We start from the raw sequence: 72089 nt of genomic DNA, 5'->3' as shown, positions 1-72089 counted from the left end.
TGGTCTAATGAACTTAAAAGGTTTTTTTTGCCTTTGAGCAATTCACTATGCTGTTGAATATTAATCCTCTCAAAAAAATGTTTGAAGAAATTTTCTTTTTATTTATGAAATCTGAAATGAGAAAAATTTACCCCCCCCCTTTTTTTTCACATCCCCGTTTCCCTTTTTCAAAACTGATATTGATCAATTCAAATTTCTAATGGAGTTTGCAACAATAACTACTCATTTGAATACATCATAAAATATTAAGATGTAAAAAAACTGCTTGTTATCACTGAATGGTAAAGATTATTTAAATTTATCAGTTGGTAGTAAAAAGTGTATATACATTGTATATTGTATATAACAAAGATTTAAGTTGATTCTGGACAAAGAAAGATAACTCCAATTAAAAAAAATTCTTGCTATTGCACAATGTTGTGCAATAGGATATTTCTTGCTTACTATTCTGGACAAAGAAAGATAACTCTAATTAAAAAAAAATTTGCTATTTCACAATATTGTGCAATTAGATATTTCTTGCCATTGCACAATACTGTGCAATTGAAAAGACTTGCTATTGCACAATACTTAATATAATAATTTTAGATCCTGATTTGGACCAACTTGAAAACTGGGCCCATAATCAAAAATCTAAGTACATGTTTAGATTCAGCATATCAAAGAGGCCCAAGAATTCAATTTTTGTTAAAATCAAACTTAGTTTAATTTTGGACCCTTTGGACTTTAATGTAGAATTTGAAATTTGAAAACAGGACCAAAAATGAAGAATCTACATACACAGTTAGATTTGGCATATCAAAGAACCCCAAGGATTCAATTTTTGATGAAATCAAACAAAGTTTAATTTTGGACCCTTTGGACCTTAATGTAGACCAATTTGAAAACTGGACCAAAAAACTTCAATAATCAAGAATCTAAGTACATTTTTAGCTCACCTGGCCCAAAGGGCCAAGTGAGCTTTTCTCAGCACTTGGCGTCCGGCGTCCGTCGTCCGTCGTCTGTCGTCCGTCGTCTGTCGTCCGTCGTCCGTCGTCGTCTGGCGTCGTTAACTTTTACAAAAATCTTCTCCTCTGAAACTACCGGGCAAAATTTAACCAAACTTGGCCACAATCATCTTTGGGGTATCTAGTTTAAAAAATGTGTCTGGTGACCCGGTCTACCAACCAAGATGGCCGCCATGGCTAAAAATAGAACATAGGGGTAAAATGCAGTTTTTGGCTTATAACTCAAAAACCAAAGCATTTAGAGCAAATCTGACATGGGGTAAAATTGTTCATCAGGTCAAGATCTATCTGCCCTGAAATTTTCAGATGAATCGGACAACCCGTTGTTGGGTTGCTGCCCCTGAATTGGTAATTTTAAGGAAATTTTACTGTTTTTGGTTATTATCTTGAATATTATTATAGATAGAGATAAACTGTAAACAGCAATAATGTTCAGCAAAGTAAGATTTACAAATAAGTCAACCTGACCCAAATGGTCAGTTGACCCCTTTAGGAGTTATTGCCCTTTATAGTCAATTTTTAACCATTTTTCGTAAATCTTAGTTATCTTTTAGAAAAATCTTCTCCTCTGAAACTACTGGGCCAAATTAAACCAAACTTGGCCACAATCATCATTGGGGTATCTAGTTTAAAAAATGTGTCCAGTGACCTGGCCAACTAACCAAGATGGCCACCACGGCTAAAAATAGAACATAGGGGTAAAATGCAGTTTTTGGGTTATAACTCAAAAACTAAAGCATTTAGAGCAAATCTGACATGGGGGTAAAATTGTTTATAGGGTCAAGATCTATCTGCCCTGAAATTTTCAGATGAATCGGACAACCTGATGTTGGGTTGCTGCCCCTGAATTGGTAATTTTAAGGAAATTTTGCTGTTTTTGGTTATTATCTTGAATATTATTATAGATAGAGATAAACTGTAAACAGCAATAATGTTCAGCAAAGTAAGATCTACAAATAAGTCAACATGACCAAAATGGTCAGTTGACCCCTTAAGGAGTTATTGCCCTTTATAGTCAATTTTTAACCATTTTTCGTAAATCTTAGTAATCTTTTAGAAAAATCTTCTCCTCTGAAACTACTGGGCCAAATTTAACCAAACTTGGCCATAATCATCATTGGGGTATTTAGTTGAAAAAATGTGTCCGGTGACCTGCCCAACCAACCAAGATGGCCGCCATGGCTAAAAATAGAACATAGGGGTAAAATGCAGTTTTTGGCTTATAACTCAAAAACCAAAGCATTTAGAGCAAATCTGACAGGAAGTAAAATTGTTCATCAGGTCAAGATCTATCTGCCCTGAAATTTTCAGATGAATCGGACATTCCATTGTTGGGTTGATGCCCCTGAAATGGTAATTTTAAGGAAATTTTGCTGTTCTTGGTTATTATCTTGAATATTATTATAGATAGAGATAAACTGTAAACAACAATAATGTTCAGCAAAGTAAGATCTACAAATAAGTCAACATGACCAAAATGGTCAGTTGACCACTTTAGGAGTTATTGCCCTTTATAGTCAATTTTTAACCATTTTTCGTAAATTTTAGTAATCTTTTAGAAAAATCTTCTCCTCTGAAACTACTGGGCCAAATTTAACCAAACTTGGCCATAATCATCATTGGGGTATTTAGTTTAAAAAATTTGTCCGGTGACCCGCCCAACCAACCAAGATGGCCGCCATGGCTAAAAATAGAACATAGGGGTAAAATGCAGTTTTTGGCTTATAACTCAAAAACCAAAGCATTAAGAGCAAATCTGACAGGTAATAAAATTGTTGATCAGGTCACGATCTATCTGCCCTGGAATTTTCAGATGAATCGGATAATCGGTTGTTAGGTTGCCGCCCCTGAATTGGTAATTTTGAGGAAATTTTGCTGTTTTTTTGTTATTATCTTGAATATTATTATAGATAGAGATAAACTGTAAACAGCAATAATGTACAGCAAAGTAAGAACTAAAAATAAGTCAGTATGACCAAAATAGTCAATTGACCCCCTAAGGAGTTATTGCCGTTCATAGTCAATTTTTAACAATTTTCTTAAAATTTGAAGATTTTCAATAACATTTTCCACAGAAAGTACTGTTATAGATAGAGATAATTGTAAGCAGCAAGAATGTTTAGTAAAGTAAGATCTACAAACACATCACCATCACCAAAACACAATTTTGTCATGAATCCATCTGTGTCCATTGTTTAATATTCACATAGACCAAGGTGAGCGACACAGGCTCTTTAGAGCCTCTAGTTAGATTCAACATATCAAAGAACCCAACCGATTCATTTTATGTCAAAATCAAACTAAGTTTAATTTTGGACCCTTTGGACCTTAATGTAGACCAATTTGAAAACGGGACCAAAAGTTGAGAATCTAGATATACAGTTAGATTCGGCATATCAAAGAACCCCAATTATTCAATTTTGATGAAATCAAACAAAGTTTAATTTTGGACCCTTTGGGCCCCTTTTTCCTAAACTGTTGGGACCAAAACTCCCAAAATCAATACCAACCTTCCTTTTATGGTCATAAGCCTTGTGTTTAAATTTCATAGATTTGTATTTGCACCATACTAACGTTATGGTGCGAAAACCAAGAAAAATGCTTATTTGGGTCCCTTTTTGGCCCCTAATTCCTAAACTGTTGGGTCCTAAACTCCCAAAATCAATACCAACCTTCCTTTTGTGGTCATAAACATTGTGTTTAAATTTCATAGATTTCTATTTACTTAACCTAAGTTTATTGTGCAAAAACCAAGAAAAATGCTTATTTGGGCCCTTTATTGGCCCCTTATTCCTAAACTATTGAAACCAAAACTCCCAAAATCAATCCCAATCTTTCTTTTGTGGTCATAAACCTTGTGTCAAAATTTCATAGATTTCTATTAACTAGGTATTTTGGTAGTTCCTGTTTTACGATTTTCACATGTGAAAGTAGTGTGATCATTACATGCATTTTCAATCTTTTCTTTCAACACCACATTTTGATCATTTTTTTTCAATATATTCTTTTCACGACCTTTAGGACACAAGGAAGAAAGTGCTATCACCATTGCTACTTTATATTTGATAACAGACTGACACGCACACATAAGGGAAGATAGATATCTGACGAAAGTTAATAAATTCCTGAGAAGAATCTGCATACCTCTTATGCTCTACCAGGTTGCATGGTTTTCAAGACCTACCTATAGTTTTTATTGTGAACTTGTTCTCGTCCTGTTTATGCATGAAATATTTACCACTGGACGTTAAGCAACCAACAATCAATCAAATTTTTGGTTTCGGTCATCATATCATATTCACCAAATCACTACAATATCAAACTTTCAACACCAGAACAGTTTACTTTAAGTACAGCTTTTTTTCCATACTCAGCCCCTGTACTTTGGAATACACTACCACAAAACATCATTAGTGTTAACTCTTTTGATCACTTTAAATACTGATCCAAAGTCAGTATATTTAGTCACCCCCCTGTTTGTTACTATTACATATACGAAATATTTTATTAAAGAAAGCTCAATTATGAACATAATCATTAAAAGTATAGATAAAACAAAGAATACATTTCAACAATCTGGACTTAAATTAGTACTACACAAGTATCAAATTATGTGTGTTCCAAGGGGCGTATGTGTTATGGATGCGCCGCATATAGTCATCAATGTACTGATGGATCGTCGTACATTGTACCGTGTAAAATCAACACCGCTATACAGTGTTTAAAAGGTTTTTCAAAATCAACATATTCTTCTTCATATATAGTAAACGACAAATTTATTTGCCATTACCTGTGTGACGTAAAACAAAATTGTCAGTTGCTGTTTTTAATCATTTCATTAGAGATACACATTCCTAAAGTGAAAGAAGTTGCATTAAAACTACCTATTTTATCCCTTCATTCACTCAAACACACAGATAACTTCGAGAAAACCATCATGATATGTTCATAAAGATCTTTGATATTGTTTTGAGAAAATTTGTTTTCAAAGTTGGATTATATACAATAAGTCGATAAAAAATACAAAAATATTTTTGTAGAAATAAGTGTTTTGTATTCCAAGAAAATATTCTGAAAAAAATGAATTGTGACTTTTGACCTAAAACACTGTTCACCATTGTTCCACTCTATTAATTGCAAAATGTCTTATTGTACTTACACTTCTACCGAAATTTCCTTTATTAGTAAAATCATTTTGATTATTTTCTCCTCATAATCTGGCATATCAATGTGGATGTTGCCTTTTCATAGATAGAAAGAAAATTAGTAACCTCTTGGTTGCATTTGGCTACTGAAATATTAAACTACAGTACAAGAACAATGCCATAGGCGGATCCAGAGAGCCCTCTTTTTTGGGGAAAAATTTAATATAAATATGTTAATTTTATAGGGAATCACTGAAGCATGACTGGATCCGCCCTGTGTGTATGTAAATAAATACGTTGTAGGAGTGTTTAGACTTCTTCTTTCTTGCTGGCAGCAGGGACTAATCCGAATATGGCTTGTAGAAGCATATTCTTCCATTTGAAGTAAGCTCGACTGTGTTTCCATTAACCAATATAACATTTAAACTAGTATCTCAATTGTTTGTAAAACAATTGAAAGGTCTTTCCTGTAAAAGTGATGTTTTCGTAATGTAACATTTAAACTAGTATCTCAATTGTTTGTAAAACAATTGAAAGGTCTTTCCTGTAAAAGTGATGTTTTCGTAATGTACCTTGTACGACCTTTCGTTTGATATACGACAAGCATACCTTCTGAAACTTTCCACTTTTAACACTTAATGACCTCATCCGCCTACATTTTTGAGATCGGAATTATGATATAAATAACATAGAGTAGATGAGCTTTCATTTGATATGCAACAACTCTATGTTCTAGAAAGTTTGATTTTTGCACTTAATAACCCTATCCAACTAATTTTTGGAGGTCGGGATTTGATATTTCCAATGTACACATCATGACCTTTCATTTAATATACAACAACCCTATCTTAAAGAAGATTTATTTTTTGCACTCATGCAATGACCCCATCCAACCCATTTTTGGGACACGTCAATTTTAAAATTTGAAATGTACGCTTTATGTTCTTTCATTTGATATGCGACAACCTTACCATCTGAGAAATTTGAATGTTTGCACTAAATGACCCCACCCGTCCTCCTGGGATGAAAAGAGGGTTGAAAATTTTCATTTTTAAGTAGAGTTTATTTAGACCTTCCATTTGATATATCAGATGACCCCATTTGATAAAGTGCAAAAAATGATGCAATATCAACTATATAAATAGAAGTTATGAAACTTACAAAGTCAATGCAAAACTTGAAAATTTCAAATTGAATTTTTGGCGTTTTTTTCCATGGAATGTTTTTGGTATTTGGTCAACCATAGAACTATGTTAACCTCTTCAATTTCTAAAACATTTTAAGAGGTACGCTCTTGTTGATTCAGAAATACATGCCTCCGCTCGCAAAACTTCAAACTGCATTATCTCTACAACGACAATATATATCTCAAATCTGTTAAATGATAAATGATCTACAGTTGAAGGACAACAATATAGAAAAAGAATTGGGACAATTTCAAAGGTCACCAAGGTCACAATTAATCATCAAATATATGATGCAATACGAAACTTATGAACCGGAAGTCGTAGAGACATGGGACTAGCACCATTCAACTCAGGATCACTTGACCTTTCAAATATCACAAAGTCAAGGTCATCGTATACTGTGAAGGTCAAGGTGAAATTTCATCATGACCTGACATTGACCTCAAATTGAAGGTCTTGAATTACTGATCATCTTTGCAGTTTATAGTAGGTTGATATCTGTTACCTTTAAAAAGGTATACACAAAATACTATACTTTTAAGAATCATCCCGTTGTAACTTTTGAACAGACGGTCGGACCTTTATGGGCTTATAATATAAAATGTAGAACTCGTCGAGAGGAACATTTCATACGCTGTATGTATGCAGCAAAGTCTTATTGTTTTCCTATTATGTAAGCTTGAAATTGCAGCGTAATTTTATTTTGCACTCGGTGACCTTTGACCTTGGGTGCATATTGAAGGTCACATGAATTAAAGATTATTGGTGAAGGTTCAAGGTCGCTATGACTTCCGGTTCTGAAAATAGAATTTTTTTTAAATTATTTATAATTTTTAAAGGGAAATAACTCCTTATAAGGGTAAGTAACAAATTAATTGTTTATGTTTATAAACATTGCCATCTGTTCTTGTACATGCTGTCATTTTCAATTACATTCTATCTCTAATACTTTTTGAGTAAAATGCAAATATAAAATATTGCTATAAGGGGATATGACTCTCAAAGGGGAAGATGAAATCCTATGCAGCCTCATGTGGTAATACATCATGATGATATCTACCTATTGTCCATATAAGGTCATGATATCTTTTAAAACATTAAAGGGGGGCAATGTTGAAAAAAATCAATAAAAGGGAGATAACTTCTAAAGGGGATGATGAAATCCTAGAAAAGTTCATCTGGTAAAATTTCATGATGAGGTCTATCGATGGTCCATATTTGGTCTTGATAACTTCAACAAAAAGGGGAGGAGGCCCTGTCAAAAAAATGTTGGAAGAAAAAAAAGAAAAAGAAAAAAAAAACTAGTATCTCAATTGTTTGTAAAACAATTGAAAGGTCTTTCCTGTAAAAGTGATGTTTTCGTAATGTACTTTGCACGACCTTTCGTTTGATATACGACAAGTATACCTTCTCAAACTTTTCGCTTTTTACACTTATTGACCTCATCCACATACATTTTTGAAATCGGAAGTATGATATATGTATCACAGGGTAGATGAGCTTTCATTTGATATGCGACAACGCCGTGTTCTAAAAAGTTTAATTTTTGCACTTAATAACCCCATCCAACCAATTTGTGGAGGTTGGGAATTTGATATTTCAAATGTTCACATCATGACCTTTGATTTGATATACAACAACCCTATCGTAAAAGAAAATGAATTGTTTGCACTCAATGACCCAATCCAACCAAATTTTGGGGGACGTCAATTTGAAATTTGAAATGTACTTTTTATGTTCTTTTATTTGATATGCTACAACCTTACCATCTGAGAAATTTGAAAAGAGATTTAAAATTTTCATTTTAAAGTATAGTTTATTGAGACCTTCAATTTGATATATCAGATGACCCCATTTGACAAAGTGCCAAAAATGATGCAATATCAACGATATAAATAGAAGTTATGAAACTTACAAAGTCAATGCAAAATATGAAAATTTCAAAATAATTTTTTGTGTTTTTTTAAATGGAATGTTTTTGGTATTTAGTCAAACATATAACTATATTAACCTCTTCAATTTCTCAAACATTTTAAGTGGTCAGCTGTTGTTGATTCAGAAATACATGCCGCCGCTCGCAAAATTTCAAACTGCATTATGTCTTAAACGACAATAGATATCTCAAATCTGTTAAATGATAAATGATTTACAGTTAAAGGACAACATTATAGAAAAAGAATTGGTACAATTTCAAAGTTCACCAAGGTCACAATTAATCATCAAATATATGATCCAATGCCAAACTTGAGAACCGGAAGTCATAGAGACATGGGACTATCACCATTCAACTCAGGACCACCTGACCTTTCAAATATCACAAGGTCAAGGTCATAGTATAATGTGAAGGTCATGGTGAAATTTCATCATGACCTGACATTGACCTCAAATTGAAGGTCTTGAATTACTGATCATCTTTGCAGTTTATAGTAGGTTGGTATCTGTTACCTTTAAAAAGATATACACACAATACTATACTTTTAAGAATCATCCCGTTGTAAATTTTAACAGACGGTCGGACATGTTTGGGCTTATTGCATAAAATGTTGAGCTCGTCCAGAGCTCAACATTTTATGCAACATTTTATTTACTCGCTGTATGTATGCAGCAAAGTCTTATCGTTTACACACTTTATAAAAATCACAATTAAAAACATTAACACACAAACATACTAAACTATTTTATCAATTTTTAATATTTTTTCTTTTTTTTTTTTTTTTTTTCTCTTTCTCAGCTTTTCCACACTCTGAAATTGAAAGAACATGTATGAGAATAATTTTTATCATACAAAATGAAGCAATTTTGTTAATTATTGTTTATAATAAGGTGCTAGTATGACTGCATTATCACTGAACTAGATTTTTAGGGGTCAGCTGCTGATGTACGTCTCCGGGTGTCAAATGTTCTCGCTGTATTGAAAACCCATTTTTGGCCTTCTGCTGTTTTTTGCTATTTAGTCGGGTTGTTCTCTCTTTGAGACATTCCCCAATTCTATTCTTAATTTTATTATAATGTAAAATTTTATCTATCAATTGAAAAAAGAATACTTTTGTAAAATAAATATTGGCCGTTTTTGACAATTAAATAGACATGTATATCATGGTTTACGGTAAATTTCAGTTTTCGTACAATGGTCTAGCAAAACACACAAATGTGAGGACTGACGACTCGACACAAGGTATGTCTAGTCTTAGAATAAACTAAGAATAAACTCATAGTTTAGTTTCTCTTCATCATAGACGATAGCCTTGTCTGCGGACGAAACGTTAGGAAGATTAAGATGTTAAAAACACAAGCAAATACTGTGTCCACCAAAACAAAAGTGGAAGCAAGAAGGCAAACTTTGGCAATTCTTCCATTGATGAGGAAGGACTTCGGACAGACCATTCTATCAAAAATTAATTTAAACACAGAATTTTCCAGAAATACATCAATTTGTCGTGTGTTCATGAATATCAATAATGTGGTCATTTTAATAATTTTCCTGTTACAAATTTAATTTTTCGAAAAACTTCTTATCCCAGGCATAGATTATCTTAGCCCTATTTGGCACAACTTTTTGGAATTTTTGGATCCTCAATGCTCTTCAACTTTGTACTTGTTTGGCTTTATAATTTTTTTGATATGAGCGTCACTGATGATTCTTATGTAGACGAAACGCGCGTCTGACGTACTAAATTATAATCCTGGTACTTTTGATAACTCTTTATCTGCTTTGAAAAAAAAAACACTGTTCAATTTCGAGATTACATTACCATTTTGCACTAAAAAAAATTCATTCGGATGGCTGTAGACGAATCGCGCGTCTGGCGTACTACATTATGATCCTGGTACCTTTGATAATCAATCAAAGAAAGGGGGGAATCAAGGACGAACAGTTTAAACCAAACAACAAATCGTTGTTGGGTTGCTGCCCCTGAATTGGTAATTTTATGGAAATTTTACTGTTTTGAAAAAAAATTGCACTTACCTTTTTTTAAAACACAATTTTGTGATGAATCCATCTGTCATGTCTCTGTCCTTTGTTTAATATGCACATATACCAAGGTGAGCGACTCCGGCTCTTAAGAGCCTCTAGTAACACTTACTTTTCTATGTTTAAGTTAATTTAATGTTTTAATTTACTACAGAACGGGACATCGTTCTCAAAGATGCCGTAAAAAAATATAGGTGGCGCTGTTTGAGGGCGTAAACATTTTACCGACGGGTCCTTTTTGTGTCGACAAGTTGACCTTTATCTGTCAGATTCAAGCGTTTGCCGTCCAACTGAATAAATTTGTAATACAACATTCACAAAAATCAACAAGACCTAATACATATTCACAGGCACGGCCGCAAAGGGCTGTGGGTTCTCTGCTCAATTCGAGGACAGAGTCAATATAAACCATGCAAAAATTATGAAGGTCTACATTTTGGGACTAGATTTTGATATGGTAGAGCCTGTTAGTCTTTTTCATTGACCATGAGCGGTTCTGTCATAATCGAATTTTTAAGGCGTGTGTACAAAGAATAAAAAATGACCCCTTTTCAAACAAATGGACCAACAAAGCATTTAAAGAATTTTACCTTATAAAATACGAATATTCAGTTGCATTCCCTATTAATTTGCTTGCTTTTGAAAATTTCATTTTTGATACTAAAAATAGATCTATTTACTTCGAATGCCGAAAATCAACTAGTTGTAGTAAAATTAATACATGAAATGAGCAATATGCAATAATGGGTGTCATTAGGAAGAAAAAAAACGCGCACAATGTGGAGCGTGATAATCGTGACGACTTTCACTATGTCACGCATTGAAAGAAATTACAAGTCAAAAGACAAATTTGCCTTGTCATTTTGACTGGAAACTTCATCAAGATGATTATGTTGACTAGTCAAACGGACATTGTTCCCTTGTAAATTGATGTTTAAAACCAATCATAGACTACGTTAATCTCGTCAATATGACGAGTTTCTAATCAATAGGACCCCAAGGGTGACTGGGGTATAGAAATATGTTCACTTGGTCTTCTCCCGACTGGCAGTAAAACGCTTGCCGAAGTGGGGCGTCCGTTTGGCTGTGCGGGATGTATAAAGTTCGCAGTCACGTCCGGTCAGAAGGGGGACGTGACATCCGATGCCTCGTGTAAAAAGAGTGCCACGCTCTTTGCACGTTAAGAACCCTTGCAACAACTCTTTTGAGGGGTCCGTAGGTGGCCTGTTGCAAGGCGAAATTTCTGTCCCTATCCAAGATAACCCCATTTTCCAGTGGCAGTCCAAATTTCCCCGACCATCATCCCAGATGTCCTCTATCGTATCAACCTACCTATTGTATTTATTGTGAACTTGTTCTGGTCCTGAATATGTATGAAATATTTGCCACTGGACGTTAAGCAACCATCAATCAATATATTCTTTACATTAGTAGTTGATGCATGTATTTCTATATTTTATCTTGGTATAAGAGATAGAAATGTGTATGAAAGTCTACTTTGATTCCCATGAGTATGAAAGAGTTCATATTTTTACTTTAAGTTGGTATTTGCAAGACAGAAAGAATATTACAGTTATTGTATTATTTTTCATATTTGGCTGTTATTAGATTCCAGCATAGAATATTGTCTTGCATTGAGTTTATCTAGATTATATACTATTTTTGACATTAAGACTTATGAAGTCATATTTCTTTATATTCAGATTACAGTATGTGAAGTATAAGAGTAAAGTTGCTTTAAAGAGGAGCACTGCTCAGCCATTGTATCATATACATGGTGAGTTGTGTTCTGGGTTTACATGTTTATTGTCTATTTGTACTATGTGTTTTAATTAATGTGTGTCTTGTCTGTGTTTGTAATGTGTTATTGTTTAGTTTACGAATATCTCTGAATAGAAAAGTGTATTAGAATCGATTACTTTAGATAATGATTTTTGACACAAGGTGTTATTGCTATCTGTAGTATTGCATATTGAACAGTTACCGGAAATAGACTGTGGTATAAATGCTTATGATTTGTAGTAGAACATACTTTATTAATTATGGTATATTTCGAACTGAAGTTAACTACATGTACTTGGATAAATTATATTTCATTTTATTAATATGGAGATAATAATTAGAGTTATCATTCTTTGAACGTATGTATTGTGACTTATTGTGTATTTTATATGTTACAGGGTGTTTATTCAAGATTACTTTAATAAACCAATAGAACCCAACTCAAGTGTTTATTACGCCCAACTTGATGAGTCTATAGTTGTCTTGACGTATACGTTTGCATTAGAAGGCGTTATGGACTATGGTTGAGTTAACAAGTGTGGCGAAATCCACGCTCATTTTGCATTAATGTTGAGGTCGCTTCGTAGTTGTGTCCGTAAAGTGACGTAACCCACGCTCAAGGTGTCTATTAAGCGTGGTTGGAACCTCCCTTTTTTTGGCCGCTCAATGCATTTGAATGGGGACATATAGTTGTCCTGGGTTGGGAACCCCCCAAATGGCTGGATCCGCCCCTGAAGCTTACTTCATGTTCGATCGATATCATTGAGAATTCTCGACCTGCTTGTGTGTAGTAGAAAGCATAGTCTCCTTGATTGAAATTCTATGTCCATTAGGATTGAATTGTCACAACTGGGTTCCAGTTAGAGTAATCCAATTGTGCTTGAATCAAATATCACTTGGATAAGGTCTACTTCGCTACCGTTGTGTTTGAGTTGAATACTTAGCTTTTCATGTAGCATTTGGATATTGCTTAAGATTGATTTTCTCTGGTTCGACAGTGCAGGACAAAGCAGTAAGAAATGTCCAAGGTTTCATCTGATGTTTAGCACAAAGGACACGTTGCCAATGGTCCTTGTTTTTTTAATGCCTCGTTCTGTCAGCCATGAGTATATAACTTCCTGTTGCTATTCTTAATTTTACGGGTATTCTCTCAGCTTCTTGCATGGAACTACTAGCAGTTAGGTTTACTAATACATGTGTCTTTCCCAAATAATGATAAGATCTGTTTATGTATTTGGCCCTCTATTGGTAGTTGTCCAGAAAGAATGTATATGGCGGGCGTAGTGACTTGTTTGTAAAGAAAGTAATTGCTTAATGCATTTTTTGTGGAATATGTCAATAATATCCATGTTTTTTCTGTAGGAGTTACTAATTCCAGGCCGTACAGAAGTACAGGAATAACATATATTTTAAATATATGTAGTAAGGATTGCATGTCCAGTCCAGTACAAGGATTATAATTTAGTACGCCAGACGTGCGTTTCGTCTACATAAGACTCATCAGTGACGCTCATATCAAAATAGTTATAATGCATAAACCGGTATGCATTTTTTTTTGTGTTCAATCTTTTTAATTATGCAATCGTCTTAAATGCAAATTGTATTACTTTCTAGTTGGAAACGTCGTACAAGTCAGATACCAAACAAAAGTAACAATATAAACGGGATGGTAACAACCAACCGTAAAGTTTTTCTGCTATCGTCTCGGAATTGACCTGACCTCGACATGCAGAAAAAACTATACCGTCCTGTTTTTTTGTTCTGTATCTAATACTTAAAATTGAGAACGGAAATGGGGGAATATGTCAATATGCCTAAATAAAATTGTTTACAAGTTCAGTGAAAATGGACGTCACACTAAACTCCAAAACAAATAAATGAACTAAATTTAAAAAAAAAACATACAAGACTAACAAAGGCCAGAGGCTCCTGACTAGGACAGGCGTAAATATGCAATACAATATACACTATACAATACTATTTAATATGTCTTCAAACATAATTGGTGTGACTTGCTTAAAAAAATAAAAATTAACTATCATCGTCTAGTGTTTTCAAAACACATCTCTTCACTCTGTTTTCTCTGAAATAATAAAAAAAAAAAAAAAACAGAATATGTGGCACTATAAAATATTTCTAATCACAAAATTCACAGATTTGAATTTCATCGGTTTAAAAGTTGGTGTGGACTATCAATCCGAAAGGTCATAATTATCCGCTTGTAGTCGCCGCTGCTTCCGAAATGACATAAATTTCTATTTTTTCTTTCTTTTGTTAGATTCCTCTTCAAGAATTATATTTTTCATCTAAGTTTGCAAACCAATGAAAAGTTTACCCTTGTTTTTTCTGCTTACACCATTTTTGTTTTATGCTGTTTTAGTTTTATAAGTTTTGCTTTAAATCCATTTGGTCTTGGCGCTCCCGATGAAGGTTATGATAGAATTCAATGCCGTCATCGAGTTAACATTATGTAGAATGTCGTTTCTATCTAGATCTTCTGATTGTTATTCTCCAATATAGTAGGTGGCGTTGGGCCTTCCAAACATTTGATCTTCGACCAAAATGTAATGGCTTGTAATATAAATGCAAGCTTTTGTCTGATCACTTTCTGTTCATAGTATATATAATTATACAACAAACACAATGGAATGCCCAAGGTAAAATTGACCTTTAGTTATGTCTATTCTGTTAACACCATCTTGGATTTTTAAGATACCAGGCGTTTTATTTTTTGCCTATCTAAACATATGGTACGGAGCTATCTGGTTGAGATCATCCATGAAACACCTGGTGTGATCACGGAAATCATACTCTATATAAACTATTTATATTCATCTACGATTTTATCATATAAAAAGGACGTTTATTTCTAATGTAAACTTTTTTGCCAATTTCAGAGCTAAGCATATATGTCTGCTAATTTTAGAGAAATGTTGGTTTTAAAATTCCTAAATACCTGAATTGAACCCCTTTATATGATGGTTTTTTTTTCTTGTTCAATCGTTTTCTGTGAAGTTTTCTTTACTTTTTGCCTTTGGTCATAGTGTTACTGTACTTAACTTTGATTTGTGGTAACATATATATGTAATACGTAGAAGATTGATTTTTGAAGTCTCAGGCTAATGTTACCAAAAACTAGTGTGAAAGACAATATAACTGTCATAAATTATGTAAGAAATGAATAATTTCTTAAATAAACAGGAAAAAACATCAGACAAGTCTTTCCCCCTTTTGCTTACTCACTAAAGGTTCTGAATTTATAGTGTATAAAAATAGACCGTAGAGTTACCTTAGTGTTAGTCCACATTTAATTTACTGTAAATGTTTTTTAAAAAAGAACAAACTGTATCATGTGTTAAGTACGATACACAAAGGGTAATGCATGTTCTTAAACAAGAAAATGATGTTTATACTTACGGTCTTTCAGAGTGCGTATGAATAGTGGATCGCCAAGTTGGCTTTCTCCATCTGCAGAACTGGCAGATAACTGGAACTTGTATTCAGTGCCAGCCTTTAGCCCATGAGCTTTGAACATTTTACCAGGCGCTGTCACTGATTTTTTGTAATTCGTTGAAGGAGTTATCCCGTAGTAGATATTGAATTTAACGGGTATATCAAAATCTGGAGAATCCCAACCGATCGCAATACTGGTTTGATTGCGTTTTAGTAGCTGTAAATTGCTTGGAGTCGGTGGAACTAAATAGAAACGTCCGAAAAGCCTTGCAATAACTGTTTGAGTGATACTCATAAGACAATATTTTGTTAGTTGTACAAGGTGTTCAATGGTATCAGTCTTTTGAACAGTTAAAAAGGAACAAAATGGATAAAAATAATGAACTTTCCAAAAATCAAACAAAAATCCTGGTTATTGTATATATATAATTGTGTGTTGTGATTTTGCATAATCATGTTGTTTTTATTCTTGTAGGTGTGAATTCTCTGGAAATTAATCTTAATAGAATTCTTTCAGTAAGCATGACACGTTCTGTTGATATAAACCTCTTTGGGTGCGCTTGATAAGAAAATACCAACGGGACATTCAACTCCTTGGCAGATCTGACTATCAAACGTAGATGAATGATAGCGATGTGTGTCGATTGCTTCAACTCTGTTAGTAGGAGAAAGGCAGGCAACAGTATTTTTCGATGAAGAAAAAAAGACAAACTAACTACACAAAGCTTATAATAATAATAATAATAATAATAATAATAATAATAATAATGTAAGCAAAACATTACACCTACCTGGATCCAAACAGCATGATAAGGCACGATCACAACACACAAGAATAACAATCAGCATCAACATTTCTGCTTCTTTGGTGTACTTTTGTCGTTATGAAATTAACTTAGTTGGGTCAGTTTTTATACTAACATATCTTGATAATGATTTTTTTTGGTAATGTTGATTATGACATTCTGGTAACGTGTTCTCTAATCATTATATAGTAGAGGGGATGATGGTCGGGGAAATTTTAACTGCCACTTGAAAATGAGGGTATATTGGATAGGGACAAAAATTTTGCCTTGCAACAGGCCACCTACGGACCCCTCAAAGAGTTGTTACAAGGGTTCTTAACGTACAAAGAGCATGGCACTCTCTTTACACGAGGCATCGGATTTAACGTCCCCCTTCTGACCGGACGTGACTGCGAACTTGATACATCCCGACAGCCAAACGGTCTCATTGGCACTCATATCACATCTTCTTATTCATATGTACTAACTGATTGGTTTTACTGCTTTTAGGGGAACATAATGAGGAAGATGTGCCTAAAATTTGCAGTCAAGATCATTCAGACAACGAAGTAGTTGACATAGAACGAACGGTAAGCAATTTTATTAAAACTATGCTGATTTTTGGGACAATTTAAAAAGGAACAAAAAAATTATAATGGTCCAGTTTTAGTAAATGAGACAAAAGTAATTTTGCAACATGTTAATGGTCAACAGAGTGATCCAGGCTTTTCAACAAATGTTGTTTAAATAATTATAACAATATATTTATAAGTGTGACAATTGAGCTGTGTTGATTAATCTATTTTTTTAAATATTTTCTGTGCGTTTCTGTTTACTAATCAACCTTATAAAACAGTTTTAAAACAAAAAACAAGAGGCTCAAAAGGCATTATATTCTGTATATTATAAGATTAGAAACATTAATATTCCTATAGATTTACAGTTGAAGATATTTCACACACTTGTTTGTATCTCCTATTTTACTTTATGCTTGTGAAGTTATTGGTTTTGAGAAAAATGATAATATTGAAAAGGTACATTTACAATTTTTAAAGAGAATACTTAAAGTACGAACCACCACACCAAACTATTTAGTTTATGGAGAATTGGGACGTTTCCCATTGATTATTAATATTACCTATAGATTTGTTTTTGTGTCATTCATATAATGTTTATATAATGTTATCTTGTTGTAGGTTACTGTCACAAATCTTTATATAATATGATTTATATGGCAATAAAATTTGATTTGAGTTGATTTGTAAAAAATAACCGTGTGTGTTATGAACTTGTACGCAAATAAGGTATTAATGTACTTCGTTCCATAATTATTCTGGTATAAGCAGCAGTTGTAGCCGCTTCAGGTTTATTTACAAAATGGCGAGCTCATTTCTTTTGAAGATTTAAGTGGTTTTTTTTATTCTTTATCAGGAACTGAGAAAGAATGTAACTGAATGCAGTACTGTAGAATCCACAGATTTCACTTTGCCACTATCACAGTCGTATATTGATAGATGTCTGAATCGATCACAATCAAAGAAAGATACTTTGAATGGATCAACGGGGCCAAATGTAAGCTTAAAACTACAATTTGTGATTTACCATATATTTTTGTCGAGCCTGCAACTTTTGTTGCAGAAAGCTCGACATAGGGATAGTGATCCGGCGGCGGCGGCGGCGGCGGCTACGGCGGCGGTGTTAGCTCACTTCTTAAAAGCTTTATATTTCAGAAGGTGGAAGACCTGGATGCTTCATACTTTGTATATAGATGCTTCATGTTACGAAGTTTCCATCAGTCACATGTCCAATGTCCTTGACCTCATTTTCATGGTTCAGTGACCACTTGAAAAAAAAGTCCAAATTTTTTGTAATGTTGAATTCTCTCTTATTATAACTAATAGGATAACTATATTTGGTATGTGCGTACCTTGCAAGGTCCTCATGTCTGTCAGACAGTTTTCACTTGACCTCGACCTCATTTCATGGATCAGTGATCAAGGTTAAGTTTTGGTGGTCAAGTCCATATCTCAGATACTATAAGCAATAGGGCTAGTATATTCGGTGTATGGAAGGACTGTAAGGTGTACATGTCCAACTGGCAGGTGTCATCTGACCTTCACCTCATTTTCATGGTTCAGTGGTTATAGTTAAATTTTTGTGTTTTGGTCTGTTTTTCTCATACTATATGCAATAGGTCTACTATATTTGTTGTATGGAATGATGGTAAGGTGTACATGTCTAGCGGGCAGATGTCATGTGACCTTGACCTCATTTTCATGGTTCAGTGGTCAAAGTTAAGTTTTTGAGTTTTGGTCTTTTTATCTAATACTGTATGCCATAGGTCAACTATATTTGGTGTATGGAAATATTTTATGATCTTTATGTCAGTCGCGCAGGTTTTATTTGACGGTGACCTCATTTTCACAGTTCATTGCACAGTGTTAAGTTTTTGCGTTTGGTCTATTTTTCTTAAACTATAAGTAATGGGTCAACTATATATGTTGTATAGAAGCATTGTTAGCTGTACATGTCTGCCTGGCATGGTTCATCTGACCTTGACCTCATTTTCAAGGTTCATTGGTCTTTGTTAAGTTATCTTGGTTAATGTTAAGTTTATGAGACAGTTGTAATAAAACTAAGCTTTATACTTAGGACTATCAACATAATATCAATGATTAGTATAGAAGGCGAGACATTTCAGCGTGTGCACTCTTGTAGAAATTAATAACACTATAAATAATAATCAAAGTTTCAGGCTTATAATTTTTAACTACGCCAGACGCGCGTTTCGTCTATACAAGACTCATCAGTGACGCTCGAATCAAAGAGGATCGTGTTTATCTGTCCTGATCTAGACAAATTTAGAAGTCTTAGAGTTCATTCTTCAACACAGCTGCTGGAAAGATTAATGCACCTAAACGTGAAAATAGAAGGAATTATTGAAATACTGAAGGACGGAACAGATTATGATGTGTGACAGGTATCCGAGGTGGTACAAAAATGTACCATCTAAGATTTGCTGGCCTCAAAACACCACCCAAGGGTTCTTACTTGATGGGTAGGACATGTAAGAAGTGCTACCAAAATAAATGAATTTTGAATATGTAAAAATGCTACCTTGAATAAATAAATTTCTATTTACATATCAATCAATATAGATTTTTTTATTATGTACAACAGCGTTATAGGAAGATTTGTATTCTGTTTGATCGCAAATCTAACAGTTTAAAATCAGTTCATGCCTGAATAGATTTTGCGAGTTACAATAAAACAATATATTACTGTTACTTGCTATTTTTATATAAAATCGGTTCTTTTTCCGGAAATAGATTTAGACCATTAGTCTCGAAAGAACTTATTTTTACTTTCTGCGAGTAACCATAGCTAGTGCTTGTTAAATTTACGTTCAATTGTTATTTATATATTGACGACGCATATAATAAATCATATAGCAAACATATTTCTTCCGAAGAAACTTGGTGTACATGAAGCTTACATGTGTCAACCATGAACTATATTTGTCTGTCCGTCACTTGACTTTTGACATCAATTTCACAGTCATGGTACACTAATTCCAAGACACTTAAGCCATATACCTGTGGTATAAATATTTAACCACTGGAAACGTCTTGTAATATAACGAAGTTTCGTATAGAAATTGGATTGTCCTGACCTACATTTTCTGCATGGCTGAATCAGGTTAAGTTTAGTGGTAAGGTTCAGAACTAAGACACTGTTAGTCATACCTGGTTGATATTTCATCAGTAGGTGCATCTTGAATAATTACGGAGGTTTATAGAAGCATTTTGTCACCTTGACCGATATTTTATGCTTGACTGACTCATGTAAGTCATCTTGGATTGATATTTACTCCGTATATATGCCTTGGAAAGTATCGAAGGTTCATGTAAAAATTAGGTCATCTTGACCTACATTTTATGCATGAATAATAGGGTGAATTTTGTGTAAAAAAAGGAGAGGGGACTTGCTATCGTTAGCCTCTGCTCCAGCTCATAGTTTAATATATATATGTTAATATTCTTTTTTTTTTCTTATAGATGTGTATTAGCACTAGCAATGCTATACAACTTTCTATCATGGGAAATTTCCACCAAGCTTCTCCGAATGTCTTTAACCATGATGCTATAGGAAGTCAATGCAGTACAATGAGCATTGTTGCTGTAATAGCTACTTTGATTAAAGCAAAGGACCTCTGGTGTAGTAGAGATATAGATACAATTCTTAAAGAAGGAAATTCTTTGCATTTAAATATTTTACAAAAAAAAGGCTGGCCACAATGGCGATCTGAGAGTAAAATTGATTTAGATGAGTTTCCTGACACAATAACTTTCAATTTTGATTCCTTGAAAGTTCATGCCAGCATAGGATTATTGGGTGATGCAGTGTATGGGTTTTATGGTGATGTGCGTAGACTTATTAAAAAAGCAATTGATGAAAGACCTTCTAACAGCTTTGTTCTAAGGATGTATGATAAATGCACTGCTATAATATTTGGCAAAAACCAAACTTACAGTATCTTTGACCCTCATGCACGAAACTCCAAAGGGCAGGTAGATGGGAATGGTTCCGCGTGTATTCTCCACTTTTCGGATGTGAATAATATGGTGAAATATCTTGAAAGTATGGCTTGTAATGACATTAGGGAACAACAAATTGACATAACTCCAGTTAATGTAGAAATATTAAAAAGTAAGTACTTGTAATCGGTCTAAGGAGCCCTCTACACCCCCCCCCCCCCCTTTGAAATCCGCCACTGATCACACAGAGAGATTAAGATGCTATCCATTATCAAAAACATTTTATAGAAATCTGCAACAATTCTCCAAAAGTTGGCAAGCAGGGGGTAAATCCAGGATTCAATGTTAGGGGATACAGAAAGCTTGATAAATGAATGATGCCCGAGCAAAGCGAACAACATAAAGTTATTGACAATTTAAAATATTTATGCTAAAAATACATATATATAAATTGTCAGTCAGATGGCTCTTTGGCAATCAAAGGTTTAAAAAGAGAAGAATCAATGGATGGAATTTTAAGAGTAAAGACTGTTGCCTCTTTGACACATTACTCGTTTCCATTCGTTATTCTAGAGATGTCTATTTACGCTGTATTTACGTAAAAGCTTTTAGGACACGTCGATCCATACTGTCCACGTCGACTGTCAAGTGAGCCTGAACAGCTGAAAGTTTCTACTACATTTACTGATTTCATAATCCTTTCACCGCTTAGCCTTTGCTGTTTGTTTGCTTGAAAATTTCTCTGACATTATTCATAACTCATTTTTATTTTCACTTCCTACAGAAACTGGTGTCGATGATGATTACAATGATCATGATAATGAAGATGATGATTACAATGATCATGATAATGAAGATGATGATTGTGTTGGGTATGATATACCTGAGTCAGTTAAATCTACGACTTCTACTCTGGAAGGTTAGTTGAATTAATTGTCTTTACTTGGCCAATAGCCATTATATTATTATTCCTATTCAAACTTTACAACCAAATTGGTCATAATAATGTTAACAATTAATATTTTTTTTTAACCAAATCGGGACCCCAGAAGGGCATAAAAAACTTTAAATTAAATTAACCTTCCATCCACTTTTTCTGGGCTTAAAAAAGGTGGTATGTGAACTCATGTCATCACAAGACGTCCATCATAGTGGATCGAAACCACTTGGCTAAAGTTCAACAACACATTGCAGAAATTATGTACGAAAGGTTCTTTACCAACGTTGCTCATTATTTTTCTGTCCACAAAAAACATTGCAATCAGATCCAATTCGTATTTTTGAGTGACACCATGATAACTATGAAGATACTTCAGTTGGTCAATTTCAACCAGATTTTTCTGGAATTATGCATTTGTCATTGACAAAATTTAATAATTTTATTTTTGTCTGATGGTAAAAGAATGACTACCAGAATAAAATGTTTCTGAATTGAAAATGTAATCAGGTAGTTCTCCGTTTGGCACAACCCCTACTGCTGTATAACTTTTAAACCGCTTGGTGATCATTAATGACACTTCATACAGATTGTCCACCAGCACCAGAATTTGTGTCAGAAACAATGTTGGATTCAGGGCTTGATTCTCTTTTAAATTACAAATAAAAAATGTCAATGTTTGAAAATCAGGTAAGGTCCATGCCAAAAACTTAATAGTATATCTCTGGTTTTAATAGCAAATACAATACAAGGTAAATATTTGATTTTTATTTTGTTCTTGTTTTATACACAAGTAACTCTTGAACACAAACACACTGTCTTGTATTTTTTTATATGAAAATCACATGATAGTTCATAAACAATTTAGCAAATACGTTTGGAGAACGGTTAGAACATATACATTGAGGGTCGATGTTACAAAACACCAAGTGAAATTAACAAGCGCAGGTTCTCGATTATTCCATCATAGTTCATCTATAGCCAGTTTAAGATAAGTTAAATTTGGAGAAAGACCTATATAACCTACATATGTTGAATCTATGTATTGATCTTATTAGATTAAAATCACATGCATTTTTATTTTCACTTCCTACAGAAACTGGTGTCGATGATGATTACAATGATCATGATAATGAAGATGATGATTACAATGATCATGATAATGAAGATGATGATTGTGTTGGGTATGATATACCTGAGTCAGTTAAATCTACGACTTCTACTCTGGAAGGTTAGTTGAATTAATTGTCTTTACTTGGCCAATAGCCATTATATTATTATTCCTATTCAAACTTTACAACCAAATTGGTCATGTTTCCAACTGATAGATAACAAAATAAAACTTGAACAGGAAATTTAATCCATGTAAGTCAAAGGGACGTCAAGTTGACTACTTATTCCTTATTCCTTATTCGTAACCTATTTGTTACTTATTCCTTATTCCTTATTCGTAACCTATTTCTTACGTACTCCTTATTCCTTATTCGTTACCTATTTGTTACTCATTCATTCCCTATTCGCTTTTTATACCTTCATCTTTTAAATGTTTTTTAAGGTCTCTAGTGTTTACTCTAGGCTTGTAGAGTAGACAAAAAAAAAACTAGTCGGCACCTATGTATCATTTTTTCGCTCGACTTGTCTTATGCCCTGTAACCTATTGGATACGTATTCTTTCCGTATTTGCTTCTTATATATTACATCTCTTAAATATTTTTTTCGACGTAAGTCGTTTAAGCTCGGTTTTGTTTGACCACGTGATGACGCTTAACTATGGTAGCATCAAGGCAATGAATGACAATCTATGTTTTGATTGGTCAAAATAGTGCAAATATCGATTTCTTTTCATTGTGTTCGAAAAATCGGCCTTAAATAATGAATAGATGTTCTTAATATTATTTTATCCAGTTCTATCTAATCACTCTAGATAATTATATATTTGTTTTTATCATCATGTGAACATACACGTTTTTTTCCCATGGATTCGCCTATTATGTTTGTAGTAATATAGCTAAGACTAATTAGTTATCAAAGGTACCAGGATTATAATTTAATACGCCAGACGCGCGTTTCGTCTACATAAGACTCATCAGTGACGCTCAGATCAAAACAGTTAAAATGCCAAACAAATACAAAGTTGAAGAGCATTGAGGACCCAAAAATTCCTAAAAGTTGTGCCAAATACGGCTAAGGTAATCTACTCCTGGGCGTAAGAAAATCCTTAGTTTTTCGAAAAATTAAAAGTTTTGTAAACAGAAAATTTATAGAAATGACCATATAATTGATATTCATGTCAACACCGAAGTGCTGACTACTGGGCTGGTGATACCCTCGGGGACGAAACGTCCACCAGCAGTGGCATCGACCCAGTGGTGTAAATAGTTATCAAAGGTACCAGGATTATAATTTAATACGCCAGACGCGCGTTTCGTCTACATAAGACTCATCAGTGACGCTCAGATCAAAACAGTTAAAATGCCAAACAAATACAAAGTTGAAGAGCATTGAGGACCCAAAAATTCCTAAAAGTTGTGCCAAATACGGCTAAGGTAATCTACTCCTGGGCGTAAGAAAATCCTTAGTTTTTCGAAAAATTAAAAGTTTTGTAAACAGAAAATTTATAGAAATGACCATATAATTGATATTCATGTCAACACCGAAGTGCTGACTACTGGGCTGGTGATACCCTCGGGGACGAAACGTCCACCAGCAGTGGCATCGACCCAGTGGTGTAAATAGTTATCAAAGGTACCAGGATTATAATTTAATACGCCAGACGCGCGTTTCGTCTACATAAGACTCATCAGTGACGCTCAGATCAAAACAGTTAAAATGCCAAACAAATACAAAGTTGAAGAGCATTGAGGACCCAAAAATTCCTAAAAGTTGTGCCAAATACGGCTAAGGTAATCTACTCCTGGGCGTAAGAAAATCCTTAGTTTTTCGAAAAATTAAAAGTTTTGTAAACAGAAAATTTATAGAAATGACCATATAATTGATATTCATGTCAACACCGAAGTGCTGACTACTGGGCTGGTGATACCCTCGGGGACGAAACGTCCACCAGCAGTGGCATCGACCCAGTGGTGTAAATAGTTATCAAAGGTACCAGGATTATAATTTAATACGCCAGACGCGCGTTTCGTCTACATAAGACTCATCAGTGACGCTCAGATCAAAACAGTTAAAATGCCAAACAAATACAAAGTTGAAGAGCATTGAGGACCCAAAAATTCCTAAAAGTTGTGCCAAATACGGCTAAGGTAATCTACTCCTGGGCGTAAGAAAATCCTTAGTTTTTCGAAAAATTAAAAGTTTTGTAAACAGAAAATTTATAGAAATGACCATATAATTGATATTCATGTCAACACCGAAGTGCTGACTACTGGGCTGGTGATACCCTCGGGGACGAAACGTCCACCAGCAGTGGCATCGACCCAGTGGTGTAAATAGTTATCAAAGGTACCAGGATTATAATTTAATACGCCAGACGCGCGTTTCGTCTACATAAGACTCATCAGTGACGCTCAGATCAAAACAGTTAAAATGCCAAACAAATACAAAGTTGAAGAGCATTGAGGACCCAAAAATTCCTAAAAGTTGTGCCAAATACGGCTAAGGTAATCTACTCCTGGGCGTAAGAAAATCCTTAGTTTTTCGAAAAATTAAAAGTTTTGTAAACAGAAAATTTATAGAAATGACCATATAATTGATATTCATGTCAACACCGAAGTGCTGACTACTGGGCTGGTGATACCCTCGGGGACGAAACGTCCACCAGCAGTGGCATCGACCCAGTGGTGTAAATAGTTATCAAAGGTACCAGGATTATAATTTAATACGCCAGACGCGCGTTTCGTCTACATAAGACTCATCAGTGACGCTCAGATCAAAACAGTTAAAATGCCAAACAAATACAAAGTTGAAGAGCATTGAGGACCCAAAAATTCCTAAAAGTTGTGCCAAATACGGCTAAGGTAATCTACTCCTGGGCGTAAGAAAATCCTTAGTTTTTCGAAAAATTAAAAGTTTTGTAAACAGAAAATTTATAGAAATGACCATATAATTGATATTCATGTCAACACCGAAGTGCTGACTACTGGGCTGGTGATACCCTCGGGGACGAAACGTCCACCAGCAGTGGCATCGACCCAGTGGTGTAAATAGTTATCAAAGGTACCAGGATTATAATTTAATACGCCAGACGCGCGTTTCGTCTACATAAGACTCATCAGTGACGCTCAGATCAAAACAGTTAAAATGCCAAACAAATACAAAGTTGAAGAGCATTGAGGACCCAAAAATTCCTAAAAGTTGTGCCAAATACGGCTAAGGTAATCTACTCCTGGGCGTAAGAAAATCCTTAGTTTTTCGAAAAATTAAAAGTTTTGTAAACAGAAAATTTATAGAAATGACCATATAATTGATATTCATGTCAACACCGAAGTGCTGACTACTGGGCTGGTGATACCCTCGGGGACGAACCAGATGATCTCAAACATGCAGTAAAGTTTATGAAGATATAAGTGGCAGTCTGAATCAATATACAGCTACAAAAATGCATATTATTGGAAATTGCATTTTAAAAACAAGACGAATGTCTGCCCAGAAAGCAGCTACCCAAATTGGGCATTTACAATTGATTTGGTCACCAAGGACAGTTTACTTAAATACCAGACAAAAAGAAGAGCGTTTTAAGGTTTTGTTACCGAGGCAAAAAAGAGATCATTGCCAAACAACAATACCGACATATTTTGTTCAGGGAATAACATGGGAAAAAATAGAACTTGGACTGAGTAAAAATATCTTTGCTGAAGGACAGTCCTATGTAGCCTTATCAAGAGTTAAATCATTAGGAGGATTAGCAATACAATCATTTGATCCATAAAAAATCAGGACAAATCAGGCAGTTATCAATTTCTACAGATCCATATCACCATTGAAAAAACATACTTATGATTAAAGTTTGCACACATATGTAAATAAATATGCCAACCATGTTAAAAAAATAGTGATGACTTTATGTTATTATTTAATATATTTACTGCATACACAAAATATGAATTAAAAACACTCTTTTTTTTTTACTTAACTGAAATTTATTGACAAATATTTGCAGTAGTGGTTGAATGTATAAAAATGCTGATTTCTTATTGGTTGAAATGAGGTTATTAGGCTAAAGCTTAACAAATTTATTTCTACATAAATGCTGCTTGGTGGAAGAATTTCAGAGTCAAATTAAGATCCGCCTACCTAATTATGAGCCATGAGTTGAGTTTGTGTATTACAAATATGTTTTTCGCTTTACATGAACTGTTTATATATAATATTAGGTCCATGTCAGAAAAATATACACTATTATGTATGAAGAGAAACTGGGAAAGGACGAGTTTATACCATGAACTAAATGGTTAAGATTTTTCTTTCATATTTCACCCCTAAACGAACCCCTGATTATGGAAAATTTTAGCCACGATGAAATTGACATTGTTCAAAACATAGCTAAGCATACATAAACACAACTCAGTATCGAGACTATAGTATATAATGTATTACAATAAGACTGCTGTTTTCTTGTTATTGTTGAGATAAAAAATCATTTTAATAAAATATTTGATAGCCTTAAAAGCATTTGGTTGAGGTCGCCATCTGTTCAAACGCCACTTAAAAATAAATGGGATTTCATTGAAATCGACAGCTTCGTTATGCAAATTATGACCTTTATGTCAGCAATTGATTGCACGTGCAACAGGTTAGAGTTCATATCCGGCGGTTCACAATGCTTGCCGAATTTTTGAAATTTAAGTTTATTTAAGGTTTAACGGACTTAATTATAAGTCAAAACTATGTGTTTTATTTCTAAAAACTGTAAATATAAGAATTGAATGCGGTTTTTTGAAAATGTATATGGAAATAAATGCAAGTATAGCGATCACATTTTTAGCAAGAAGCACTTCCGCGCTTCATACAAAATGTGATCGTTACTTGCATTTATTTCCCTATACATTTTCAAAAAACAGCATTCATTTCTATAAAAAAAATAGTAAATGTTCTCATTCTACAGTGCCCGTGCGTCCGCTATACATACCGAAAGGGTTTGCGACTCTAACTGTTACAAATTTATTATTCAATTATGAACCTTGGTACATGTACTATTGAATATAATGAAAAATCTATTTTAACTACATGTTCTTATAAAATGTACATTCTCAATAAGAGATAAAAATATGAAGAACTGTTACATGGAAATTGTTTTGACAATGATTGTTTGAATAGGCTGATTAGCTGTAGTTATTTTATCACCTTTTAGATTATTTTTTACACAGGTACAGCAGAAAAACTTGAAAAAGTGCTGCAGATGAGTTGTATAGACCAACCATTTGTTTTGTCTTACTTAGGAAGAAATATCATCTGTGTACCTTTGTTACGTAGAAAAAAATTATAAGCCTGTTACATTTGATTATTATTTACAACCACTGGGTCGGTGCCTCTGCTGGTGGACGTTTCGTCCCCGAGGGTATCACAAGCCCAGTAGTCAACACTTCGGTGTTGACATGAAATATCAATGACATTGTCTTTATTTATAAATTAACTGTTTAAAAGACTATGAATTATTCGAAATACTAGGGATTTTCTACCTCCAGGCACAGATTACCTTAGCCGTATTTGGCAAAACTTTTTGGAACTTTCGACCCTCAATGCTCTACAACTTTCTACTCTATTTGGCCTTACACTTATTGTGTTTCGAGCGTCACTGATGAGTCTTGTACAGACGAAACGCGCGTCTGGCATAGTACAAAATTATAAGCCTTTAATTATTATTTATGTAATTAAAGCAGATAACAACTGGCTGCAAATAAATAAAAACCATTCTAAAACCAGTTGCGGATCCAGAAATTTCATAGGGGGTGGAGGCCACTGACTGTCATAGGAGGAGGTCTGCTCCAATCATGCTCCAGTGATTCCCTATATAATTAACAAAAATTTTCCCACAAAAGGGGGGGGGGGTCTTAATTTCTTCTGAAAACGAATGCCATATCAGGGTAAATCATATCAACAAATGAAATATTTTATAACATTTTCAAATCTGTCTAATTTTTAAAACTGTTTAAAAATTACAATTTATTATACATTCAATTGTTACTCATTAACAATTTTAATTTTAACTCTTAAATTTAAAATTCATTCAAATTTTAAATATCATCATTATTTTAAAAGGAGATCGCCAAACTACAGACATCCCGAGAAGGGATTAGGCCTTGCAAACCACTGAGAGTGAAAATAGTCTCAGCTAAAGCACCAAGACAATACACCAATGCAAGTAGTAAGAAGATGACAGTAGTTGAAGTAGTAATGGATGATGCATCTGGTTATAAAAAACTGTCATGTTACACTAGATTGGCATTTCCATTCTTGAAGAGAAATAATTAAATAATGCTAATCAATGCCATTGCAAAGACCCAAGATAGTGTTGCTACTGCAGACAACAAAATTATTAAGAAATCATATCTGCTGCAGGTACAACTACAGCAAGTGCATCGAAAACCAATTTACATCCATCGAAGGTTGGTGAAATTATATTTTACGATGACCATGATGACAGTTTAGCATAAACAAGTAAATAAAAGTGAATGCATTTGGCACTTTTACTTTTGTCATGCAGCTTTTCCATCTGTTCATCAAAACATCATACATCTAAAATTATTTCTTATTATATTTGACATTGGAAAATTTCAGATTTGCTGATACTTTTACTGTAAATGCATAAGATTTTTTTTGCCGTAGACATCAAATATAGAACATAATAGTTTCAATACCTGCAGTTTGAACATTTTGTATTTTTATAATATACAAAAGGGATGAGACACAAATTAAAACTTAATATTAAGTCTTCTCCCAAAACCTTTAGTACAGTAAAAATAATTTTTGCACTTAATAATTATTTTACTTTAAAAAAACAATGAGTAACTACAACCTTCAATCTTTTTCATAAAAAAGTACTGTTACATTTAATTTATAACACACTCCAAAAATATTTAATTACAATAAAGATCTTTAGTAAATAATGCATGACACAAAAGGATAAAATGACCAGTATTTCCAAATGTCAATTTACATATAATTTGAAATAATATTTGGTTACTGAACATATAACCACAATTTTTATATTTAACCATTCTTCAATTTTGTAGATTCTACCATCGGACATGATAATTGATGTAGTTACAGTCACTCATGAGGATTTATTTACTGAAACAGCTGAAATTATAGGCATTTCCTTAACTGTTACTTACCAGTCCTGTTCAAATAGGAGGAAATTAATAAACAATATCTGCCCAACATGTTCAAAATCACAAAATAAAAAAGAGGACAGCAAAACATCTGTTGTTTGCAGTGTTCTAATAAATAAAGAGGATGAGTATAAAGAACACAGATGGAGGAATTTTAATGGAGCCAATATCACCTGTAAAAGAAGAAATTGAAAGAAATCTTCTAGCCATTCCCATGAAGATAAAATATATTGAAAGTCCAAAGAAAGACAATACTGTTTCAAAAATAAAAAGGCAGTAACTTTAGTTTCCAATGTAGTGTATTAAAAGATATGTACAATGTTAAAGTCATATGAAACGAGTTATTGAAAAAAAAAGTTGAACATGTTTTCTTTAACTAAATAGTTACTTTAAAGTATAAAACTTTTATTTTTATAGTTGTTTTAGTGAAACCTTTTATGTTTTAATGTAAAACTTCATGAAATGTACGGCTTCTGAATTATTTACTTCCAGCGAGTAATTGTTTCGTTATTCACCAAATGCTTTTCCATATGCATGATATTCCTAATAAACAATGTGAAAACCGTTACTGCGCAAGTACAAATAAAGTTAAAATAAAAATGAACAAACAATGCCAACTCATTGGAAAAAACTATTTTTTGATCGATGATGAAAGAAATCTTGTTATACACAATTTTTTTTTAAAGGTTAATTAACAAACAGAAACGTACAGAAAATATTAAAAAAATGTATTAATCAACACAGCTCAATTGTCATAATTATAAACCACGTGCTTTCAGTGAATACTTTTGTCTATTGTTTATGGATAAACGTGTCGGAGAACGTCGCAAGTTCATCACAGAGATTAATAAGGAAAGATGGTTTCCAAATAAAATCAACGAACGTTATTTTGTTTGTAAATTACACACTACAAACTCAATATAAAAGTTAAAATATATTACAAAGGTCTTAGTTAAGTATATGTTCATGTATTGGATGAATAATTTAGTGAACATAATTATTTCCATCAACTCGTTTCATATGACTTAAAATTCAACTTGTCATAAGAATGTCTTATGGAACAAGCATGTTTTATTTTGTATAATTTTTTACATCCATAAATTCTCAAGATCAAGATTTTTACTGCCCAAAATTCTTTTCATTTTTATACACAAACATTATATTTTTACTTTTAATTTGAATTTGCTAGATTAAAAATATCAAGACATGTTTAAGTCCCATTAAAAGTATTGGTTCAGTTTCATCAGTTAACTGTTATATACATGTATATGCTTTATTATTTTTACTTGATAACACACAACTACATGAAGATGTCTTAGTTTATTATTTATTTAGTTTATTATTATTTATTCATACAAATGTTTATGGTAATTTTTTACCACAATAGCTGAATACTCTGTGCACATATTTCTTACAAGAACAAACTATAATTGATAAAAAATATATATAGAAATATATTAGATTTAGTTGAGGACTAACTTTTTTGATTCTACTCGAATTTTCTATAAAAAACATATTATTCTTTTACTAAATCGTAAAATATTGCTGGCAAATTTAACCTTATTTTATACAGTCTATTTATTAGCTAAGTACACTATTTATGATGATTATCTTATATATTTTTGATTTTACTTTCTGAAGTGATAAAAGATTAATTGCGATTTACTCATTAAACACAATGTTATACTGACTATTCATCATAGTTCTTGAAAACATTTAAGAAGAATATCTTCTAATAGGAAAAATCTTTGTATATATTGTGAATATTTTAAAGCTAGTACAAATATCTTTGTGAATTTATTCATATTATAAAAAACCGTTTCATTAAAAGCATTTTACCAAAATTATTTGCTCGAGGATGTTTCATTAATAAATATTTTTACTGATTCAGTATTCTTTATGCAAAAGACTTAACATATCAGATATTATCACAGTTCAACCATCTGTAAAAATGCAATCCCATGAAATGTTCGTCCAATTTTCCTCAGGAACTACAGATCTTGGCTGGCTCAATTTAGAATCAAGCTTAATATTATCACATTTTACAGTGTGATTTTATTTCAGATTAATGGTTCAGCAACTACCTGTTTACTAAATTCTTAAAATTACAACTTTTAATAACCATACAATAATGTTACTTAAATTTTTTAAGAGCTGCTAATCCAGACTTACTGAAATTTGGAATCAGTCTTCATTATACCACCAAAAAACAAAGTTTTTGGGGGTATATAGGAATCACCCGGTCTGTCTGTCCACCTCCGTCCATCTGTCTGTCTGTCTGTCTGTCAATCATAATTTTGTAAGCGCACCTCATCTTTAATGGATGGACCAATATTGATGAAACTTTACGCAGTTGTAGTAAAGTAGTACACAACCTGAAGATGTGGATGAAGAAAATATTTCTAGTCGGAATTATTTCAAGGGAGATAATTGAATTTACCTAGTTAATATAGCAATAAATGGCAACAAGTCTTGTAAAACCAACTACTCCTTACAAGTTAATCAATATTGATACAACTTTACACAGTTGGTGTACACAACCTGCAGATGTGCATGTGCAATTTATTCTGAATAACAAAATCATTATACCCAATGCAACCAAAATATCATATTAAGTTTTCTTCGCTTAATAATTAAGTATAATCTTACAAAAAAAAATCTGATATTGGGATTCATTTTGTGTGTCACTTCCTGCTAAGCAAAGTAAACATATTGGGATTACTATCTCTCTACGTAACACATTCATCATTTTCTTTCTGGAAAATTAGTTTACTCAGAGTCTATAAGTAAGCACTCATTTATATTTGCGTAACAGAGGCTAATGGAAAATAAAAATACTTACAATGTTCGACAAAGTGCAAATGTGCTCTAATACTGATGTAAAATATGCATGTCTCCCAGTAAATAACATTTTGTACAAAATGATAAAATGTTAATATCTTGTAATCTAATTTTTACAGACTCTTCATGTCCAGTGTATAGAAGAACAAAAAAGGGTCTTACAGTTGAAGAAATTCTATCTTTGTGTGTGAATGATAATAACCAGCATGTATGCTGGAAGGTTCCATCACCAATAGAAAATGCAATTTTTCTGGTTGATTTGAATAAAGTAAATCCCAAAGATTTAACATGCGATGATAGTGGGATATACGACAGGCATTCCTCTCCTTCAGTATTGGTTAAAGCTGCATATTCAAATGATAAAATTGTAGGGGCAAAAACAATTGCTCGCAAGACTAAAGATATGCAAGACCACATTATAAATGAAGACGGTAACTTCCTTGTGAAAAAATACTACAGCGATAAATTGGAGTCCGGACGGACCATAGGTACACGCATTATTTCCAAAGTTTACCAGTCAAATAAGATTTGTCATTACGCAGTCATTCAGTACATTGGTGACTGTAGGAATGGTTTGAGACCACACGGAAATAATTTGCGACACGAACTCTACATGAGAACAAAGCAGAGTATCTTGGATAGAGAGAAATCTTTGGTTACAAATTTACCACCAAAACAGGTTATTAATTCCATCGAAACAGAAAATGTTAGATTTTTAGACGACAGCTCTCCCAGTGATTCACCACGTGACAGACAGCAGATATATAATGTCAAGAAAAAAGAACAAAATACACAGAAATCAAGAAACACTGGTAAACTTAAAAATGCTGACTTTGAAAAATTAATATTATCAATGGACACGAGCGATTTTGTTAAAGGTGTAGACTTCTCAAGTAGCAAGAGCAAAGATAGAATTCATCCAAACACTTTTGCAGCAACGACTGGTCATTTAAATTGGATAAAAAAGTACTGTTCCGTCTCCTCAAGATATAAAGCGCAGCTTGCAATAGATATGACCTATAAAGTTGGACCGTTCTACACTACCTGCCTAAGTCTAGCACATCCAGTATTTGTACACAAGGATGACCACCTCAAGCATCCTTCTCTTTTTGTAGGAATGATGACAACAACCAGTAGAACATCATCAGACTATCAGTATCTGTCTAATCAACTGAGGAAACATGGGGTTAATAGTCTTATATATGGAACAGATGGAGAGTATGCTTTAGAAATGGGATTTGAGGCTACATTCCCTATTGAAAAGGGTAAAAATATACACCTCAGATGTTTTAATCATCTGAAGGAAGATTTGGAGGTTGAATTGAAGAATGCGAAGGTAAGCAACTCAAAACAAATTGTTAAAGACATTTTAGGTTATGAAATTGGTAGTATAAGGTTTAATGGGCTTGTTGACTCACATGAGAAGGACTATTATAAACAATATAATGAAATATCACATTCATGGACACCAGATTTTAAAGATTACTTACAATCAAAAGGATTTAGAGTTCGCCCTTTGATGGAAACCTTTATTAAATGCATGGGGAGAGAAGTTAGAGTTAATGCTGGTTTAGGTAATCCACCAAATAAATATGAAAACCAAAGAGCGGAGTCCATGAACTCCGTTTTAAAAGAATCTATTGGTGGAAAATTCACGGACCAGGCTTCCGTTCATGACCTTGTGTATAGAAAGGTGGTTTTACCACAAGAGAGAGAACTAATCAAGGCTATTTATAGCCATGGAGAGTATAGAATTGCCAAATCTTTCAAAAATTATGAGATTCATCCAAGTGTTTGGAAATCAATGACGCCTGAACAGAGACAAATTCATGTTAATAAGATAATAATGCCAAGTAATATTAGCGATGAAGAAGCTATATTTGTAAAGCTATCAAAGGAACCAGAAGAGCTGGCTGATCTTTTGACAAACATCCCAGTTTACTTAACCATGGAAATATGGGAGTCTGCAGAAAAAATCTTATCACACGGTAAAATAACAGATGTTGATAAAGAAAGTTATTGTGTTGTGTACAAAAAGGAAGCATTTATGGTAACAATCAAAGCTGATCAGTTTGCCTGTTCTTGTAAATTGTTTGACAAGATGAAACTGTGTGGCCATGTTCTGGCTGCAGCAGATGGTAAATCTTTACTTGAAGAATTGTTAAAGAAAAGAAAATACAGCCCAGTGTTGGCTATAAATAGAAACACAAGCCCATCTGCGGGAGAGAAGAGAGTAAAAAAACCACGAAAAGGTTCACAGAATGTGGTTAAACAACCTATTCAACATGAAGTTCATTTACCGACGGAAATAAATCTAAACATAAGAAGACCTTTCCAGATGAATGAAATTTTTCACAATGATGAACCATTTTGCATTGAATATCTGAACAATATAACAAAGGAAGTAGACTGTGCTTCATGTTCATGTCTTTTATCAAAAAAGGCTCTTTCCCCATACAATATTGCATTCAGTCATAATGAAAGATATGTTTATCCAAGTGTCGAGAAGAATGGCAAAACAGTTTGGAAACCAACTTTAAAAAAAATGGGAAAAAGATACTGCTGTGTTAAAAGAGAATGTATAATAAAGCGATATCCATATTTTTGAAATGAATTGATCAGGACTGGTGATATTCAGCTACAGGAATGTCACAGGCAGTTACTGAAAGATATGTTTGATTTCGTGGTTTTATAATGGTATAACATTGTGGTGTCCTTCAACCTAATGTGTGTAGACACTAAAAGAGTCTGATATTAAAAATTGAATTATGCTGCTAACAATTCTAAATAGGAGAGACAACAGTGTATTAGTATTTACTTAAAATGTGTTTGAATGTTTTTATTCTTTAGTTGTAGTTTTTATATGGTATACAGGTAATTATTGAACCTCTTTAGTTGTAGTTTTTATATGGTATACAAGTAATGATTGATATTTTGAGCATGCAAACATCTAGGTTCAATTTATGATATTTACCTAAGGTATTTTAGACCAGACTGTCTGTTCCTATACAATTTTGCCGTTCAAATGTGTTTACAAGTGTATTATATTTGAGCATATTTGCTTAACTTTTTTTTGAGTATGTATGTATGCATGACATTCAGCCTTTTATGTGAAAAATGTTTTGATTACAACTCCGACAGAATAACTGTTTTTCAGTTTAGACCGACTTTCACTTAAACAAACCTTGTCCTCTATGTTAAATTGACTTAGACGATGAAATATCTTCTATATAAAAACGTTATTCGAGGAAAATGCATAATATATATCTTACATTGGGTACCAACCAGTCTTGTAAATCATTTTCAATTTCCGGTGCATGTGTCAAAACATGGATGGCAAAAAATAATCCAGTTTTTCCTGATTTGTATTCCGGACTTTTTTCGGTTTGATAAAAAAAAAATATGGTGTTTTTGAGGGATATCAAATTATGAAAGTGGAATGATATGATGTTCACAGGAGGTGATGCGACCATGTGAAAACAGCAAACAGAAAGTAGAAACAAGTCTTAATTAACTTCAATGCGTTAAAACTTTGTAATCGTAGTGGCATGGTACCCTTTCTTTAGTTAAATCACGGTATAACATTTCTACGATCTGATATGTAAATAAAATGTTATTTCTATGAATCCATTTAAAAAACACATCAAAGATCAGCTGCATTGCATGTCAGCCTATGGAGCAGCCAATTACATCAATGCAACCATTGAAGAATTTGTATGTAAGTTACCGCCATTGAGTGGGCGGGGCTGGTAAATGTACCCTTGTAAACATGTCTGTCTACTACTTAAATAGGTATTAATGGCGGCAACCCTCGCGGAATATGAACATTATATTATAGCTCACTCGCGGGTATTGCGGCAGATTGCCATTTCATTGTAAAAGTGCAAGGGTATAGCCCTCACTTTGTTGTCATTCCGAAATAGAATACTTGTACAGATTTTTTTGCTAAGCCTGCCGATATTGAACCAATATTCCATGTGTGAGTGAATAATGTCGAGTTTCAGATCTAGCTCGCAATTATTTTTGTTTGGCACACTTTTAACGGAAGTTTAGCTTTATTAGTTTGGTTTTTTTTTTTGCGTGAACCCCATTTATTAGCGAGATTGGACTATGTCTATGGGCCATTCGATCTCCTCGGTAGGAAGATTCTCGGAACGTCTCAAACATTTATACTGAACTCTTTGTTGGTGAATTTCACAACACATCAAAAAATTCTAGCTAGTGTCGGTCTTGAGAATAAATAAAATAAGTAAATATAAATAAAAATCACTGAAGAACATATCATTAAATAATATTTAAACTATGACCCTTCTACTTTTAACATAAATAATGACAACATGTTAAATAGACACAATATTAACAACATGAATAAACATAATCTACTACTACGGGTTTTTTTTAACGACCTTGACAAAAGCCCTTGCACGGTTGATATAAACCAAATCAATCTAGCAATACACAATGATGAATAATAGTATAAATATTAAATTACATAAACAAATACATGAACAAAACGGATTACATGATAGTGTTTTGAGTTTTATTGTTAAAATAATTAATGATTTGTAAATATACTTGAATGACGATACATTTTTTTGATTTTTTGATTTCTTTGGATAGTGAATTCCACACCTTTTGACCACTAAAAGAAAAGCTTGGTTTGTATAATTCTGTATTTGATTTTGGAACAATAAAATTATCTGAAAATGAGAGTCGAGTACTGTATGACTGTTTGCTATTTGTAGTTACAATAAGATTTGACAAGTATTGGGGTACCAATCCATTGTTTTATTCATACATTAATAAGGACTTGTGGTATAATATTCTATTACATGTATTTACTGGAATTATTCCAAATTCTTTAAAAAGTTCAACAGATGGTTTTTGAAAATCGCGTTCATTTAAAATAATTCTAGCTTCCCTTTTTTGTAATTTAAGCAAACTGTCGATTAAAAATGTGTTACATTTGCCCCATATTGAACAACAGTAGTCAAAATTTGGAAGAATGTATGCATTATAAAATAAAATTCTTGCATTATGATTTAAATATTTCTTGATCCTTTTTAGTAGAGCTATATATATATAAAGGAAGAATTTACCTTAAAGTTTTTAATAACATATTTGATATGATCAGACCAAGACAGAGTTGCGTCCACAAAAATACAAAGGACTTGTTCACGCTGACTTTCATTAATATATTGATTATTAATGAAGATATTAAAAGGTTCATTACACATGACAGAAAGTTTGTGTTTTGAACATAAACACATTTTCTTTGTTTTGGATACATTGATTAACATTTTGTTTTCATCACACCAATGAGAAATATTTTCTAACACAGTATTTAGTGTCTGGCTATACAACTTTTGTTTTTACCAGTAACAGAAATAGTACTATCATCAGCCAAAAGATCACTGTTATGATTTGGATTACACAAAGGCAAAAAATTAATGAATAATAAGAATAATATGGGACCTTAAACGAACCCTTGAGGTACACCTGTTTTTACTTTTAATACACCTGAAAAAGTATTTGAAATGTATACAACCTGCTGTCTATCAGTTAGATATGAAGTAAGCCAGTGCAGTGAAGAATAAGAAAATCTGTATTTTTGTAATTTCTGGAGGAGCAGTTTATGATGAAGAACATCAGAAGCTTTACAAAGATCCAGAAATACTGCTCCTACTAATTCGCCTGCATCAATTGCTTTTAACCATTTATCTAACAAAGTTGTCATGGCAGTTTGACAGGAATGGTTCGAACGAAAACCTGATTGCAGGACATACAACAGATTATATGTGTCCGTATAGTTCATTTAATAAGTTTTTACGTGTCTCTCAAGTATTTTAGATACTAATTGTAAAAATGCAATTGGTCTGTAATTAAATACATCATTTTTTAACATTTATTTTCAAAAACTGGTATGACTTTAGCTAGTTTGAATAATGATGGATAAACTGATTTTTTAATGCTTGAATTAAAAATTTGACATAAGGGAACTGAAATAAGATGAGAAGTAATTTTTAAAAACTTTGCACTGATATTATCAAGACTGCTTTTATTACATTACAGATGCCTGTTTCCGTTCGATTCCGTTAAATACCAATTCCTCAGAGCAATTGGTATTTTGCGGAACGGAACGGAAATCAGATTCAACTTGATCACTGTTTCTAATCATCTTCGGAAGGCCCCTTTTTTAATTTATAATTACCAATGAAAGTAGAAAGACCTTTTGTCTAACCTGTCTTTGTGTTATTTTTTATACGTCCGTCAATTTTGACGGGACGTATTATGGTATACAAATGTCCAGTGTCCGTCCGTCCGTCCGTCTGTCCGTCTGTCCGGTGTAAACATGTCGCACCGTTACTTGAGAACGACTTATCCAAATTTCATGAAACTTAACATAGTTGTTTCTTATGATGGTAAAATGATCTGTATACTTTTTTGTGAAAATAAGATTACAACTTTTTGAGTTACGTCACTTTGAAACTAAAACAGGGGTGTGTTTTTTCACATGTCGCACCGTATCTCAAAAACGATTCTTGATTATGGCTTAAAACTTTCAATACTTCTTAGTTATATTAATCTTAATATCTGTATACTTTTTGGTGATGATTCAAAATTTCATTTTTGAGTTATTGAGTATTTTGTAAAAAAAAAAAAGGGGGGGTTTACATGTCGCACCATATCTCAAAAACGGTTTATGATTATTGCTTAAAACTTTACACACTTCTTTGTTATATTAATCTAAAGATCTGTATACTTTTTGGTGATGATTCATTTTTTATATTTTCGAGTTATTGAGTTTTTTGTAAAAAAAAGAAGTTTTTTTCACAGGTTGCGCTGTATCTCTATTGCTGAAAACTTAACAGGCTAATGTTGCGTCGGGTTTCCAAATACATCTTGTACAATCTTCCTATTGAGCGGGAATAAGGAATGAGTCAGGATATACTAAGCATGACATCCTGTACAACCCTGTGTTATTCAAAAAAGATTTATGTTTTTTCACAAGACGACGGGCGTATCATGCGCTCATGGCGCAGCTGTTTATTTAAATATTGATCAAGTCGAAATGCTATCTAAAACACTTACCACTCATTCAAAAAAGAAGGGTCTGACTTGTTTTTATCATACTGCTTTAATTACATTAAAGATGTCTGTTTCCGTTTTTTTCCGTTAAATACCAATTCCTCAGAGCAATTGGTACTTTGCGGAACGGAACGGAACGGAAAATTAAATTAAAAAGTTTACATCAGATTCAACTGGATCACTGTCTCTAATCATCGTCGGAACGGGCTGTTGAAGGCCCCCTTTTTAAAATATAATTACCGATGGAAGGAGAAAGACTTTTTGTGTAACCTGCCTTTGTGTTAAATTTTTTATTATTGATCAAGTCGAAAATGCTATCTAAAACACATACCACTCATGCAAAAAGAGGTGTCAGACAATTTTTTTTATCATACTGTTTTAATTACATTAAAGATGTCTGTTTCCGTTTTTTCCGTTAAATACCAATTCCTCAGAGCAATTGGTACTTTACGGAACGGAACGGAACGGAAAAATAAATTAAAAAGTTTACATCAGATTCAACTGGATCACTGTCTCTAATCATCGTCGGAACGGGCTGTTGAAGGCCTCTTTTTTAAAATATGATTACCGATGGAAGGAGAAAGACTTTTTGTGTAACCTGCCTTTGTGTTAAATTTTTTATTATTGATCAAGTCGAAAATGCTATCTAAAACACATACCACTCATGCAAAAAGAGGTGTCAGACAATTTTTTTTATCATACTGCTTTAATTACATTTAAGATGTCTGTTTCCGTTTTTTCCGTTAAATACCAATTCCTCAGAGCAATTGGTACTTTGCGGAACGGAACGGAACGGAAAAATAAATTAAAAAGTTTACATCAGATTCAACTGGATCACTGTCTCTAATCATCGTCGGAACGGGCTGTTGAAGGCCCCCTTTTTAAAATATAATTACCGATGGAAGGAGAAAGACTTTTTGTGTAACCTGCCTTTGTGTTAAATTTTTTATTATTGATCAAGTCGAAAATGCTATCTAAAACACATACCACTCATGCAAAAAGAGGTGTCAGACAATTTTTTTTATCATACTGCTTTAATTACATTTAAGATGTCTGTTTCCGTTTTTTCCGTTAAATACCAATTCCTCAGAGCAATTGGTACTTTGCGGAACGGAACGGAACGGAAAAATAAATTAAAAAGTTTACATCAGATTCAACTGGATCACTGTCTCTAATCATCGTCGGAACGGGCTGTTGAAGGCCCCCTTTTTAAAATATAATTACCGATGGAAGGAGAAAGACTTTTTGTGTAACCTGCCTTTGTGTTAAATTTTTTATTATTGATCAAGTCGAAAATGCTATCTAAAACACATACCACTCATGCAAAAAGAGGTGTCAGACAATTTTTTTTATCATACTGCTTTAATTACATTAAAGATGTCTGTTTCCGTTTTTTCCGTTAAATACCAATTCCTCAGAGCAATTGGTACTTTGCGGAACGGAACGGAACGGAAAAATAAATTAAAAAGTTTACATCAGATTCAACTGGATCACTGTCTCTAATCATCGTCGGAACGGGCTGTTGAAGACCCCTTTTTTAAAATATAATTACCGATGGAAGGAGAAAGACTTTTTGTGTAACCTGCCTTTGTGTTAAATTTTTTATTATTGATCAAGTCGAAAATGCTATCTAAAACACATACCACTCATGCAAAAAGAGGTGTCAGACAATTTTTTTTATCATACTGCTTTAATTACATTAAAGATGTCTGTTTCCGTTTTTTCCGTTAAATACCAATTCCTCAGAGCAATTGGTACTTTGCGGAACGGAACGGAACGGAAAAATAAATTAAAAAGTTTACATCAGATTCAACTTGATCACTGTCTCTAATCATCGTCGGAACGGGCTGTTGAAGGCCTCTTTTTTAAAATATAATTACCGATGGAAGGAGAAAGACTTTTTGTGTAACCTGCCTTTGTGTTAAATTTTTTATTATTGATCAAGTCGAAAATGCTATCTAAAACACATACCACTCATGCGAAAAGAGGTGTCAGACAATTTTTTTTATCATACTGCTTTAATTTACATTAAAGATGTCTGTTTCCGTTTTTTCCGTTAAATACCAATTCCTCAGAGCAATTGGTACTTTACGGAACGGAACGGAACGGAAAAATAAATTAAAAAGTTTACATCAGATTCAACTGGATCACTGTCTCTAATCATCGTCGGAACGGGCTGTTGAAGGCCCCTTTTTTAAAATATAATTACCGATGGAAGGAGAAAGACTTTTTGTGTAACTTGCCTTTGTGTTAAATTTTTTATTATTGATCAAGTCGAAAATGCTATCTAAAACACATACCACTCATACAAAAAGAGGTGTCAGACAATTTTTTTTAATCATACTGCTTTAATTACATTAAAGATGTCTGTTTCCGTTTTTTCCGTTAAATACCAATTCCTCAGAGCAATTGGTACTTTACGGAACGGAACGGAACGGAAAAATAAATTAAAAAGTTTACATCAGATTCAACTGGATCACTGTCTCTAATCATCGTCGGAACGGGCTGTTGAAGGCCCCTTTTTTAAAATATAATTACCGATGGAAGGAGAAAGACTTTTTGTGTAACCTGCCTTTGTGTTAAATTTTTTATTATTGATCAAGTCGAAAATGCTATCTAAAACACATACCACTCATGCAAAAAGAGGTGTCAGACAATTTTTTTTATCATACTGCTTTAATAACATTTAAGATGTCTGTTTCCGTTTTTTCCGTTAAATACCAATTCCTCAGAGCAATTGGTACTTTGCGGAACGGAACGGAACGGAAAAATAAATTAAAAAGTTTACATCAGATTCAACTTGATCACTGTCTCTAATCATCGTCGGAACGGGCTGTTGAAGGCCTCTTTTTTAAAATATAATTACCGATGGAAGGAGAAAGACTTTTTGTGTAACCTGCCTTTGTGTTAAATTTTTTATTATTGATCAAGTCGAAAATGCTATCTAAAACACATACCACTCATGCAAAAAGAGGTGTAAGACAATTTTTTTTTATCATACTGCTTAAATTACATTAAAGATGTCTGTTTCCGTTTTTTCCGTTAAATACCAATTCCTCAGGGCAATTGGTACTTTACGGAACGGAACGGAACGGAAAAATAAATTAAAAAGTTTAAATCAGATTCAACTGGATCACTGTCTCTAATCAAGGACGACGTGAGGTCAGTCTAGATATCATAATGCATGACTTGCAAATGCGTTAATTTCATGATAATTTATCAGGACAATCCGACATATTCATCTACAGAATATTTCCCGATGTTATACATTATTACACATTTCACCTGTGAAGATGAGATTAAGTATACATTTGTGTTATTTGTATATGGAAAACCGTAAAACACAAAAATTTTAAAGTTTGTTTTGTTTTAAAGATTTTTCGAAATTTTGATAAATGCCCCCTTTGGATACCTTAATTGAAATTCCGTTCCGTTCCGTTCCGTTCCGTAAAGTACCAATAGCCGTGTAAAATCATACAAGTGTTCGGTAAACAGGAAGTTGTCGAGTGATGAATCTGAAAACGCATCACACGGTATAGCTGACTTATATAAATCCTGAAACCAAATTTCAGAAATCCTTGTATTGTAGTTCCTGAGAAAAATGTGACGAAAATTTTCAAGTTGGCTATCATGTGTAAAATCATACAAGTGTTCGGTAAACAGGAAGTTGTCGAGTGATGAATCTGAAAACGCATCACACGGTATAGCTGACTTATATAAATCCTGAAACCAAATTTCAGAAATCCTTGTATTGTAGTTCCTGAGAAAAATGTGACGAAAATTTTCAACTTGGATATCATGTGTAAAATCATACAAGTTTTTTTCGGTAAACAGGAAGTTGTCAAGTGATGAATCTGAAAACACATCACACGGTATGGCTGACATATATAAATGTTGATACCAAATTACAGAAAGGGTGGATGTTTAGTTCCTGAGAAAAATGTGACGAAAGTTTCATGGGACGGACTGACTGACGGACGGACTGACAGACAGAGGTAAAACAGTATACCCCCCTTTTTTAAAGCGGGGGTATAAATACACAGCCGAGTTAGCCAGAGCTAGTTTAACGCAAACAGCGACGTCACATTTGAATTTCTAAAACTTTTTGCAGCCGTATTTGGCACAACTTTTTGGAATTTTTGATCCTCAATGTTCTTCAACTTTTTACTTGTTTGGCTTTATAAAGATTTTGGTATGAGCGTCACTGATGAGTCTTGTATAGACGACAAGCGTCTGGCGTACTACACTGTAATCCTGGCACCTTTGAAACTATTTCTACAATAAAGAAAGAATTTAGATAATATTCAAGATTGGATTTGTAAGACTTATAATGCGTCAGATCAGAAGTTGATCACGCCTGGTAAACCATCTAATGTCAACCTAATATTGAGACGGAAACAAATATTCTGGCACTTCCTGTTGAGCTTTTCTGGTTCAAAATATTCAAAATAAACACAGGGTAGGTCGACTTTTCGTCTATTTACTGAAAATCAATGCGTTTTTTTGTTAAACAGGAGAATGTCATGCCATATATATTAAAACTACAATTTTCTCGTGTATAACACGGATGAATGTGATTTAAAATGACATCGTAATGACATTGTATCAGCAGGTAATTGTGGCCAGCGCAGTCAGCTATTGACAAAAAAGACAGTGATATCATTGATAACAAAAATAAACTAGCATATATATCAGTAAATTAGTAAATTAAAAAAAATTTAAACATAAAGTTACGGTTTGTTCTTTTTCTTTACTTATATAATTTCATTAATCTGAATATGTTACCAAGTATGTCATGTTGAGATTTTCTGGTATCGGTTGTGATATTCTGGAACAATGTTGAGATCTCCTGATGAATACAATTTTCAACTATTAAAAAGAAGATGTGGTATGATTGCCTATGAGACAACTGTCCACAAGAGACCAAAATGACACCGACAGTAACAACTATAGGTTACCGTACGGCCTTCAACAATGAGCAAAGCCCATACCGCATAGTCAGCTTTAAAAGGCCCCGAAATGAGAATGTAAAATGATAATCCTGGTACATTCAGTAACTACTTACACCACTGTGTCGATGTTTTATTAACAGCCTTATCCTCTGCTGCTGGACGTTTCGTCCTTGAGGGTTATCGCCAGCCCAGTAGTCAGCACTTCGGTGTTGACATGAATATCAATAATGTGGTCATTTTTATAAATTTCCCGTTTACAAAACGTTGAATTTTTCGAAAAACTAAGCTGGCCAGAACATACCACATATGGTCATTGTCAGAGGAAAACATCCAAAAGTCTTAATGCATTCAATGTTTCAGAAGGTGTCCCTGATACAAAATACACTTACCAAGAATGTGCATGGATGGAGGACGTTTCGAGTGAAACATGGTTTAGGAACCATTTTTTAAGATTTTGTGGTCCTGATAGACCACAGATTATACTATTGGACTCCCATTCATCACACGAGACTCTAGATTTGATTGAGGTTGCACGAGAGAACAGTATAGAACGTTCACATGCAGCACTACCGTAGGGCATCAGGGTATATAGAGAGATTTAATATTGGAAAACTCATGTTGATGCAAGACTTAAATGTGATTTCGAAATTCAAAGGAAAGAGAATTGAGGAATTTAATATTGAAGGTTATTGTATAAAAAGTATTAAATTTTCTGTGACTATACAACTACAGGGCAAAACAAAGTTACTAGTAGTACAGTAATCGAGCACACCACTACAGAAATTGAAAAGAAGGAAGAGAATACTAAAGAAAAGAAAGGAGAGAATTGTAAAGGAGAAACAACAAAGGCAGATAAGAAAATATGGAAAATAAGGAAGCTGACACAAGAGAAAAACAGAAAAAGAAAGAAGCACAACAAATCAAAATAGGCACATCTGGTAAATAATTATAGAATAACTAATCGAAGAATTCAAATAGAGAAAAATATTCAATGAGTGACCGAAAACATTAATTCACTACGCGCATGAGTTAATTATCGGTGTTGTTCGGTCACAAGTTTGATTATTTTTCGATATTTAAAATCTTTTATAAGTTTTTAGTACATTGGTATATTGTTTTTTTTTTTAAGAAATTAATGTAAAACATGAAAGGAACTATATCTTTTTTCTACGCTTTTACAATTTGTTTTGATTCGCCGTTATCCACGTCTTGACAACGCCTATGGTTGTATGAAGTGAAATGTGAAATTATCGGTTTAAATCAATGTAATTCATTGCAGGGTATAAAATAAGCAGGGGCCCATAGGTTAGTGGCCCCTAACATTTGGTGTGGGCTACTTACATTTCTGCTTTTCTTGTAAAGGACTATATACTGTATATGGGCTACAAAATATAAGCTGTGTGCTACCTTGGCTAAAGTCTTTAGGTTCTATCTTACAAATGTCTTCTTTTAGAGGACCGCAGAATGGTCTGGAGTTACATTTTAGACCAAATTTGGCCTTAATCATTATCTAAGTACCTGTTATGTTTTTTTTTTATCTTTTCTTGTCGACACATTTTTTTCTGGAATAGCCATACAATGTATAATACTAATAATACACCCCTTGTCCCCCTTCTTGATAATAAATGAAATAGTGACAATCAGATCACAACCAAACGCTTCTTATGAATTGATGATTTTTTTTATTTGAAATAGTTTAGCAATGGATGATGCTGTTAAAGAAGTAGAACTCAGTAGTATAGAGGACGATTCTTATCTGGGAGCCAGTAGTGATGATGAAGGCGATATATTTGGTAACTTTAATTTCTACATTACTTTCTTAATATAAACACAAAAGTATGTGGTATGATTGCCAATGAGACAACTCTGAAACCAGTGAACATTATTCAATTATTTGACTTTTTATCCTTCTCCAATTTTCAAGTATTTGCTGAAGATACTTTTGAAACTGCTCCCTGTTTTTCTATTTAATGTATCATATGTTTTTGCAGTTGCTAAATTAAATTATTCAATATACAAGGTAAACTAAAAACAAATACACAATATACAAAAAAAGTAGAATAGAGAACAAATACACCGAAAACAGTAAGAAAACAACAAGTAAAATTAAACGAAATTTACTTGATCAATGATGTCCTGACCCCATGTTGTCGTTGTTTTGGAATATGAATATAATCTTAAATTAATCCTAATTCTAATGACGTCATTTTTTCGTCATTTTTCATTTTTTGATGCTCTGTTTTACTAATTCTAATGACGTCATTTTTTCGTCATTTTTCAGTTTCAAATAGGACGTCACTTGGCGTAGAGGTTTAAACGTATTCGGATGTGTCTACTTTTGTGTTTCAAATGTCTGGTTATGTAAATGTATTTCAGTTGTTTCCTGTAATTAGTTAATACTTCAGCTTTATCATGTACATCTTTTGAATATTCATTTTATTAAATTTACTGTTTGCAAAAGTATAAATTACTCTAAATTATAGGGATTTTCTGGTAACTTAACGGAAAACCCTTGCCGTTTTTGGCACAACCTTTTTGATCTTTTGGTCCTCGATGCTGTTCAACTTTGTACTCGTTTCGGCTTTCAAACTTTGGTATCTGTGCGTCACACATGGGTCTTGTGTGGACAAAATACACTTCTGGCGTATTAAAATTTTGAACTTGTTGCCTTTTGTTGGCTGTTGTTCGTGTGATTCTTTGTCTATTGTGTTCTCCAATTTATTTATATTGTAGTCCTGTGTTGTCATTTTGATGTTATATTTCACATGGCCATAAAAGTGCGAGGTTTGGCATGCCACAAAACCAGGTTCAACCCACCATTTTTTCCTTTAAAAATGCCCTGTACCAAGTCAGGAATATGGTCATTGTTATATTATAGTTCGTTTCTGTGTGTATTACATTATAACGTTGTGTCGTTTGTTTTCTCTTATTTTTGAGTGTAAATTCACATTGCGATAAGACGTGTCACGGTACTTGTCTATCCCAAATTCATGTATTTGGTTTTGATGTTATATATATATGTTATATTTGTCATTCTCGTGGGATTTTGTCTATATGTGTTACATTTTAGTGTTATGTCGTTGTTCTCCTCTTATATTTAATGCGTTTCCCTCGGTTTTAGTTTGTTATCCCGATTTTGTTTTTTGTCCATGGATTTATGAGTTTTGAACAGCGGTATACTACTGTTGCCTTTATTTAGGAACACAACGCTGTTTCAACACTTTTTTTTTGGGGGGGGGAGGATTTTGTCTATGCTTTTAGTCAATAAGAAAGAAATGTTTTAATCATATGATAAAAACTTTATAAATGTTGTTTTTGAAAAGCAGTAAAGTGATATTTATCAAGTAATCCATAATTGTATTGTTTTTCTACTGTACATTTTTTTAAGTTTTAAAAAAATATATAGAATAAATACAGGGCATTTATGACCATCTGAGTTCTTGTACTCTAGACTTTTTATTTGTCAACATATAATTTGAACTGCATACAATTTCTAAAGAAGCTGGGCTTCAATTTCAATTGATTTTGAGGACAATTGATATTCTTGCCTCTTTGATGATAAATGAATACATTATCTCTTTAAACAGGAACAAAAGGCAATGATACATCACAGCCATCACTTCCAAAGAAAATGAAGACATGAAGACAATGCTTTATCTTCCAAAATAATGAAGACTGAAAGGTAAATAACATTGTAATAGTGTTAGATATACTCCCACTTCGAAAAAAGGGGGGTACCTTAGTCTCTCCCTCCGTCTGAAACAAGACTTTTGTAATATTTTTGTCAAACTACTTTTAGCAGTTACTTATTATTCGGAGTACAAGTTGCAAATTCGTAATGGGGTTCCGATCATGCCTACCAATTTTAAGTCCATTGCAAGTCTGTTTACTGACTTCGTTAATCTGTTTAGCTCACCTGGCCCAAAGGGTGTCTGTTGTCATCTGTGAACTTTTACAAAAGTCTTCTCTGAAACTACTGGGCCAAATTTAACCAAACTTGGCCATAATTATCATTGGGGTATCAAGTGTGAAACATGTGTCCCGTGACCCCGCCAGCCAACCAAAATGGCCCCATGGCTAGAACATAGGGGTAAAATGTAGATGTTGGCTTATAAATCTGAAACCAAAGCGTTAAGAGCTAAATTGTTTATCAAGTGAAGATCTATCAGCCCCAAAGTTGTCAGATGAATCAAACAACTGGTTGTTGGGTTGCTACCCCTCAATTGGTAATTTTTAAGGAAATTTTGCCCTTTTTGGTTATTATCTTGATAAACTGTAAGCAGCAATAATGTTCAGCAAAGTAAGATCTACAAATAAGTCAACATGACCAAAATGGTCAATTTACCCTATCAAGGAATTATGCCCTTTATGACAAGTTACTTGTTGAGAGAAATAATTTTCCTGTTACTCTAATGTTTATGCTAATGAAGTACATTGCACTAGCTATGAGTTATGCTTATCATACTTTTGGTGGAGTAAGCAAAATTACAGTAATTAATGCTGTTTTTGGTTGCTTGTACTCAAATCAAGATCCTGAAGTTTCAAATTGTATTATAACTGATCTCCAGAGTGTTCAACCTCATTTTAGGCTTGTTTTTACAACAACAGTAGTTGGTATGGGTTTTGACCCTCCCTCAGTGACCCAGGTTATACATTGCAAACCACCAAGAAGTGTAACAAATTACCTTCAGGAAATTGGAAGAGCTGGAAGGAGAGGTCAAATTTCCACTGCCACTTAATACTATACATACCTGCCAGGAATTCAAGACGACATTATATGCTATTGTAGGTATAAAGCCTGTTACCGAGAATCTCTTAGAAATATTTGAATACAAAATATCAAGTAATAGTCCTGAAGATTGTTTGTGTTGTAGTTTTTGTTCATTACAATATAGATGTGAAAACTGTCAGTTGGTAATATAAGTTAATGAAATGAACTTGTAAATACATTTTGGTCATTATAAATTTAAGATGAATATGGGATATTAAATTGTTAAATTAGAAATACAAATCACTTTAACTGTTAAAAAATTTAAAAGGATGGAGCCTGGTTTAAAATCAAATGGTTACTCTAGGAGTAATGTTTATTTGTATTGAAACAATAGGGGTAATAGATACATAAAAAAAATGACAAAAAAAAAAGAAGAAAAAAAGGTGACATTTCTAGAATCATTCCAAATTTGTATCATTTTGTAGATTTTTACAAAAAACCTGAAACACACATTAAATAGTTTTACTAAATATAGAATACAGTCCACAGCTGTGTTTCTGTGGTTTTTTTTTCACATTAATTTTGATAATTCATTTTTTGGGGGGAAAAGGGGAGACATTTGGCAAGGGAAATAAGTTATCTACATCTAATTATTAGATTTGTATTGTTATCAATGTCTGTGATAACATATACCATTTTAAGGCTAATAGTAACAGATAAAACAATTCAATAAATAATCCATCAATGTTCTATATGGAAAGTAAGAAAATAAAAAAAAACTAGTAATAACTACAATGTTCAACAGTTTAAATAAGACATGAAGGGATAATTGACTACTGTACGTATACTGATTGTACAGGGATTTCTGCAGAACATTTTAAGTGTATAGTGTATAACTGTAATTCATTACTGTAACTGAAACTGAAACATTTGAATAAGTCACTTGCAAACAACTACATATTAAGTTAATGATAAGTATTTATTCCTCTTCACCATGTACGATTTTTTCCTGATTTTAACTTCTTTTTACATATTGCAGGTCGTCTTGCACTGGGTTGTTACTGAAATTATAAAAACAAATATTTTCATCAACAAATTTGTAATGTATATCACTGTGTTTACCTCGGTTTTAGTTTGTTACCCCGATTTTGTTTTTTGTCAATGGATTTATGAGTTTTGAACAGCGGTATACTACTGTTGCCTTTATTTGTACATGTACGTGTACAATGTAATATAAATGATAGCAATATATAATGTAAATGATACTTTTAAATGAATATTCTAAACTGCCATTTCAGTGCAGCTCAATATGACTTACTCCAGTTTCAGTATTTTTCATTGTCTTAACCCTTTAATGAAATAACAATATCTTTAAATAAAAAAGTAACAGCTTGAATTGTTTTTAATGAAATATTACGTTGAAAATCTATCATCAAAACAGAAATGTACACTGAAAACAAAATATTAACACTTTTGCAATTCCATTATCTCTTCTATAACGACTTCATTACATATTTATATATTGCATCTGTGCTTTTTGTGCAGTTACATTGCATTGATTGTATAGCACCTTGTTTATGAGGTTGACTTGGTATTTCCATGAGATTTGATAATTGATATCAATAAAGAATATAAGCTTGCTCAAATGTTACGTTTAATGATGCATCAAATGTAAGAAATTTTTTTTTTAGTTGGAACAGTCGATAAAAAAAAGATTTTTAAAAACAGGATAGAAATGCTGCTCCTATTGTGTCTGTTTAGATAACGCATCAATGTAATATAACGGAATTTGATAAGACTGTCATCAAAGAGGAGGATTAGCGCTATAAAACCAGGTTTAATCCACCATTTTCTACATTTGAAAATGCCTGTACCAAGTCAGGAATATGACAGTTCTTGTCCATTCGTTTTTGATGCGTTTTGTTATTTGATTTTGCCATGTGATTATGGACTTTCCAAATTGATTTTCCTCTAAGTTCAGTATTTTTGTGATTTTACTTCTTAGCTCACCTGGCCCGAAGGGCCAAGTGAGTTTTTCCCATCACTTGGCGTCTGGCGTCCGGCGTCCGTCGTCGTCGTCCGTCGTCATTAACTTTTACAAAAATCTTCTCCTCTGAAACTACTAGGCCAAATTAATCCAAACTTGGCCAACAATCATCATTCGGTTATCTTGTTTAAAAATGTGTGGCGTGACCCGGCCAACCAACCAAGATGGCCGCCATGGCTAAAAATAAAACATAGGGGTAAAATGCAGTTTTTGGCTTTTAACTCAAAAACCAAAGCATTTAGAGCAAATCTGACATGGGGTAAAATTGTTTATCAGGTCAAGATCTTTCTGCCCTGAAATTTTCAGATGAATCGGATAACTCGTTGTTGGGTTCCTACCCCTGAATTGGCAATTTTAAGAAAATTTTACTGTTTTTGGTTATTATCTTGAAAATTATTATAGATAGAGATAAACTGTAAACAGCAATAATGTTCAGCAAAGTAAGATTTACAAATAAGTCAACATGACCGAAATGGTCAATTGACCCCCTAAGGGGTTATTGCCCTCATAGTCAATTTTCAACAATTTTTATAAAATTTGTAAATTTTTACTAACATTTTCCACTGAAACTACTGGGCCAAGTTCATTATAGATAGAGATAATTGTAAGCAGCAAGGATATTTAGTAAAGTAAGATGTACAAACACATCACCATCACCAAAATACAATTTTGTCATGAACCCATCTGCTTCCTTTGTTTAATAGTCACATAGACCAAGGTGAGCGACTTAGGCTCTTTAGAGCCTCTAGTTTCTACCTGTTTTAATAAAATTTGAATATTAAGACAATAAAATGAAAATGAGGAATGTGTCACTGTGACAACAACCCAACCAAACAACAGCGGAAGTTCACCAAATACATTTAGTTGAATTTACCTGGATCAAACAGAATATCTGGAATTTCCTTTTCATCATCAGTACCAATGTCTGCTATTTGATTGTCATCTTCCTCGTTATCTACAGAAATATATCATCTACCCACCCTTCCTAACATCCTATCTAATGCAATGTCCATTTTGTTCATATCTATATTTGAAGAAGGCTGAGAAGGTAAGTTGCGGAAAGCACATTTTCTACAATTAGTATTTAAGAATGGTCTAATTTTCTCAAACTATCACTCACAACTTTCATATCCTCTGTAGAAATAATTTTACTATGTCTGGAAGCTTTTTTTGGAATGTTGTTTTTAGCATAAAAATTCCTGCATATTTGAGAAATGACTGGTGCTGCTGTAGTTACAGCAGAAATAGCTGTTTTAGTTTTATTACACCAAGACACCTGATCAACTCTTTCTGATTCCTAAATGAATGTTCCTGTACAAAGTCGGCCTCGATGTTATTGCCTTGTCCACCTTTCTTTTTTACATATATTGCCGCTGAATCGAAGTAGTTTGTTCTCTAATGTTTATTTTTCTCACGGGTAATCTTGAAAACATAATATATATAAAAAAGAAGATGTAGTATGATTGCCAATGAGGCAACTCTCTACAAGAGACCAAAATGACACAGAATTCTTCTTTTATATATATATTCAATTATGTTTTATAAGTTAACAAGAATGTGTTCATAGAACACCCATGCAGCACTCACAGTATCATTTTCGATGTTCATTGGAACATGAAGTTGTGATAAAAACTGTAATTTGGCATTAACATTAAAAAGATCATTATAGGGAAAATGTGTACTAAGTTTCAACTTGATTGGCCTAACTTCATTTAAAACTACCTTAACTAATAACTGAAACTTTGAAGAGGCACATACCAAAATGTAATGCTCCTAGGTGGGGCATCAAATCTAAACCAATTATATAGCTTTTACAAAATAGAAAATAATGATTCTCATTCTTAATCTTTATTTATTTTTTACCCCAAATCATGGCATATTTCTGGAGAATAATTGGCCATTCTCTTCTTCTGTGTTTTTTGATACAAAAAAGTGGAAACACAATGAATGTTTGCTTGATGAAATAAAACCAAATAAACGAGAAAATGAGGAAAAACAATTCCTACAAACTGAGGCTTCATTTTGATATATTCATCAATCAAATAAAAACCATCTGAACCAAAAACTAATTTTAATTTAGAACTAAAGTCATAATCGGAACATTTCTTTCCATTGAAATTAGATTGAACAGAAATTCCAGAACTAAGAAAAAAACAGCGATCAAATGGGTTTTCTTTTGTTGGTGTGGTGTCTGCATGATCTGTATTTTCCATTTCTAAAAGAGATGACAAAATTGTATATTTTTGGTAATTAGAATATTAAATGTTGAGCAATGAAAATGGTTTCCTACCAATTGGAAAGAATCAATCAAAATTATATTTTTTCTCATTAAAATGTAAAAGTTTAAAATAAAATAAAACCTGAAATAACACAAACTGTTAAAACTTGTATCAGATGGGATGATAAATCCAATAGAATTTGTCAATTTATCTCATCATGCGATACATTTTGTATATAGAACCAATGAAAAGAACCAAATTCAATAAGATACATTTTACTCAATAAATATGATTAAAATATCATTACTTTGGAAATAATACAAATACTAAGAAGTTAGTCCCTGTCCTGAACTAAAACTTCAGGAATTATTATACAAAAAATTACGGACTGGCAATGATGTGAATATAGGGCCAATATTTCCAATACGGACTGGCAATGATGGGAATATAGGGCCAATATTTCCAATACGGACTGGCAATGATGTGAATATAGGGCCAATATTTCAAATATGGACTGGTAATGAATCCTGAATTAAATGTACAATATATGTTTACATAATTACATTAGATGTATGTTTCATTATAATATGTTATTCTGATTGGCTAACTGCACATCACATGTTATTCCGTAAGCAATTGCATATACAATAAAATGTATCATTCATGATGACACGAGGTCCCACAATAAAGTGCACAGGCGAATAATATAAAAACTTGATAAAAATCGTGTTTTTTTATGATCCTAGCTAAAAAATGTAATTATAAGTATTGAATGCTTCTTTTTGTAACTTTATAGGGTTGTAAAAGCGTTGACCGTGCGCACATTTTTAGAATGAAGCGCTTCCACGCTTCATACAAAATGTACTTCGGTCAACGCTTTTACACCCCAATAAATTTACAAAAAGAAGCATTCAATTCTTAAATGTAATTAAGGATGCATTGCCAGTCTGTATTGGAAATATTGACTGGACCGAAAAACAATATAGATCACACGATTTATATGCCCCCTCTTAGATGACCAGGACGATGTCACCAGTATGACTCATGCCGTTTCGGTAGTATTAGGGCTGTTTTAATCGTATTTAATAAACATTTATAATTTCCTTTGCTACCATGTAATGATGAACAAAAATTGAAATAGACCATTAAAGTGGAAAGTCTTGACGCTTTTATAACTTCAATAATCAATTTAGTTTTCAACCAATTATGTATGTTTATGTTCCAGGAATAAAAGATTTAACAAAAACTGAAATAAACTATGCATACACTTTTTTTTATATATATCTTTACTTACGGACTTCGAAATCAATTTCAGGTGATGAAATACAGCTTCATCTTTGGTCATGTTCATATGTGGGTCCAGTTGGATTTTTTTTGCCTGTTCTGTTGCTTGTTTCCTTTCGTCATCTGGGGTAGCTTGCCATGTTGTTGCAACTTTTTATCAGATACTCTGGACCCGTTATAGTCCCTGGTAATGTAACAGCAGCAATACCATTTTATATATTATAGTATTTTGGGTTTAAACAGTCTGAAAATTATGAGGCTAACTATGCGATATTTGTTTTGACCAATGTTGAAGGCTTTATGCAGTCGAGTCCGAGTCACATATAGTTGTAGTCCTATAATATATTCCTTCGCATTATATATTCACTATTTAACGTTTTCATGCTAATATTTCCATTTTTTATTTTTTGTTTAATGCGGTGGCACATTGATAGTAAAACAAAATTTATCAGAACAGATAATAGAAATAGTAAATAATGCCCCCGAGGTCATATGATATAGGACTACTATAGTTGATAATTTCTATGTCATTTAGTCTCTGGAGGAGAGTTTGTATCATTGGCAACTATCCCACATCTCCTTATTCTTATATGAACAATTATTTCACGATTGCGTTAGCGCTGAAATGAAGGTATGCTTTTCTTGTCATGGCCAATGAAGAAAGTTTCAATATAAAAAAAAGAAAACTTGAATATACACCAATTAACATTTGAAAACAAATAAACTTAAATCAATGTAACATTTTCAACAATACTTGTAATCTATGGAACTCTCTCAGCATATGTTTTGCACTTTTTTTTCATAACACAAGTGTGGACACAGATCAATGTTGATAGTAAATGGACATTCGCTATATATTGAGTTGAATATTAAATTGAGACTTGGCAAAGATTCATCTGTGGTCAAGTGGTCTAAGTGTTTTCCAGTAATCGTACTAGCCAGTCAACATCGAGGTTGTGAGTCCGAACAATACTTGTGTGCAGGTTTGCTAGCACTTGAATATACCTTTGATTGACTAGGATTACCAGTTTTTCTAAAGACCGAATTTCTATTATTTTTAATTTTAGCGTAGTCAAAGTTTAGTTTCGGCAAGACAAAAACTTTAAATGAATGTGTGCACAATTTTGAGTTTGAATAAAATTATCGATACAAAATGAAAATTAACCTCTTTCAACTGTTTTGGCAATGATGTTATACGCCGATAGTCCTCTCATGTATCGGGTCTTCTGTATCTTTGCTCCCCCTGGTCCTTTCACTTTAGAATTTCTATTGCCAATCCACATCTTAAATTATGTAAAAGTATCATGTAAATAATTATTGTACTTAAAATATTACCGTATTTTACTCTTACATTCCCTTATAAAGATGATGTTTCTTATTGTATCATAATAAACCATCAAAATCACAAATAAAGTATATTTTGTAACTGAAACAAGGCAGATATCTATGTAGCACTTGGTTCAAGTGTCATCAAATCAGATTTATCTAGTGGTCCTGACTATTAATCTTCTTTCAACAATTTCATCTGAATCATATAATGTTAAATTTTTCCGCATTTCTTGTTATCGAGTTATAAATCTTAAAAACAATACCATTTATAGGTGATTTTGTGTTTTTCCATGCCACAAAAAAAAAAAACATTTCGGTAACGATTGTGTGTTTTTTCATGTTACAAATCATGAAATGTATCTTAAAAAGTTTATTTGATGAACAGAAACTTATGGTAAGCAAAAACTGATCAGCCAAACGAGATAAACATAATATCAACCATCTGAAACTAAAATTGTCTGGTGATTCCTTGTAGTTGTTAGCCTTATTTTTGTTTAATTTCTTGAAATCTATTGAATTTGAAAAAAGTCTAAATTTAAAAGTAATATGACAACAAGACATTGCCATTTGGTGTACAATAACTTAACAAGATATAGAAAAAAATAAACAAAAAAGAATATTATAAAGTTATCATCAATTTTTAAATAGTTCAACGAAGCTAAAAATTGTTATCTTGTAATTCATTTTTTTTCTTCAATTTAACGTTTTTTGTTTGTTTGTATTTTTACCTTTACTCTGTCCTCAGAACAAGCCAACCTCTCAGCAACACTCTAAATTGCATCATGACAGTTTCTGCTGCTGTTTGTAATGCCTCGATCAGATGCCACCTCCAAGATTTCTTTTTCTCCGTCCAGAAAACCAATTCTCTTCTTTTTCTATAGCAAGAACATATACTTTATGTTGAAATAATATAGAGGGTAAGTATAATTTCATTCTCAAATATAACCTTTTCAAGGTTTTCAAAAACAAAACTTAAGCCAAATATCATATCATTAAATAAAGTCGATGTACAAATTTATCAAACCAAAGTACCGGACTATATTTAATGTTAAATGGCTTTGTAATTATGTTTTAGATCTTTTAAGCCTTTATGGTAGAATAGTGTTTATTCATATTAAATACAACACCTTCTCTCACATATATTGTGTTAGTAATTAAATGATGTTTTTTGTTTTATATATAATTGGCAAGTAAAGATATATGTAAATGTTCATAACTGTAACTCGTTTTGTGTTTATTCACTTACCAATAGTGACCCACCACGACGGACCCTCATGGGTAATCAAGGTTGTTTAAGTTAACACCCCCTGGGGGTACATATAGCTAACAATAGGAATGCAAGCATTAACTTCAGATGTGATGTACTATAAATTTCGCACAAATCAGATATTCTCTCAGTTTCCAAATTTATATAAATTTATTATCCAAGGTACATGTATTCATGAATTCAGATATGATGCACTATTGATATTTACTTAAACTTATGATTTTTTTTTATTAATCCAATTTGCTATTCTTGAATAACTATCCAAGGTATTTCATAGAATTCAAATATGATGCACTATGATATTAATATTCCCAGAAAACTTTGAATTCTCTTAATTCCAAATTATTATTTCAAATTCAAATGAATTAATTATTAAAGGTATTCACTGTCATCAAGTAATGTAGTCTTTTTTATCAAATTGTAGGTTTGCTATTTGTACAATGCACAATGTTCTTCTTGTCCAATTTGTTATGAAATCCCATCAACATCATGGCATATTGCTGTAAGCCCTATTTGTTATTTCCAAAAACACCAAAGTCAGTAACACCAAATTATGAATTAATCATGTAGTCGTATGTTGCGTCACGATGTATTTTGATAAACTTGATCTGCTCGTCCCTTTTTAACTGCTGGGCCTTTTTTTTCTTTAAAAGTTGCTATCTGACATATTTTACTTTCAACTATTGCCCAAACTGTATATTTGAGGGATTTCCCTTCAGGGGAGAATTTACTTCTCACTGGAAAATACACCACGTCTTCCAATATATAGGCTTTGACACTCTGAAATAAAATATAGTTTTCCTAAAATTTTTAAAAATAGAATGGGACTCTGTCAAACAAGACACAATTAAATGTTAAAAAGAAATAGTTTATGACTTGAAATAGATTAATTTCAACTTATTTTACATAAATTGAAGACGTAAGTCTGGATTAAAGATGCAAAAATATTTTTGGATCGGAGAGGTTGGAACACTCGCTTATTTTCGCTTAAGCTGTTACAAAGCGCAACAGCCTAACCATTACGCCATCAGCTCATACACGATAACTGGTTTAAAGTAATATTTATACATTAGACATATTGTAATTAAAAATAAAAACATTTCCTAAAACTATAATGGTGCTCAGTCAAACACGCCGTGACACAATATGTTAAAAAGCAATACGTCAACAAGTGAAGAAACAAACTGAAATCTACTTACGCTTTTTGCTGCTGCTTCTTGTGTTCTAGGCAGGGCAGAATTTGTCTGTAAAAAATGGATTGTTAAGAAATGTTATTGTTAAAACTTATAATGTATACAAAGTTGTATTTACATCTTATGTTAATAAAAAAAAAAACCCACCGAATCGTAATGGACAACAATGAGAATTTTTACCAATCTGTTTAATGAAACGTGTAAATACAAAACACAAGAAAGTATAAGATGTATCTATGCGTATGATATTACGGAATGATTAGAATAGAATTTATCCAAATAAAAATACGTCTTAAACTAGTATCCATTTTAGAACCATTCGAAAATAAATCATGTATGGCATTCATATTTTTCATATCAAATAGATTTAATTGATTAAAAAGTCGAACACACAATCAATATTTTGCTATAAAAAGTAACCTTAATAAACCTACAGAAAACTCCATGCGTTAAATAATTACACTTTTAGACATAATTTGCTAACTTACGGGTCTTCCGGCATCCATGCTCTGAACTTTTCCAGGCGAGATTCAAAACTTTAATCAATATCTTTGTATATACACTTAATTTGGCGGAATTTATTAAGGCGATTTTGTTCTATCCACGAATATAAGCGAAAAAAACCCGCTATACGGTATTAATGCAAAGGACATTGCCAAGTAGGACAACTAAACACTGAAAAAAAGATCCGATGATCTGGCCCTCCATTAGTTAAGACAAGTACAATCAGATTTCTCAAGTTGTCTCCATCTTCACTGCCTTCAGATCTTACGTCCTTGTAGCATGCACTGGAAAGGTTGTAAACTTTATCTTAACTGTGACACCATTATTTTAAATATAGGGGATTAGTTACCAAGAATTTTTTTCTGCGTACACTTTGGGATAACCTCTTTTTGAATAATAAATATTGATCCACCACCACATCTTTATACACTATGTTACATCAATGGAGTACGGAATTATCAATGTTTCATATTATCAACGAATCACTAAATTAATGGTCCACCAAAATCAAAATATATGTTTATTACGTTCTAATGTTTTTTGACGGTCATTTATGATGTCTTGTATAATCTTATAGACAAATGCCACCATGACGCACTCCTTGTTTGATAGAAAAACTATCACTTAGACAACCACACCACTTTACCTCTGAAGTTCAGTTTGTATCCCAAGTGTCTATAACTTTCTATATTTTAACATAGTTTACATTTTAGATGATCAACGAAGTCATGCTCTTTGAAATATAGATTCGTTGATCAATAGAGGGATAAGTAATATTGTCATGTTTTTTATTAAGCCACATTTTAATGATGACTAGTAAAAAGGTTAGCGAAGTTCTATTCTGATTAGTATGACATGTTCAAATACTCTACTTATGTTTTTCTATCTCCGGAACAGAGAATTTCAAAAAGGGGAAATAACTAATTTTTCAAAATTACAACCAGATTAATGTGTGCATACAATTTTTAATTTCTGGAATATGTACATGTAATATGATATAAGTGCCCCCAACTAATTTCTTCCAAACAGAACCTAAATAAAAGGGAATTTCAGGGTAAACTAAATGACTAATATTCTTTTTCTTTAAGAACTATACAATAGTTTTGTAACAGTCAGCACCTTAATTAATTTAAATCATCATGATATCGGTAGCAATACTTCAACAAATGATATCATCATCATTCATCATGTCAAATTTATGTAATTACTATTACTTACTTCAAAATAGAACCAGCTGCTGTTTTTCATGTCCAGATTAAATTGTTTTCCGTAGTGCTATGCCTAAAAGCATCATGAACAGCTTGCTGCAAAATAAAACAAAAAAAGTTCATTAACTATCATCATGATCAAGACTATTTTGATTGAATAAATGTGTACTGACAGGAGATCATATCTGTGGAATTTATAGGTTCTCAAACTGGTCTACATCAGGAACATTGCATATATATTTGTAAAACTGGGTCTATGCGAATGGAAGGTTGGACAGGGGGTCCATGATTCCTAATACTTGAAATATATACTTAGCACAGCCCACTGCTTGGCTATTTGAAACATTATGATTGCATGTATAAATTTTCCCAGACAGTTGAACTTACATATAATATTTATAAGGTATATTTGCAGATTTTAAGCAGGCTGACTATGGGGTATGGGCTTTGCTCGTTGTTAAACAGTGACTGATAGTTAATTTCTGTGTCATTTGGTCTCTTGTGGAGAGTTGTCTCATTGGCAATCTTCTTTTTCATAAGCAAGTATATAAGCGGATAAAACAAAAAGACTTTGCAGCACTTACAATTGCCCCTTCCGCATGGTTTATAACCCCCGATTATTGATATCTCCTGTTTACAGAAAGCAGGACAGAAAGTTACAGGACAAAAAGTCACAGACAAAAAGTCACAGACAAAAAGTCACGGACAAAAAGTCCCTTTGGTATCTTTCGTCCCTCTTTTAAATCCACAAAATATTACTGAATGTACATGTAATCATTTACACAAATTTGTCAGAGATACATTTGACATAAGAAACAATTCATAAAAGTATGGTTACAATTGTATAACATGTGAAACATTGAAATTTTGTTTTGTATGATATCATATGATGTGTAATGGCGAATACTTATGTTATATTACTTATCTAATCTGAATCTGAAAATTTGGAGTTATCTCCCATTGTTTTGACCAACTTTTTACTTTTTGTGAATGAAGTAAGTGGTCCATATTATTTCTAACAGTCAAACATTTTAATTGAAAGGTGGCAAATAAGGTGTTCTTCAACTTAATTGTCTGTTTACTTCTGAAAATCATAACAAGATAGGCCCATTTTCCTGTTGGTTTTTTTTTTTATAAAAATTTGTTTAAACACTGAAATAGCCCAGTCTGCATTTTAACTTTTAATATGCAGTTTTAAATTGTGTAGATTTAACTCAATGTTTAAACAATGAGTAAAATGTAACTCAAATAATGCTGCTTTAGGTGAACATAAGGAAATAACCCCTGGATGTCCTCTCCACATTTAATGTCTTTGTAGTTAAAAACAATTTTGTCACACAAAGTTTGGATCAATCCTGTCACACGTTGTTGGTTTAACATGTTTATTTGATCATTTTCTGCATTGAAATACGATTCTAGCATTTCCTTTAATTATGTACAATTAGGTTCATCAGCACATTGACAATTATCTATGACTTCACACTTTTCGACTTCACTTACAAGACAATGATCACATTCACACTCTTTTTCACATACATCACAGCAGTTATGCTTAAGCATTGAATCTAAATCAACTTTTGTCTCACAATACTGGCTTAGAAACTTTCTTCTGCATGCTTTTAGGAGGCAGAATTCTCTCACTTCTGGTTGTACAATGGTGTTGGTGTCAATATCACTCGATACTTTGTAGGAATTTTGCACATAAACTTAGAAGTACCCCATTAGTCCATCACCCCGAAGCGTATCCAGCCGAGATTATTTAGAAAGGGCATTGGGATCTCATTCTCCAGGGTTTAGGATGGAAAAGAAGGGGTCGAGGCCAATAGTTGCCAAGTATTCCGAAAATCTACATGAAAACTTTACAATGAAAAGGGAGGTGGTCTCTATACCCCTCTGGATCACCGAGAATTCTTAGCCTTTAAACCTTACATTTTGAATAGATGTGTTTATTGATTCCAGATTTTAACACTAGCGAAATCGTAAACCAGACGTACTGTCATCTTTGAAAAAACTCAACAAATATGTTGCAAAATGTACGGGTGAAGAATAAATTTTGCATTTTTTTTTTTTTTTGACAACTTGAAAGACTTCAATCATGCTCAGAAATATGAAAAATGAATTAATATTTTTTTTTGTAACTTTATTTTATTTTAAAAAGTGGCATTCGTGCATTCGTCACATCTCGGCCGATTCCGTACCAGTAGCGGATTCACACAAGGATCGCCGATTGGCATGCGTGTTCACGGAAAATTCCTGATAAGGAAGTTTCCATAGCAATTAGTTTTAGAGCGCGTGGTTTCAAAATTCAGCAGCCATACATGTGCAGACACCAATCGCGGCCACAACATGTTTGTATATGTCTATTTTACCAAACCAGCTGATGACGGTTTCGATATAATCAACATCAAGAGAATGAAGATACAACAGTTTAAGTGGGTGGAGAAGTAATGGTTCCTTACAAAACAAAGGACCTAGATGATGCCGGTCAGACAAAGATCGTGGACAAGGACTATGCCGTAACGATCGTGCTAAAAAAAAGGTACATAATCTAATATATACTCGTTTTCTCACAGGATTTAATTTAGTCATTTTACTTTTGGCTTAACTAATTTTTTTCAATCCGTCGACATCCCATGAAACATGAGGGCCTGCGGATAGTGGGGTTGCTCCCTTCTTGCCTTATTTTCTCTCCTTTCTCCGCCCTTCCCTCGTGTTCCCTAAACCCAGCCCAGGTCCTCGGCAACCATACATGTCCAACTTCTTTGGATCCTTCTGTTTCCTTTCGGAGTTCATTGTATAATACCCTGCCACACGTACTACAAAGTGTAGCTGCGGAACAGTAGCTCTTAGGTCATTGTGTTATTGTATGACTATTTGCCTATTTGCGGACCCAGAAATATTTATTCAAAATTTTAATGACTTAAATAGTGTTTTACAATTTTGCAGCAGTACTTTTTGATAGTGTTTGATGTGCTTTTCTCCTACAAAGGGGAGAGGTCTATCTAAAACTCTCAACCCCCTCTTTCTACCTACGTGATTTCCTGAATTTCGCTCTTACATGTTCATAAAAAGAGTTTATACCGACCCAGGGACTTACTATACTCAGTTAGTGTAGAAAGTCCCTGACCGACCCTAATTTGGCATGTCTCTGTTATTGCGGACTTTAATATATTATCCCTATCTACCATTATATTATTCGTAACACCAGTCAGAACATCTGAATCATCAATGATGTCCAGTTTTTTGTCTAGAACTATTTTGTCTTGACATATTCGTAATATATCTAAATGATCATTAATGTTGTTTGGTTTGCAGATTGAAACACTAGCATCAACCGTTTCCTGTATTGTACTTTCGTCTGATGTATTGTCTTCTTCGTTTATTTCAGACCCCAAGGGTGACTGGGGTATAGAAATATGGTCACTTGGTCTTCTCCCGTCCGGCAGTAAAACGCTTGCTGAAGTGGGGCGTCCGTTTGGCTGTGCGGGATGTATCAAGTTCGCAGTCACGTCCGTCAGAAGGGGACGTTAAATCCGATGCCTCGTGTAAAGAGAGTGCCACGCTCTTTGCACGTTAAGAACCCTTGCAACAACTCTTTGAGGGGTCCGTAGGTGACCTGTTGCAAGGCAAAATTTCTGTCCCTATCCAATATACCCTCATTTTCCAGTGGCAGTTCAAATTTCCCCGACCATCATCCTAGATGGCCTCTATTACAACAACCTACCTATTGTATTTATTGTGAACTTGTTCTCGTCCTGAATATGCATGAAATATTTGCCACTGGACGTTAAGCAACCAACAATCAATCAATCAATCGTTTATTTCATCAACATTATCATCACCTTGTACATTTTCAAGGGTTATAGGTTGTATTTCATCATCTAGTAGAAGTACATCATTCTCTTCATTAGTATGGCTCTCCGAATCCTAGACGATATTTTCGCCTGTAATTTGCTGTTTTTTCGACCACTATAACCTTACCTACAACTGTTTCCACTTGTTAAAACATTTTGATAATGTCTCAATTTGAATATATTGACATGATTCGTTTGTCATCGTGCTATTACCGAAGAAGGATATCTGTTATCCGAAATATACAGTATTTGTTTATTTTATAGTTATTTTATGGTGATGTTGTACCCTTTTTGACTTGTTATATTTAACATTGCCATTAAAGTGCCAGGTTTGGCATGCCACAAAACCAGGTTCAACCCACCATTTTTTCCTTTAAAAATGTCCTGTACCAAGTCAGGAATATGGCCATAGTTATATTATAGTTCGTTTCGATGTGTGTTACAATTTAACGTTGCGTCGTTTGTTTTCTCTTATTTTTGAGTGTAAATTGATATTGCGATAAGACGTGTCACGGTACTTGTCTATCCCAAATTCATGAATTTGGTTTTGAGGTTATATTTGTTATTCTCGTGGGGTTTTGTCTGATGCTTGGTCCGTTTCTGTGTGTGTTACATTGTAGTGTTGTGTCGTTGTTCTCCTCTTATATTTATGCGTTTCCCTCAGTTTTAGTTTGTAACCCCGATTTTGTTTTTTGTCCATGGATTTATAAGTTTGAACAGTGGTATACTACTGTTTCCTTTATATATTATATTTTGTAGTGTACAGAATCATATTACATGATCCATGGCCCTGTTAGATTAATCGTCGACTATTTATTCAGTCATTTTATATATATATATATATATATATATATATATATATATATATATATATATATATATATATATATATATATATATATTATGATTCTAATATGACGCATAAAAAAGAAGATGTGGTATGATTTCCAATGAGACAACTCTCCACAAGAGACCAACATAACACAGAAATTAAGAACTATAGGTCACAGTATGGCCTTTAACAATGAGCAAAGCCCATACCGCACTGAAAAGTGAGGACTGCACCTACTTTGTTTTTAAGGCATTAAAGTTTATTTTAGTATCAAAATAATAAATGGGTCCGAATACCGGACCCTGTTGAATGCTAGAAAAATCCATGTACGAGTACACAAAATTGTTGCTAAAGGGGAATATCATTATATATACAATGTCAATCTAACTAATACTTAGTAAAACACTTTATTGCTTATAAAATTTATTCTACTTTTTTTATTTGCTGAAACGTGAGATTCTGTAAATTCTAAAATTGGATTTTGCTGAAGCCAGAGTTGACACGTATTTTGGTGTTTACCTCTCACCAACGGTGTTGAATAAATGTAATGGCAAGTAACAACGGCAACAGAAGATTTCCCTTGCCAAAACATCGAGTTCTACCACTCTTCTGCCCTCTATCCAAGTATTGCTTTTATTAACATCTATAATTTCTTCATCTATAGTCACTTCACAACCAATTTCAGTTAGATAGTGTGTGTACTGGTTGTGGTCTTGTAAATCAGCGTTTTGGATGGAGGTGTTTTTACGGTCATTATTCAGAACTTTTTTTTAAAGAACGCCTTTTCGATTTTTTTATTTGTTTCTAATAAAAAAAAATAGACTTGTTCCTTTCTCTGTCAATTGTCCAAATGTTTGATATTTCTGAAATGAATCTTCAATCTATGAAGAGCTGACCGGCGTCATTTTGACAACATTAGATCTATGTCTATTATACGCATTGAAATTGCATCGTATATTTAAAACATTTCACTGACTCAAATTATGTTGTCCGTTAGAAAAGAGTTATCTCCCTGTAGTGTTAGGTACTACCTTAAAGTCACTGCTGTAACGTGTTTATATTCTTGGCCTGAAAGCCGGACTTCACAAACAGATACCAGTTAAAACTTACTGCTTGACTGTTTTTGATGTGTTCTGTTTCTCAAATTTGAAAAAACCTACTCAATACAGTTAAATTTAAATTTAATCTAATTAAACTTTAATTTTGATTCAATAACATTTTATTTGGCTTGGTCACTTCGAGGATCAATCATGTAGAAATGAGCGACTGCGGAGATTTGTTGTTGTTAACATTGAATAATAATGAGCATACAATTGACAGAGTGGTGATATTTCAAATTGAAATTGCTTCCTACAATTCACATGGTTTGCAATAATTTGTATTTGTAAGAGATAATAACAATCAAAACCAAGGAGTAAACAAAGACTCATTATACCAAGTTATAAATAAGAAACAACAAGAACTCAACTAAAAACCGGAAGTAAAGTGTGGTGCGCCGGGAGGGTAAGCATTTCCTGCACCGTATACGGCACCCGTCGTGTTATTTCTTTGTTCAGTTTATTCAATTTGAATAACATGAATAGTTGATTTTTTTTTATTCAATTTGAATAACATGAATAACTACACCAATACAGCTCCACCGTCCAATAATGATTAATGGCAATTTATATATACTTGATGAGTTGATCATAGGAGGCTTTATCGCGGGATCCTTGTAGAGAATGTTATTGATTTCGTCGTAAATAGCCATGAGCTATATTCACCTCCTGTTTTAGAGTTGGAGTCTTTAATTGTTCTGTATCTGAAATGTAAAAAAATAACAATCTTATGTTACTAAAAACAAATTGCGTAAATAGAATTTTCATTTTTTAATATAAGACTTATAAGATATTTTATTGGATGGGGTCCAGGAATAGAGAATAATAGACAAAAAGAGAAGAATAATCAAAGGGCAAATGAATAAAAGAATAGAGATAAATTAGTTAAATAAATAAATAATTACAAGACCGCACTTCCAACCTTCACTATTGGCCTACGATAATTAAAGGGTTTGGTCAACTGACCAACAGCTGGTCAAACATTATAAGTCATCAATTCATGCCAGCTTATATTATCAGTTAAGGATAGTCTGGGATGTCACGATATATATCCTATATATTATAAGAGAGAAGACGTTTTTAAAATCAAAATATATTTTATTGGCGAAGTAAGATCATGGCTTCTGTCGGTTACCAACCCACAAACAAAGGGTCTTTGGGCAACCGTAAATTAGATGCAAATAAAATAGATAAATAAAATTCAAAATTCAAATAAAAACTAAAATGAAATAAAATTTTGAAATAATGAGGTGCTGACTTGAACCCTGGCAACAGATGTCCAAAATCAACATGAGAAACTACGTTTGAGATGGAAATGAAGATTACATGGATTAATGTTCTAAATTAAATAATAATACAGTGATAAATCAAGTTCATCGGTACTGGTGCAGCCTATAAAATCCGACCTAGTGATGAACTCTGCTAAAAGACTGTCATAACATTATGTATAGGTACACTATGACTGTTAATCCGTTATCACTCATCAGATGGACGTCATACTGTGGTTAATTGTATTTATAGACTGGTGAAGAGTTGTAAATCCAGAAGCCGTGACAGGAGTTCTATGTTGAGGTTTAAAACAAGCAGAAATCTGTAAAATAAGACATAAAACAGCAGTATCGAAAAATAAAAGAGGAGGGATGGGTGGGTTTACATTAATTATGCGTACAATAAACTCAACAATCTGACCTTAGATAAATTCAGTTACTTCCTAGCAGACCGTGCATTCAAAATATTGTGAGGAGTGCTTTAGCTGTTAAAATTGATATGCCGTGTAATCGAATTAAGACATGCGCGTTACATTGACCTGTGCATGAACTGTCGCAAGTCTTGCCTTCCTCTGATAACGCGATTTAACGGTCAAGCCATTTAAATCGAATTAATTTTGTTTTATCAAATTGGTGAAAGATGATATATGATATATTGGAAGCACAATAATTAAAGGATATTGGCTGCTGTTTCAAAATAACACACATTTCAAAAGACTGAACATTGATAGTACTTGTACATTTAGCTAAAAAAAAAAGGACAAAATAAAGGGTCAACATCCTTATGTTTTTTATATAAAGCCATCGAAAATCCAATTTGCAAGAAATGATTAAACATCGGCACCTTTTTTCTATCAAAAAGTATGACAAAATAACAAGAATTATTTTGTACTATATTTTATAAATTCATGATAGGAAAAAAGTTATTGGCAGGCAATTTAATTTTTTAATGGCACTTAATAAAAAAAATGATACCAATATACAACCAAAAATATTTCAATTTTTGCGGTCGTTTAAAAATCTAAGAACATGTTTAGATTCAGCATATCAAAGAACCCCAAGAATTAATTTTTTGTTAAAATCAAACTAAGTTTAATTCTAAACCCTTTGGACCTTTATGTAGACCAATTTGAAAACGGGACCAACATTAAGAATCTACATACACAGTAAAATTCGGCATATAAAAAAAACCCAATTATTCATTTTTTTATGAAATCAAACAAAGTTTAATTTTCCTTTGGGCCCCTAATTCCTAAACTGTTGGGACCAAAACCTTGTGTTTAAATTTCAAAGATTTCTATTTACTTACACTAAAGTTATGGTGCGAATTTATCTCTGCTTTGTTCACATAGGCGTTCATTAGCTGAGTCGAATTCCATCTCGTAGCAACGTCTTGTATAAGTTCGTTCTGTCTTAGTCCGAGCAAATTTTGTCTTCTCCTCATTTCTGCTGTTGAATGCTTGAAATGTCCCACTTAGTTACGTACACGAAAAGTAAGTTTGGTAATGGCGGGTATTTTCAGGCATGGTTTGATGCAAAGCTGAATGGTATGATTGAAGCATCTCATATCATCAAAGTCACAATTTTCTGATGTACATAACTCACAATTTTACTGTCCAATTCAAACTCTGAAATCGTAGATTGTAGCCGTTCAGAAAGATTTTCGCGTTCAGGCATTTCACCGAGTAAGGAGCACATTTAACTGTACAATCCAGTCTCTGTCAGTGTGATGTTCTGTGACTGTATAAAAGCTTTTCGTAGCATTCGATGTCCATGTATCAGAAGTTAGTGATACGCTGTCAATTAGATTTAACTATTTAATCAGACTCTCTTTTTTGTCACTATATGACTTTTCTATCCTGGATTCTATAGTATTTCTAGATGGACTTTTAAATTCTGGAGCTATTATCAACAAAAGTTTTGAAAATCCTTCTCCTTCAACAATAGTTTGAATTGGACGGTATTCTATTTAATATCTGTTTTATTCTTATGCTCATATATATATAATGGCTATTATTGTATGCATTGTGATATAAATTTTCCTTCAATTTTATATGTTAAGCGCTTAGAGTATTATGTTTATTAGATAGGCGCTATATAAAAGCTATGTAATAAATAAATAAATGTACCCGTGTCTTTTTTTTACTCAAATTTGTATGATGTTATCTCCTATTCAATATAAAAAAAATAAAGATAAAAAAATCACTACCTTTCTGATTTTTTTTTCTAAGTTACTGAATCGTTGATTACTAAAATAATAAGTGGTATGATTACCAATCAAACATACTATTCACCATACAAATGTGGATGTAATCATCCATTTTTCTTAGAAACATTAAAGAGGAAAGGGATGGACAGTTTAATAAAGATGGAAGGAATATCCTCACTAGATTATCTCCGTATCACACACCAGGTCAAGGGATGGAAATTAAAGTTTGCTACTTTTACTGTGAAAAGATACCATTCTGAATCGGACGAAGACGAAAATAACGATGTCAATAAAGAAAAAGGAATATCAAACTTACATGTATTGATGTCTAACGCCAGTCATTTGACATATGCACATAAAAAACAATTCGTATAAATGAAGAAAATCCCCGCTTTACAGGTATGTGGAATTTTATATTTATTATAAAGTAATTTTTCCATTAGAGGGAAAATTGAACATTTAGTTTGGAAATTTAAATAAAGTTTAATATTATAAAGGGTGATTTAACCGGTACCGCAAATGGTGCGCATGTTAATTTTCGTCACATTCTTGGTCTGTTGGAGAACAATTTGTTTGAAACGACAATCGCGTGTTGCAATTTATTGTCAACCCATCAAAGAATAAACAATCAAGATCCATAGAAGCTGGTCACGACTAAGAGACAGTTTACAGATTTTACTGTCTATTTGACAATTTTTTTTAATAATTGTAATAATGTTACATTAAATCTGGTATTTGAACACGATAATTTTGTAATATGTATTGACAATTTTATTAGAAGTAAACTTGAACCAACCACAGCCTTTTTTTTTTTTTTTAAATGCAACATTTTTCAGTAAATTTTACCACTTTGTTGGATATTCATTCGGATAATACCTTTATTGATATTTTTTCAGATTTTACTGTCAATTTGACAATTATTTCAATAACTAATAATGTTACATTAAATCGGTCATTTGATCAAGATAATTTTGTAATATGTATCGACAATTGTATTAGAAGTAAACTTGAACCAACCACAGCCTTATTAAAAAATGCAACATTTTTCAGTTAATTTTACCACTTTGTTGGATGTTCATTCGGATGTTACCTTTATTGATATTTTTTCAGATTTTACTGTCAATTTGACAATTATTTCAATAACTGTAATAATGTTACAATAAATCGGTCATTTGATCAAGATAATTTTGTAATATGTGTTGACAATTTTATTAGAAGTAATCTTGAACCAACCACAGCCTTTTTTTTTTAAATGCAACATTTTCCAGTTAATTTTACCACTTTGTTGGATATTCATTTGGATAATATTTTTATTTTACTGTCAATTTGACAATTTTTTTAACAATTGTAATAATGTTACATTTAATCGGTCATTGGATCAAGATAATTTTGTAATATGTATTGGCAATTGTATTAGATGTTATCTTGAACTAACCACAGCCTTTTTTTTTTAAATTAAACATTTTTTAGTAATTTTTACCACTTTGTTGGATATTCATTCGGATAATATTTTTATTGATATTTTTTCAGATTTTACTGTCAATTTGACAATTTTTTTAACAATTGTAATAATGTTACATTTAATCGGTTATTTGCTCAAGATAATTTTCTAATAGGTATTGACAATTGTATTAGAAGTAAACTTGAACCAACCACAGCCTTTTTAAAAAATTGCAACATTTTGCAAAAAATTTTAACACATTTTTGATATTTTTTCGGATAATACCTTTATTGATATTTTTTCAGATTTTACTGTCAATTTGACAATTTATTTAACAATTGTAATAATGTTACATTTAATCGGTCATATGCTCAAGATAATTTTCTAATAGGTATTGACAATTGTATTAGAAGTAAACTTGAACCAACCACAGCTTTTTTTTTAAATTGCAACATTTTGTAGAAAATTTTACCACTTTTTGGATATTCATTTGGATAATACCTTTATTGATATTTTTACAGATTTTACTGTCAATTTTACAATATTTTTAATAATTGTAATAATGTTACATTAAATCGGTCATTTGAACAAGATAATTTTGTAATATGTATCGAAAATTGTATTAAAAGTAAACTTGAACCAACCACAG

General features: G+C 32.8%; 2 protein-coding genes and 1 long non-coding RNA gene across 3 annotated transcripts; 2 read left to right on the top strand and 1 right to left on the bottom strand.

Moving 5' to 3' along the window:
• Window positions 1-14114: 14114 nt before the first annotated feature.
• Window positions 14115-16426, bottom strand: LOC143051093 (uncharacterized). The gene is made up of 3 exons (XR_012970591.1): window positions 16339-16426; window positions 15512-15790; window positions 14115-14177 (listed from the first exon to the last, which is right to left on the bottom strand). It is a non-coding gene; the product is annotated as an uncharacterized LOC143051093 (long non-coding RNA).
• A 422-nt stretch (window positions 16427-16848) lies between these two features.
• On the top strand, window positions 16849-31947 carry LOC143051940 (uncharacterized). Its single transcript, XM_076224923.1, has 7 exons — window positions 16849-16922; window positions 17764-17904; window positions 20391-21042; window positions 21655-21789; window positions 22904-23038; window positions 29023-29369; window positions 29997-31947. The coding sequence occupies exons 3-6, from the start codon at window positions 20391-20393 to the stop codon at window positions 29058-29060; spliced, it is 960 nt and encodes a 319-aa protein (XP_076081038.1). The 5' UTR covers window positions 16849-16922; window positions 17764-17904; the 3' UTR covers window positions 29061-29369; window positions 29997-31947.
• Window positions 31948-33270: 1323 nt separating this feature from the next.
• LOC143051939 (uncharacterized) lies at window positions 33271-37648 on the top strand. Its single transcript, XM_076224922.1, has one exon. It carries the CDS (start codon window positions 33340-33342, stop codon window positions 35542-35544), a length of 2205 nt encoding a protein of 734 aa, XP_076081037.1. The 5' UTR covers window positions 33271-33339; the 3' UTR covers window positions 35545-37648.
• Window positions 37649-72089: the final 34441 nt, after the last annotated feature.

Source organism: Mytilus galloprovincialis, chromosome 11 (assembly GCF_965363235.1).
Source record: "Mytilus galloprovincialis chromosome 11, xbMytGall1.hap1.1, whole genome shotgun sequence".
Lineage (NCBI taxonomy): Eukaryota > Metazoa > Mollusca > Bivalvia > Mytilida > Mytilidae > Mytilus > Mytilus galloprovincialis.
This window is presented reverse-complemented; position numbering and strand designations above follow the sequence as displayed.

Coding starts and splice junctions, on each gene's coding strand:
- LOC143051940 (XM_076224923.1), top strand. CDS start 20,391: ATGTGTATTAGCACTAGCAATGCTATACAACTTTCTATCATGGGAAAT. Junction 21,043..21,654: donor TAATGTAGAAATATTAAAAA/GTAAGTACTTGT, acceptor CACTTCCTACAG/AAACTGGTGTCGATGATGAT. Junction 23,039..29,022: donor TACGACTTCTACTCTGGAAG/GTTAGTTGAATT, acceptor TTATTTTAAAAG/GAGATCGCCAAACTACAGAC.
- LOC143051939 (XM_076224922.1), top strand. CDS start 33,340: ATGCAAGACCACATTATAAATGAAGACGGTAACTTCCTTGTGAAAAAA.